The sequence below is a fragment of the Podarcis bocagei genome (genome assembly GCF_964188305.1).
Source record: "Podarcis bocagei genome assembly, chromosome: 6".
Classification (NCBI taxonomy): domain Eukaryota; kingdom Metazoa; phylum Chordata; class Lepidosauria; order Squamata; family Lacertidae; genus Podarcis; species Podarcis bocagei.
The window spans coordinates 2936335-3008423 of NC_138130.1; the positions used below are offsets into that span (position 1 = coordinate 2936335).

General features: G+C 44.5%; 1 pseudogene across 1 annotated transcript; it reads left to right on the plus strand.

The window, feature by feature from the left end:
* Window positions 1–4817: 4817 nt before the first annotated feature.
* LOC308589547 (AP-2 complex subunit sigma pseudogene) lies at window positions 4818–5640 on the plus strand (annotated as a pseudogene). Its single transcript has one exon. The product of its transcript is annotated as an AP-2 complex subunit sigma pseudogene (transcript).
* Window positions 5641–72089: the final 66449 nt, after the last annotated feature.

Consider the following 72089-nt stretch of genomic DNA (forward strand, 5'->3'; position numbering starts at 1 on the left):
ATTTATTGTAGCATCTCACAAAAAGCCAACTTTTTATGCCTTCTGTTCTATTGTGATTAATAGTTTACTTCTTGCATTTTCCTTAGATGCTCCAAGCCATAGTCATGGCAACCCCTTTAACAATTCCCTCACACATTCCCCGGCGTTGCATGCATATTTGTGTTTGATCAGTTTCCCTGATGGGGAGGCAGTGGGTACAGTGTGTAGCTGTACCTTCTCTTTAGATTGCACTGTCATTTCTCGATTCACTCCTTTTGGGGGCGTGAAAACTCCTGCCTGCCTGGCAGACTGATTTGGACTCGAGAGAAAGGAAAATCGTTCAGACTGCAAACTTGGGAATTCACTCAAATGAAAAGAATATAAAAGAATATAAAATATAGGAGTTCTCCTTCTTTGGGCTTTTTATTAATACTTGTTCTGCCACCTGAGTATTATGGCTGATCTAATTGGCCAAACCACTGCTCTGGTTTCTTTCTTCAGTTCATGGCTTTATCTTGACACTGGAAGCAAATCAATATAGATGACCCTCAGAGCTGGGACTCCTAGAAGGAAAGGCAGAAATCTGGAGGAGAAAGTTAATTATTGAAAGAGGAGGAAGATTCTTTCTATCAAGAACCTACCGTAGCCGCTCAACTTACAAGCAATTTCTCTTTTCTGAAGCAGACAGGAGAATCCTTCCAAGGATCCACTGTGGCATAATAATAGCAATGAAGGCACAGAACGATAACGCTGGCAATTCGGAATGGAAGAAGTGTTGAAATAATTTAAATCTTTTCTCATATTTTAAGTGGTGATCGTTAAATATCAAAGCACATGTGCATGTACTTTTAAAATGTGTCATAGTTTGGACAGAAAAGGAGGTAACGCTCTGTATAAATTTCAGGCACAGTAGCCTTCATTTATTTTCAAACAGGCAGCTGCTGAACACTGATATAAAAATGCCTTGATTTAAGTGAAAGTGAGCCTTGTTTAAATGAGTGGGGACTATAATGTGTTTAGGACTGGAAGGTCCCCCCCCTTTAAAATGGATGAGTATAACTCACAATGATCAGCTTCCTTCTGTACCCTATTCTGACTATCTTGAATTCAAACTACTTCTACCTACTTCTATGGACTGGTTGTTTTGAACATTGTGAGCACAGAAGGAGGAGACAATGACAACCCTGTCTGATGTTGTTATATGGAACAGATTTTGCAGATATTAATATTGTACAGCTTGAAGCAATAGGGTGCATAAAAACTGTCTCCTCTTGCAATAACAATTGTCCAGACCCATAAACCGTGAATCAAAATCTTTACTTACAAAACTTGCTTAAAAACAGAAGATAAAACAAATAATGTTACTTCCAAACGTCATGCGTATGTCAAGCACAGGTTCCATCATCTTAGAAAATTGAAATAACTTCAAACAGACCTAAAACCAGATATGTGTGTCTCTCTGCACAGTCTTCATTAGCTTCTCTTCAGGATAGACCTCATGGGCACATCCTTTGTTCTTTGTGGCTTCCAGAGAAAAACCCAAAGACCAACGCCCTAAAATGGCAATTTGCAGTTGAATATCTCTCACGGGTGGCGCTGTGGGTTAAACCACAGAGCTTAGGGCTTGCCGATCAGAAGGTCGCGGTTCGAATCCCCATGACGGGGTGAGCTCCCATTGTTCAGTCCCTGCTCCTGCCAACCTAGCAGTTCGAAAGCACATCAAAGTGCAAGTAGATAAATAGGTACCACTCCGGCGGGAAGGTAAACGGCGTTTCCATGTGCTGCTCTGGTTCGCCAGAAGTGGCTTAGTCATGCTGACTACATGACCCGGAAGCTGTACGCCAGCTCCCTCGGCCAGTAAAGCAAGATGAGCGCCGCAACCCCAGAGTTGGCCTCGACTTGACCTAATGGTCAGGGGTCCCTTTACCTTTACCTCTCACACATACATGAGAGTCAGCAGAGAATATCAACAGTTAATTAACACCCCATCTAGCTGCTCAGAGAGCTCTTCTTAGCCTCTGTATAGCTCAATGGAATTTTCCAGTTAAGCTTCAGCAAAAGACAGGCATTTTCCATTTCAGTTGTCCAATAGATCATTATGCTTGACAGCAGATGCAGTGGCTGTCCCACCTACATCTCTCCAGTAATGTTGAAGACAGTTGTGTAGTGTTTTTCCAGTTTCTAAAGGGAAAGAGGCTGCTCCCACATAACCTGGGGTTCAGTTGTTACTGGAGCAGGACAGAAAGCACACACTGTTGTGACTTTCAGGCCACTAGGGTGCATCAGAAGAAGCTCTAGAGCTGGCAGAATATTAGCAGTCTAAGCAGGATATTGATGTTTCCTCAAGCAGCCAATTTTGGAACCTGAAATGTCAATAACCTCCACCCATACATAACGCACCAGGTTTCACTCTGGCTCCAGCACTCTGGCTTGAACCCTCATACTAGTATGTTCTCTAACTTACCTGATTCTCCTCTCCGCTCTATTCCTCTACTTCATCAGATTTTGAAATCTAATGCTCGTACCCCTAGGAGAGTCACCTATTCTCAACTCTAGTTGGAAAAATGGGCACTAATACTCCCCCCACCCCGGTAAAGTTTGTATCACTTATGTCACTTCCATAGATTATATGGGTGAGCTCCAATTAAGCAATGTGCTCCCCCCCCAAAAAAAAAGAAAAAGGAAAAAAGAAAAAAGGGAAAAAGAAAATGCCAATTGGGGTGAACTGACTGATTTAATTACACAATAAAACAGGGTGTATTTTAAAAGCAGATTTAAATAAGGTTTGAATTGCAGCCGCTTCCTATACATTAGGACCGAAGGGACAAAACTCAGTGTGCATACCTTGCATTCCAAGGTGTTCGAAACAACAAATGATGTATGTTATTTAATGAAGAGATGAGGGCAATACTTTTGTTAACTCTTTTCAAATGCAAATTACCTGGATTTACCCACTATAGCATGATTCAAGAGCAAGAAACAAAACCATGAAGGAGTATTATTTTCCTAGCATGCATTTTATATTCCGTCTTTCATGTTATCATAATATTGGTAAAGATAATAATACTATGGAAGTATTTTATGTAAATGGCAAAAATTAATCCTTACTTGTCATAAATTAAGTTATTTATTTAAGACATTTACATACCATTTAATTATGCACATTTCTAAGTGGTGTACATAACCCCCCCCCCAGAAAATGGGGTAATGTAACAATAACAATTTACCGTAAAACCAAACACCACTTTAAAATGCCTGCAGGAACAAGATGGTCTTAATCATGTGCCTGAAGTTTAGCAAGGAAGGGGCCTGAATGTGGAGCTCCTATTAGTTATGTGGGATCAGTCAGTCCTAAAGATAGCCTGTTCCTTAAGACTACGGTTCTCCTTTCCACCCTTCATTCAAGGACCCCTCCTTTTTATTCACAATGATTACTTGTAGCCTCTGTCAACCTAATCTTGGCTTGTTGTTGGTTTTTGAAGAATTGTATAAAGTACCTGAGACTTTACCACAGAGCCAGTGTGGTATAGTGGTTAAGAATGGTAGACTCGTAATCTGGTGAACCGGGTTCGGGTCTCCGCTCCTCCACATGCAGCTGCTGGGTGACCTTGGGCCAGTCACACTTCTCTGAAGTCTCTCAGCCCCACTCACCTCACAGAGTGTTTGTTGTGGGGGAGGAAGGGAAAGGAGAATGTCAGCCGCTTTGAGACTCCTTAGGGTAGTGATAAAGCGGGATATCAAATCCAAACTCCTCTTCATCAAACCAGAATCTGCTTACTACGGGCATGAATTACATTTATGGAATTGCCTCATAGCAATTTCTCTTTGGATTTGGATTTTGTTTTATTTTAGGAAAGAAAACACATCCATTTTTTTGTTGATTTTAAAGGACAATGAATTAATGCTCTGCTTGATCATCCCTCTAAGTCAGCTTTCTTCTGCAGCTTCTCAACACCTCTGGGAGTTCAGAAGCAGAAGACTAGGACAACAGACCTCCCTGTTGCCAGTCACCAGTGCTAAATCTGAAGAATTCTGTCTCTGAAAAAGGGAGAGGTTGCATTTAGTTGTCATGACTAGAAGCTGTAGATGGACCATACCTCCATGGATGTGTACATTAAAAACAAAACAAAAAACAAATAAGCTGCTAGACGTGTTCCACTAGTGCCATGAGTTAAATACACATTGTCAGCCGCGCTCTGAAAAGTGTTATTTTTTAAAATTCCCACTGAGCTGTGCAACCTCCCTAGTGAACTCTAAGGAGACATGCCCGAGGCTTTGAGAAGAAAAGTTCCACAAGCCAATCCTGAGAGGACAGACCTCAGAAAAGAGCTGTGTATTCCCATAGCTAACAGGGCAGCTTCTTGAAGCATATTACTTTTGAATTAGCACAAAGACTGCATAAATCCTTTCCCTAAGGTTTTCCTTTAGTTCTGATCCTAAGGCCTTGAGGTGTGCCGCTTGGGAATGGGAGGATTCTGCCAGGCAGTTTCTCCACACAACACAACAGCAAATCTAGCAAGATTTCCCATCAAAACTGCCTAGATAAACCTTCTTTCTTTCCTTCAATTTTTCTTTTTTCTTTTTCATAACTTGCCTATGGGTTCCATCTTGCTGAGAAGAGAGGTTTGGGTAAGAAAGCTTGAGAGCCACAAAAAAATCAGTACAGACCTAGCTGTTCAAGTATTTGCCAGTGCAATTATATATGTGTGACAAAGGAGGGCTTTGGGGAACATGGGGAGATAATGGGATGGCTGTGAAGCAGGCTGCTCAGGCTTTCACAACAGCAAGGTGGGATCTTGTTAGTGCTCAGAACAATATTTTAATCCACAGTGGTCGGAGCAGCTGCCCCGAGCTCTGTGTGGAAAGAGGATTTAGGGCAGGGGGTCGCCATGATTCGCTTTATTCTGATCCAGATCCGTGCTGGCAAAGCACGTCTGGCCAAGTGGTACATGCAGTTTGACGATGACAAGAAGCAGAAGCTCATTGAGGAGGTCCATGCCGTTGTGACTGTGCAGGACGCAAAGCACACCAACTTTGTCGAATTCCACAACTTCAAGATTATCTACAGGTGTTACGCAGGGCTTTATTTCTGCATTTGTGTGGATGTGAACGACGACAACCTCGCCTACCTAGAAGCCATTCACAACTTTGTGGAAGTGCTGAATGAATATTTCCACAACGTCTGTGAGCTCGACCTCGTCTTCAACTTCTACAAGGTTTACACCTGGTAGACGAGATGTTCCTAGCTGGCGAGATCCGAGAGACCAGCCAGACGAAGGTTCTGAAGCAGCTCCTCATGTTGCAATCCTTGGAATGAGGAGCAGAGCAGTAGATCACCTCAGATCTTCCCCCCGGCAAGATCCTGCCACTTCCCCCCTTCCAAGGCTCATCTCTCTTCACCTCTGAATCAGTGACTTGCTCGGAGCAAATTTTTGCCACTTAACCTGTAGCTGGGGGTTTGTGGGAAGCGAGGGGGGAATCTTGAATTGGCATTCCTAGTTCGGATTCCTAGCCGTGCTTCCTCCTGCACAGGCCGAATATGTGAATGGGGCGGAGAGGCCGCTGGTTGGGGCTGGGTTGCTTTTCTGGAAAAGGGTGGGAGTGGGGAAGTGGAGATAGCTGCCGTCACCCCACCCTCCCAGTGCTACCGTCCCAACACAACCTGCTTGGTTGTGTTTTGTTTCCTGCTTGGCAGGGGGTTGGACTCGATGGCCCTTGTGGTCTCTTCCAACTCTATGATTCTATGATTCTATGATTCTATGAACCTTCTGTCTCTGCCCTCCATGTCACTAGCCTGCTGCCCACCCCTCCCCGTCCATTCACATAAGAAAAAAAAGTGTTGTGCCGCATCTGCCGTAGAAGAGGGACCATAAGTGTGTGTGAGTGTGCATGATGAGTGTACTGCCAGTAAAGTGATGTACTGATTAAATAAAGCATCTATGGGGGGGGGAATTAAAATATATTAATCCACAGTTTCTGAAAAGGAGGGCTACTCATTCTGCAAAGGAGGGCTACTCTTCTACTCATTACATGGCTAGAACGCAAGGGAGAAATGTGCTAAGAGGAAGGAGTGCTTGGCAAATCCACACCGTGATCAACTCCCACCCGGGAACCAATGTCCCCACTGTGGAAGGACATGTGGGTCCAGAATTGGCCTCCACAGTCACTTATGGACTCATTGTTAAAACCGTATTTATGGAAGACAATTGTACTTGGGTACAAGGGATCGCCAAAGAAGAAGAAGACATGGATAAGTCCTCTGTGGTGTTTTAATAGAAAGGATGGTGGGTTTAATGTCCCTGACATCTCACGGGGCTTGAGGAAGGGAGAACCTAAGAAATGTTTGGATACCAGCACCATGGTTTCTATCTTTTGACACTATCAGTTAGTCTAACTTTTGTCACTAGGCCAAGTCCAGCTGCTTGCCTCCACTATTGCTCTTTCTGCAGAATGGTAGCGCAATATGGCATTCTTCCTTGAATTAAGGTGATAAGTTCATTTTAATTTCTTTTTGCTTTTAACTTGTTTTTAACTGTATATGGTTTTATTGTTTGGTTTCGTGTTTTTATGCAGTTGTAAAACTGCTGATATATATATTTATGATAGAGTTGTATACACTTTTTTAAATAAAAACATATTTTTTTAAAAAATCATGCAAATCAGGGAAGGGCAGGCAAGTTCTCCCATTTTGCACATTTGCCTAGAACTTTCCCTAGCAGGCAAGGAAATATGTGCCCATTCACCAGGCATGCCATTCATGGTGTCCTCAGGACAATAGCACTCTCTGAGTGAATGATTGTTTCACAAGAAGGAGCTTGTGCATTTCAAACTGCTCGGCACCTGGGCTTGAAATCAGTCCATGCGCCTGTTGGTTTAATGTTGTTGCTTTGTGACCCTGGCAATGAAGCTGCCAGCTTGAAGAGTGATTCTCAGAACCAGACAGCACGTAAAACCTGAAAACACACATTCTCCCCCTCCACAGAGGGTGGATTGGCTACAGCTTCCTCTGGCTCTGAAGCTTATCACTTTTTATTTTCAAAAGGAGAGAAGGCTGCATGGCTTCTTTGGGATGCAAAACTCATTTACTACCTGAGAACAAACTGTTAATGTTATGGGTCTGCAATACACATATTATATTCACAGAGCAGTTTCAAATTTGGAATGATCTTGAAATAAGGTGATGAAATATTACTTTAAAAAAAAAAAGACAGCAGAATGTGTCACACACCATCTTATACAGACATACAGATAGTTAAGCCTATTAATTGGCCAGATTAATATTTAGCCTTTTATAGGAAGAGTGTATAAGTTTTGTCTCCTGTTTTCATGCTTCAGCTATAATGTGTGATGGACAAAGCTTACACATGGTAGTTTTCCATATCTGGAGCTCTCACATCTCCCCAAGTGGGAGGTAAGCCAATTCACACTTGCAAGCATAAAAGTGGATGCACATATTATTCCTACTTCTTCTCTTTCTTGTAAAATTTGTCTACATTTCGGCATGAATTCCCCTAAGAAACATGCAATTTTGCCTCCAAGGGGCTTCTGGTGGTTTCCTCACTGCAAGAAGTGAAGTTGCAGGGAACCAGGCAGAGGACCTTCTTGGTGGTGGCACCCGTCCTGTGGAACGTCAGGTGTCAAGTAGATAAACAGATATATGACATTCAGAAGACATTTGAAAGCAGCCCTGTATAAGAAGGTTTTTAATGTTTGATGTTTCATTATGTTTTTATATCTGTAGGAAGCTGGAACAACCCCCGTCAGATGGTTAGGGTACTAATAAAATAGTAATAGTAGTAGTAGTAGTAGTAATACACATTTTTGCAATGCATTCTCTCTTGATCTGGATCTGGCCCTGACCTTCCACTTCATCTTGACTCTACCGTTCCTATTACCAGAAGTTCCAGCTGTCCTAAGCTGTCAATTTCTGCTTTGGTTCTCCCTTTCCTGGTTCCAGGTGGTAGCAAAATCAAAAGTTGTTAAACCCAGGAAGGATTAGATCCCAGATAATTTGCATACTTTGCAGCTGAAGTATCCACCTAATTCAGGCAAATGGTGAAACAAGTTTTTCCACATAAGCAGTCATGAAAGAGGCTGACCCTGAGCAGATAATTCAGGAATATTTTCTCTTCATATTTATTCTTTATTCTATTTAGGCATGTATATGAAGTAAAATAATCTCAAGATTACACCAATGTCCTGATTTAGAGTAATAACGTTGGCCTTTGCAACTTGCTTTGAAAACCAATGTAATTAAAGACATACTACATTATTGCATTATGGGCAAATGAGATCACAGCACAAGATACCTTACTGCAATGTCTAAATAAGTTATATATTATTCAATTGTGTTCATATAATACTGTTTTTCAGTTGATATATTTTATCAGTATGTCCACTAGGAAGATCTGGACCATTTATCCAAAGGATCTATATTTACTTTATGTATTGTTAACATTTTATGTATTGTTAAGAAGAATACCTGACCATCTGCAGATCCATATATAGATCATAGACAATAGTGCTGCTTTGCAGGAAAGGATGGAGTTTTAATTACACTAGTCTGGGGGGAAATCCTACCAGTTCCTTTTTGACTCCAGATGCATCATTCCATTGTTCTTATGAAAGGTCAGCTCCAGGACATTCTACATCCTCAAGGAAGAACAAGAGTAGGAAGGTGGGAACACAGAGGATGTTTTCCTTGCATATCCAAAAGGGGCAATTAAAATTGCTCATGTTCTACAGACCAAACAGCAGAGTCTTGTTGAACCTTGAAGGCTATTGTGAACGATACTACAACAGTATTTACTAATATTTTTTTAAAATCTGTGTTTATTGAAGCCATGTTAGATATGGTCCTTCAAAGGCTAGTAATTTGTACCTGGTGCAGGGATAATGGAGTGTTGCGAAGATGGGATATTTATTGGGAAAGATTGACCGCCCCCGAAACATTAAAGGCTGCTTCACATAGCTATAGTGGCATGGTGAGGCAGAGGTGATTGCTTGACATTGCTGGTGTTTACTGGGAGGTGAAGGGAGCAGTGGCAAGGTTGGTGTGGTGTGGGCACGCTGGAGGGAGCATCAGATTGGCAGCAGTGATGTGACTGACCACAGGCAAGTGCTGCTCCTCCCCACCCTCCACTACTGCATAAGCACGTGTTGAACATCCACATCAATTTCTCGACACTTGATTAGTTTAGATTTAATGACTTGCTGCCGAATGTGTGCTGACTCACACTAGAGGACTTTGTTTGAGGTCACATGAGGGGATTTGAAAGTTTCGGCTGCTGTGTGTAGATGACTGTTTCATGCACGCAAATCAATGCTGATTTGCAGCCATCAGGTGGTGAATATGCATGTGTGAACCAGCCACAGGAGTTTAACTGATGTGGACGGCATTTGCTCTTTTTGTTGTCAGAAGAGCTGAAATCTTAAATGAGGCACAGACAAAGGTAAAAATGAGAAAACTTTGTGTTTCAGAACCAGCATTCTTTTCTTTTCTGTACTTTTCTTTTCTTGCAAGTCTCCTTCATGATATCAAAACGTTTATGAGGCCAAGAGTAAGTCATTTTGACTTTCCCATAATGAACATGGGAATATTTTGCTTGTAAATCACAGTGAAGGCTTTCTTAAAGCTTAGTGGCCACTTCTTTTTTTACCCCAAAGTATGACAGATAAGCATTGCAAGTCCTGGAGCTCGCATGTAAATTCCATCACCATGGATGTATTGCTCTTCCAGGTGACACAGCCTGTCAAGGAGAAAGCTGTTTACAATAGACTTGTCATACTCCAACCTTGCATGGTCAGAATAGAGAGCAGATATAAAAATAAATTCTTTACTCATTTATGAGAGCATTTGGTAAGCTGATGTGCCCTTTCCCTTTCCCTTTTCCAAAGAGTCACAGGCAGATTTGACAAAAGACAAAATATGATGCCACACAATTGCTTGCAAGCTCAAACAGATCCTAAATTTAATAAGCAGTTTTCCATTCCAATGCTTTTACATTTGTTTCATCCTACATTCTGTTGTAACTGTTTGCAAACAAAAAATGCAACCCTTGACCTCAGGAAACTCACTGAAATTGTGCCTTATAGGTGCTTCTTTTTGCTCCTATTTTTAATTGCCTGTGGGTGTTCTTTGGCTGTTGTTGTTTAAAGCTTGCACTGTTTTGTGTATTTGCGTGTGTACCGTATTTTTCGCTCGATAACACGCACCCGACCATAACACGCATGTAGATTTTAGAGGAGGAAAACAAGAAAAAAAATATTCTAAACGAAACAGTGGATGTATGATTTTTGTGGTTCATGCTGTGGCCACAGACATGTGATCTGACAGTGAGTTTGGGGTAGCCCAATGCAAAAATCCTGAGGATCCATGTGGATCCATGTTTGTAACCATGTTTTTGCACCACTGCAGCCCCAGGTAACAGTGGGTGCGTGATTTTTTTGGTGCAAACTGTAGCCATGGTCATGCTATGTGATCTGACTTTAAAGCAAGGAGGTTCTGCTTCTCTCCCTCCTTAGCGAGCTGAAAAACTTTGCTGGAGGGACAGAGAGCCTGCTTGCTTTAAAGGAGCCGACCGGACAGGAGCCGCTTACACTCGTGTAAGCGGCTCCCCTCCCCTCTCGCTTTGCTCCTTTAAAGCAAGCAGGCTCTCTGTCCCTCCAGCAAAGTTTTTCAGCTCGCTAAGGAGGGAGAGAAGCAGAACGTGCTTGCGTTAAAGGAGCCTACCGGTTGTTCTCTGTCCCTCCAGCTCTGCTTCTCTCCCTCCCCCCGCAAAGCGGGATAAGAGCCGCTGAGTGGGGAGGAGGGAGAGAAGCAAAACCTTCTTGCTTTAAAGGAGCCAACCGGACAGGAGCCGCTTACACTCGTGTAAGCGGTTCCCCTCCCCTCTCGCTTTGCTCCTTTAAAGCAAGCAGGCTCTCTGTCCCTCCAGCAAAGTTTTTCAGCTCGCTAAGGAGGGAGAGAAGCAGAACGTGCTTGCGTTAAAGGAGCCTACCGGTTGTTCTCTGTCCCTCCAGCTCTGCTTCTCTCCCTCCCCCCGCAAAGCGGGATAAGAGCCGCTGAGTGGGGAGGAGGGAGAGAAGCAAAACCTTCTTGCTTTAAAGGAGCCAACCGGACAGGAGCCGCTTACACTCGTGTAAGCGGCTCCTCTCCCCTCTCGCTTTGCTCCTTTAAAGAAGCAGGCACTCTGTCCCTCTCTCCTCCCCATTCAGCGGCTCTTCTCCCGCTGGAAACCACGGAGGAGGGAAGCATTCGCTCCGTAACACGCACAGACATTTCCCCTTACTTTCTAGGAGGAAAAAAATGCGTGTTATGGAGCGAAAACTACGGTAGGTCCCCAGGCCACCCCTCAAATAACTTCACACATAACACGTAATTTAGTTTTGGTTTTGGGGCACTATTTTGGCCACAACTTTATTAAAATACAAAATCAGTGAGTGGTTGTTTAGACATTGGTTATGACTATCTGTCCCCCGGCCTGGGACAGAACTGACATTGGTAGCCAGTAGAAGGGAAAGTCAAACTTGGGGTCATTTGAGCTAAGCGTCGGACCCACGCCGCTCACCCCAGCAGCTCCCCGAAAGCTTGCCAGCCCTGGTCCTATGACAAGGATTCCCATGACAGGGATTGGGCGGCCCTGGTCCCATGACAGGGATTGGACGAAATCGTGGCAAGCCCCAGGATTCCTTTAACGGAATTCCCTTCAGTGCAATAGGAGGGGCAGGCACAGCCTATCCTGACCCCTCCACCACCAGCATATTATAACCAATGCCTAACCGCCACACGAGCGCTAACGCTCGCCACCAACCACTCACAAACCCAACCATGAACCCAATTTAGTAGCCACCGCATCCAGCCAAACATCATTCCCCAAATCGGAGAGGTGCACTCCATCTGCCCGGTAAAGGGCATCAGCCTTAAAATTAATGTCTGGGTGTGAAATCACCAAACCACCCAGCTCCAATACCTTCCCGCAAACAGCAGAGTTAATGCGCTTCCTGGCCCTTTCAGCGGCCTCCGGGCGGGAAACACCGCGCCAGGTTTGCCTCTGCAACAGGTGAGACCAAATTATTCTCACTGAAGGTAATAAGGCTGCCAATGCCTCCAAATCCCTTTTTGGATTGAGGTGCGCAAAGCAAGGCAGTCAATAGTTGCCACATCATTTTCCCCCAGCTGCACCACTATGGCCATAGGGTGGGGAGGTCCGAGAGCAGCCGGCGACCAATCAGCGGCATAAACTCTCCCCATGACATTCCGCGTCTGGAAAAGCATGACACTTGCATGTGCTGTGGGAGGCCGAGACACGCTCCCCTTGCAGACTGCCTCGCTCTGCTGCAAGCCCAATGAACGATGCTGTGTCCCACTATCCAGATGCGGACCAGCGTGGGATCTACAAGGGTTGAAACAAACAAGCATTAGTACCAAACTCAGCATTTGTTTCACACATAACCCTTGAAAGCATCCGATTTCCATGTCCCAAATCCTTGATCCTGGCAGCTGAGAAGCCCCAATGGGCCGCCATAGTCGCTGTACCTATGCGAAAGGAATGAGGGGCAAAACCAGAGTCCGAGATCCCACAAGCAGAGATGGCCTTACGCATGACTTTTGTGAACTAGTGTCGCGCCAAAGGGTGACCATTTTCCTGCATGAGTAGGGGGCCGTCCCCAGGAGGTCTCAAGGCCAAGTACTTCCTTACATCCTTGACCGGGCACGGGCCCACCTCCCCAGTCGCTGGGAGGCGGACAACCTCCCCCCAACCCAGCTGGTCAGTTTTGGAGTTGCGCACTACAAGTCTCAACTCCAAAAGGGAAACACATATATCCTGAAGGAGCAACCCATGAGAACCAGCAACTTCTAGGATCGAGCCAGACCCCAGTGGAACGAAAAGCCAAATATTTCTGGTATCCAATAACAGGGCAAGGACCCACCTTACCTGTGACTGGAAGCCTGATGTTGGCAACCCAGCCCACTAGGTCTGACTTAGAGCTCCAGACACTTATGACAAGCTCCAAAGCAGATAAGGAAAAATCCTGAGGCAATAAGCCTCCAAACTCTCAGCCCCGTGCTGGCTCCAACACAATTTCCCCAACCCTCAGTACACCAAAATTACAATGGAATACTGAAAGAAGTCTCGTCTAGATCTAGAACCAGGAGGCAAGTCTTAACTTGTTGCGGATACTGCATAGGTCAAAGATTGACCGGCTTCCTGCCTGCAGTCCTGTGAAGGCTGGAGTCTTTTCCAACCTTCCGAGACCCTGCGCACAACACATTTTTAGAAGGGTCTCTGAAAAATTAAAGCTTTACTCTAGCAGACATTGCAGCAGACTGAATTCTGATACATTTAACAGTGCATCCGATCTGCAGCAGGTAGTCCAATTACTGCAGGTCCTGCTCAGAGGATGGAGGCAAGTTCCTCTGAATGGCCAAGGACTGCCAGCTAAATGCTAATAAATCAGTCCAGGCCTGAAAGCAGAAGGGGAAATGTAAGCTACTACTCCTCTTAATTATCAATTGTTGCCAAAGCGCCACAGGAGCTCCAGAAAATCTGGCTATAGCTGGGCGTCCAGAGGCCAGGATCTGAAGCTCTCCAACTGAAAACGGGATAGAGTGACAGCGAAAACATTAGATGATCCCGTAATAAAGCGAGCAGAAACGCAATATTAAACCTTAAGCAGTGCAGCTGGAAAGCACATAAAAGGGGGGCGGAGACTCTGCCAAAGGATGAGGACCATTTTGCCAGGACCCTCACACTGCCTGGTTATCAGACCAAGACAGACCCGACGGTCCCTAAACTCCTCAGTCCAGATGTGCGCTGACACTACAATGGGGAGAACTCAAGAAAAGTTAGGTCACATGAGATAGCCTTGCCCTGCCAGGCTCAAGGCCACTGTACAGGATGATGAAGGGACCCCGGGCCATGAGACCACCTGGCCGAGCAGGAATGGAAGGGGCAGCCTGGAGCAACCACCCTGCATGCAAAATTTTAACTGACTTAGCAATGATAGAATCTGATAAAGCAACATTTGCTATCAGAGGAAGTATTACAAGAATAACGCCCTTCACGGCAAACAGCTTTTCCACAGGCAAGCAGAGGTAGGAGCAACGATATCCAGCTAGCCCCCAAATACGTTAAAAGGGGCAGTAGGAGCCACTGTCCTATCCACTGCCAACGGAACACCCAGCTCCTCAGGGAATAAAAGGGGCGTCCAGTAAGCCTAAGCAGGGGCTGGTGTCACATGAACCAGCCAGTGAGATAATCCAAATAATGGTACCCCCAGTTAAACGAGTCTTGACTCGCAATGTTCAATCCAGAAAGACGCTAAAGGACTTGAGTGCTGCACAGCCTATAGCACAACCCATTGGCACCGCCTTATCAATATAAGGACCATCCAATTAAAGCCCAACTACTTATAATCTTGAGGGTGAACCGGCAGCAGCCTAACAGCCGATTCAATATCGCATAATGCCAACAAGGCACCTCCTCCAATTTGTTGGTAAGCTCAACTGTCTGATCCAAAGATGCATATTTCACGGAACAATTCCAGAGAGTCATTCACTGAGGTGCCTTTGGGATGCGATAAATATGGATTATACGGGGCTTTCTTAGGGACGATCCCCAATGGGGATAAATGAAAATCGGGACTAGAAGGAGAATCAAGGGGGTCCCACCATACGTCCCAAGGCAAGCTGCTTCCCAACCTTCTTTCAGGCTGCCACAGGTAGCTCTCTAGCTGGCTTTTGAGTTGCTGTATCCTGAGCCACTGGCTGAAAAGCCAGAGGAATCCCGAAACCTTGGGAAAACCCTTCCCACAAGCACAAAGCTACTGACCCATCTAGATAACCTTTTAGCCAGGCTTTCAAGGGAGATATTTTTATGGAATTATGGGCAAGAGGTATTGAGTTATTGCTTGCTAGCCCCCAGCCCCCACTTGGGCAGAATGCCCTGCCTTGAGTTGCCACCATGATGTGTAAATTTACAGGGCCAACGCTGGCCAGAAACCCTAAAAAGTCCCAACAAAGCTGCTGCCGGGCCAGCTTCCTGCATACCTGCTTCAGGTTCTATTGCTCAGGGAATTTCCATTTGAAATGTGGAGCTGCGCAAGTGGTCCACATGTCCCCGTCCCTGCGATCCTAGCAAGCTGAGGGGATGATGGCAGCCCTGCATCTAACATACCCATAGTGAATTGCAACTTAAAGAATAGTGGGGTAGAAGGGACCCTGAGGATCATCTAGTCCACTCTCCCACAATATAATCATCATTATCACCATCTATTTGTACCCCGCCCATCTGGCTAGACTTCCCCAGTCACTCTGGGCAGCTTCCAACAAAAGATTAAATACAGAAATGCAGCAAACATTAAAGGCTTCCCTAAACAGGGCTGCCTTAGATGTCTTCTAAAAGTTTGGTAGTAGACATCTGGTGGGAGGGCGTACCACAGGGCGGGTGCAACTACCGAGAAGGTCCACCACATGGTGCCCTGTAACTTGGCCTCTCACAGTGAGGGAACCACCAGAAAGGCCCTCGGCGCTGGACCTCAGTGTCCGGGTAAAGTGATAAGGGAGCATGCAGCTGTCCCATACAGGGACCAATCCTGCAACCTAGGGATTACCGCACCATACGCTGACCAGCTGAACTATCCAGGATGATCCCTAAAGACCCAGGTTTGACGTACCTGCAAGGAGGTGTAAGCATCATCCCTGCTCCCCTTTTCCCTGCTCCTGGATCGCCACCTCTGAAGACGCTTCCTTCTGGAAGAAGGCACCTGGGGCATCAGCAAGTCAACCTCTGCAGGAGAGGCAAGCTCTGGAGGCATCTGCAAAGGCCCTGTCATAATCTGCAAAAAACTAAATGTGAGGAACTGGTGAAAACAATGCTTTGTGCACCACATGGGGAAGCTATTCAGGCCAGAAACGCTGCCAGAGGCCATCAAATGTTTCCAATGAGATAACAAACTCGAGGCAGCCCCACCGCCTGACCAGGTACCCCTGTTTGCCCTTTAGAGGGAAGCACGCCCTCAAGAAACCCAAAGTTCTTTTTGGGAGCAAAATCACAAGTGGGCCGAACTACCCAGCAACAGAATAGTCCAAAAGGAGCAGCTTGTTTTGATTTGTGATAACAATGGCTAAGTGGGGGATATGAACCCTGTCTCCCAGGTCCTAGTCCTGCGCTCTAGCCACTAAGCCACAATGGCTCGTCTCTAAAATGGCAGTCAACAGCACTGCATGCACCCAAAATAAAGCCAACCTTGGGGGATACTATAAAGGAAAGTGATTCCAGGTAAGCTGGGAACAGCCCTGGCTAGCCCCACAATTAAACAGGCAAAAATGGGGGAAACCTTTTTGCTAGAGAAAGCCCCTAACGGGGGCTCTCTCCCTATTGGGAAAGGCAAGCCACAGATACAGGGAGAATCTTCCCACAGGGCAGGGTAAGGGGTGGGGTGGGAAATCAAACAGGAAAAAAGGGAAATTAGATTAATTAAGGGACTAAAGAGGATTAAAAAGAAGGGGGAAAATAAAGAAATGTAACCAGACATGAGAAGATTGCTCCTGATCCGATGCACTCTGCAAAGAAAAAGAGAAACCAGAGTGCACCAATATTTAAAGACTATGGTCCCACCCACCCAATTTGGAACATACAATTTGCCCCAGCAACCCGGTTATCCAATCACAATGCCAGGCAACAACTATTAACCTGCCTGGCAACAAGAGGCCTGGCCCGGTGGCCCACACCGCAACACGTGCTCTCATTTATTGGAGAACACGCTTAATAAGAAAGACTGTGGTTCCTCTCCTTACCTCTTCCATACTTTAGACATGAAAAGCCAGGTGTTTGTGTATGTAAGATTCCTGTTGTCATTGGAAATATATATATATATAAGACTTCTGTGGCTGTCGGCAAAAACTGTAACTGTACACTTTTCAGTAGCAATATTTCCTGTTTGAGGGAAAAAACCCGATTGCAGTGACACACCTTCCTGCATATAATGTGGTTGAGATTATGCACCTTGATGTAAAGCTTTGTGCTTAATATGTCAACCTTTATTTCAGAAACAGCTACAGCAAAAACTGTCACATTAGATCCTTCACAGAAGAAACAACTTCTCTCGCGGTGCTCTGAATACCCATGATTTGCCTCTCCTGAAGCAAAAAACTATGGTGGTGTGGTTTTTTTTGCAAATAAGTGTACCAAACAGACAACAAGAAGTTTGCAAATATTATCACATCTGAGAAAGAAAAGCAGTGGCAGAGTGGCACATACAGTTTCAAAGTTCAAGTCTTGTGTGGCATTGACTCAGATCTGGACTGATGGTCCCTGCTGCCCGAACTGGAAATCCTCTTGTGACTCTTTGGACTAATTGCAATTGCTCTCGACCAGGATGATGTGGAATGTAGATATGGAATTATATCACTTTAGCATATTGATTATTGTAGAAAATGCCTGTTGTGGCCTCAGGTGATTCCATGGAATTTGTTGCTATAGAAGGATCATTATAACAGCTGCTCATGAAGTTACATATATTTGTTAAAAGCACGCATGCACATAGCTATTTATATAGATCAAGTAATGATTATTGCCCAGGGCATAAAATATTCAACTTCAAATTATACAGGTAGGCTAAAATGGAGAGGAAGATTTTGTGAAAATCTTCCCAGGAATTTAAATTAGTTGTTGTAGTAGTTTGTTTAAAAATCTGATTATTAGTCCATTGGATCTGGTTTGGAAGTACTGCCTTCACTCAAAACACCCTTCATTGTTTCATATTGTCAAGATTTAGAAAGCATTTAACACTTTTAAAAATACTGTGCATTTATATCAAAAGTCTCACAGGAACAGGCACAATCCAAAGGGGAAAGCAAGGGCAGAGAAAGGAAGGCAGGCACTGGAGCAGCTGCACTTTCTCTGTTCAATGGATGCAGCCAACGTAGAGCTTATCCACACTTCTTGTCCTGCAGCTCCCCCCCTGGGGAAACCGCTCTCTAGTTCTCAGCTGGAACAAACAGCAATTCGGGTTTTACCAGATTGCCATTTGTTCTGATCTATCTCTAAAGATCTGGGTGGAATCTACACACATATACTTCCCTGCAGTTACTCCTTCTCTGGCTGATTGCCAGGGCTGGTTTGTTCTCTTCCTTGCCATGATGTTCTTCCTGGGAGGAAGGGGGCACAGACTGCTGGTGGCTGTTGGTGCCCAATTTGCTGGGAGAGGCCAGAGTGTTCCTTCTTTAATCTCTGCACTGCCAGGGAAACTGGCAGTTAGAGCAGAGTGTTCTTTCTTGAAGGGAGGGGAGGAAAGCAAACTCCTCACAGTTTCTTCTTTGGCCGAGGGATTGAGCCAGGTTGGGCTTCCCATTTCCTTCTCAAGTGGCAGGAAGTGCAGTCTAGTGAAGAGGGCAGAGTGTGTTTCTTTTTAGGTCTGCGATCCTAGGGCAACGGTATTCACAAACAAAAATAAAATTACCACACAGCATTGCAACACCACTGTTCACAATTTGTATAATACATATTTGACACACAGCAGACTGCTGACATTGTACCATGCAATCAACTGTGGTTTACTGTTTGTGTTTGGTTGTTGCTTATTCATTGTTATTCTTGCTAATTAATTGGTTTTGTTCAATGTGTCTAACCTATAAATAAACATTGTTCATATTCATTAGACTCTGGAGGGTGGTTGCCGCTCTGCACCTCTACATCCAGAGTAGTGAACTGGGAAAGGTTGCCTCATGAATATAGGCTTCATTTTAATATCAGGAAATAGAAAAACCTGGCTTGTGGTATCACCATGCCTAGTATGTGATCCCTGATTTGTTAGGATCACTTCAGGATGAATGAAACAGCTGGGGACGGGGTGATGCATAGCAGCAACAAGTGAGTTTCTGGACTGGGCCCAGAGCGGCTGCCTGAGATTAGTAAGGAGCTGAGAACCAGTCAGGACCAAATGCAATCCAGAGCAGAAGGCAAACCAAGAGGCAGGACCAGAAACACAGGACACCTTATAGCTTGGGTAGATCTCTTCTTTTTTTTAATGCTTTTTATTAAGTTTTCTATAACATAAACAAACAAAATAAATACTTTGCAGTTCAACAATTGTATGTCTACTTATTACCACATGTACTATTACGCCCGGACTTCCCTCCCTCCCTTCATCCAGCTTTCACATTAAATTTCCACTCTCACAGATTCTTAATTACTATCCACATCACAAGATTCATTTCATCCCTGCTACAGTCTTTAAGCTTCTACAGTTGTTACCTATGCAGTCAACAAATTTACTCCATTCTTTTTTGAACTTTGTTTCCCCATGGTTCCGGATCCTGTGGGTCAGTTTCGCCAATTCTACATATTCGACCCTTTTTGTCTGCCACTCCATTAATGTTGGCATTTCCTGGGTTTTCAATTTTTGGACTACTAAAATCCTGGTGGCAGTCGTGGCGTACATAAACAATTTATGGTCTGCTTTTTTTAGTTCATCACCTATCATCCCCAGCAAAACTGCCTCTGGTTTTTTTGGGAAAGTATATTTAAATTTTTTTAAAAATTCATTATAAATCATATCCCATTTTTTTTCCTTTTTTCCACATGTCCACCACATGTGGAAAAATTCACCGTCTTTTGTTTTGCATTTCCAACATGCTTTGTTACTCATATTGTACATTTTTGCTAGTTCGACAGGGGTGCTATATCAGCGGTACATCATTTTCATTTTCTTTTCTTTTAGGGTGGTACACGCCATGAATTTCAGACATAGCTCGGGTAGATCTCATTGGCCAGGCAATGTTTCATTGTGATAGGAAACCATCTCATTGTTCTTCCTTCCCAGTAGGAGCCAATGGCCACCCTGGGCCACATCAATCCAGAAAGTTCTTCTCTGAGAAGCTGTAGAGACACTGCTTGCCACATGTGATCAGCATTATCTATCACTGTACCAAGAAGTTGCAGCGGTGCAACTTACCCTGTAGGATGGTAATCAGCAGCTCCTCACAGAGAGGACAGTAGTGGCTCAAAACAGTAGCAAGCAATTAACGTAAAAGCTGCCAGCTCCCTTGTAAAATCAGCAGCATGGGTGTGAATAGGAAACCTGTAGAACATCAGACTCAGCCCTACAATATTTCTCTGTGGAAATTGCACTATCTGGTTCTTCAGCACCATGTACTTAGGGTTCCAGAATAATTTCTTCCTGAAATGTTTGCCTTTGTTTCTGAACTCCTTGCTTCTAAAGCTCGCATCCAAGGAGCTTGAGTCAAGAGCCAGAAAGGAAGGATAGTCAATCCCATAATTCTGACATGAGTCTCATAAACTTCTCTGGTTCTACAGTCTCTGACTACGAGCTGTTGTAATTGTTCCCATGGCAGAGGTCCATGTTCCTAATGACTCGGCTTTTATATCTCATTGAGTAAAAATTATGATGGCAAAGTTTTTATAATTCTTGACTGAATATTAACAAATCAGAAATGAATGTGAAAGTGTAATGAAGTCAACAGATACATTAATCCTCTGCCTTTATTTTTGTATTGAGATCTTCTGAGGTTTGAGTACACCAGAGATCTATTTGGCCGGAATACAAATAAGACGCATTGAGATTGTCTTGATTGTAGAAAATGTACAATGGAGTAATATATTACATATTAATGAAGTCACATCTTTTAAAGGTTCCCTCCAAAGACATCCTCTTTTTATAATATTTATGTACAGTTTCGTGGACATCTGAATTGCAAATGCATTAAGATCTCTTGAGGGGGCAAAACATACATAAATTGTTTCATAGAAAGTTTTAAACTCTGCAGAAGAACAATGGCTTAAAACTGATAGGCTTAAAATAAAACTTAGGATGCAGACAGGCAGACACTCTGAAGTGTGGCTTGAAGATACAGTGGTGCCTCGGGTTACAGATGCTTCAGGTTACAAACTCCGCTAACCTGGAAGTAGTACCTTGGGTTAAGAACTTTACCTCAGGATGAGAACAGAAATTGTGGCGCGGCAGCAGTGGGAGGCCCCATTAGCTAAAGTGGTACCTCAGGTTAAGAACAGTTTCAGGTTAAGAACGGACCTCTGGAATGAATTAAGTTCTTAACCTGATGTACCACCGTACATTCATTGTCCTGAGAACAAAGGCAATAAATTTGTGTTCAAAAGTAGTTTCACTTTCACTGTCCAAGTTAGATCCTGAAAACAATTGCTTTGTCTACTAGGAAATTCTCCTGCACAAGCCATACTGCTCAGACCCAATCTCAAGAACTAGCCTTGAAGCAGGTTCTCCAGTGGGTTCTTAGGGGGTGTTACAATCATCACACAATCTCAGCAGGGGAACTGTGGGAACAGACTGTATTTTTTTAATGAACAAATTTCATTAATAACAGCTTACAGAAACATGTAGAAGAAATAAGCACCATCCTACAGAACATCACAGGAAAATGGCAATTTTCAGCTGTTGCCTCTGCATTGTGGAATATTCCTTGGCCTGCCACGAAGCATCATCCATCACTTGGTTCAGATATCTTATACAGTGGTGCCCCGCAAGACGAATGCCTCGCAAGACGGAAAACCCGCTAGACGAAAGGGTTTTCCGTTTTTGAGCTGCTTCGCAAGACGAACTAAATGCACAAATTGTCATCTCATCTCTCCTCCCAGTTGAACGACGTGGCCCAGGGAGAGAGGGGAAAATAGTGGAAGTGAACAGCTGGCTTCGCAGATGGTGTAAACAGGAACGGTTTGGATTCTTAGATCACGGACTGCAGTTTCTTGAAGATGGACTTCTGGCAAGCGATGGGCTGCACCTCACAACAGTTGGGAGAAATGTTTTTGCCAAAAATCTCAGAAACCTCATCAGGAGGGCTTTAAACTGACTAATGTGGGGGAGGGAGACAGTGCTCCTGAAGGTAGGAGCCTATCAATTAATGAAGATGATCATCCAAATGTCATAGACCAAATGGAGCAAACAGCACGCAGACCTAGTGGTGGGAGGAAAAAATCCTTAAATAAGAGACACGGGGGAATGATTAATGGACTTCAATGTCTGTACACTAATGCGCAAAGCATGGGAAATAAACAAGATGAGCTTGAGCTCTTGGTACAGCAAACTAAATATGACATAATAGGCATCACTGAAACCTGGTGGGATAAGTCCCACGATTGGAATGTAATAATGGGGGGATACAATCTATTTCAGAGAAACAGACCAGACAAGAAAGGAGGAGGAGTTGCGTTATATGTCAGGGATGTGTATACCTGTGAAGAGATCCAAGATTTAGAACATCAAAGCCAAAGTGAGAGCATTTGGGTCAAAATTAAGGGAGAGAAGAATAACAGGGACCTCATTGTGGGAGTTTACTATAGATCCCCAAGCCAAACGGAGGACATAGATGATGCCTTCCTGGAACAGATGGCCAAGCATGCAAAAGGAAGGGAGATAGTAGTAATGGGGGACTTCAATTACCCGGATATTTGTTGGATGTCAAACTCAGCCAAGAGCATAAGGTCAAACAGATTCCTCACTGGCCTTGCAGACAACTTCATTGTCCAGAAAGTGGGAGAAGCAACAAGAGGAACAGCCATTTTAGATCTGGTCCTAACCAATGTTGATGACCTGGTTAGTGGGGTAGAAGTGGAAGGATCATTAGGCGCGAGTGATCATGCTCTTCTGAAGTTTACAATACAGCGGAAGGGAGCAGCCAAGCATACTAGGACTCAATTTCTTGACTTTAAGAAAGCCGACTTCATAAAACGTAGGGAAGTGCTGGGAGAGATCCCATGGACAGTAATACTAAAAGGAAAGGGAGTTCATGATGGCTGGGAGTTTGTTAAGAGGGAGATACTAAAAGCACAACGTCAGGCAATACCAATGAGAGGGAAACATGGAAGGTGCCTAAAGAAGCCAGGGTGGCTATCTAAAGAACTTTTAACTGAGTTAAGATTAAAAAAGGATGTGTACAAAAAATGGAAAAGGGGGGAAACCACCAAAGAGGAATTCAAACAAATAGCCAGCACGTGTAGACACAAAGTCAGAAAAGCTAAAGCACAGAATGAACTCAGGCTTGCTAGAGAGGTTAAAAGCAACAAAAAAGGCTTCTATGGGTATGTTCGTAGCAAAAGGAAGAGCAAAGAAACAGTGGGGTCACTCAGAGGAGAAGATGGTGAAATGCAAACAGGGGACACAGAAAGGGCTGAACTCCTCAATGCCTTCTTTGCCTCAGTCTTCTCCGATAAGGAAAACAATGCCCGACCTGAAGAATTTGGAGCAAATGATTCAGCAAAGGAAACACAGCCCAGAATAACTAAGGAGATAGTACAAGAATACTTGGCCAGTTTAGATGTATTCAAGTCTCCAGGGCCAGATGAACTGCATCCAAGAGTATTAAAAGAACTGGCAGATGTGATCTCAGAACCACTGGCAGTCATCTTTGAGAATTCCTGGAGAACAGGCGAAGTCCCGGCAGACTGGAGGAGGGCAAATGTTGTCCCTATTTTCAAAAAGGGGAAAAGAGAGGACCCAAATAATTACCGCCCAGTCAGTCTGACATCAATACCAGGGAAGATTCTGGAGCAGATCATTAAGAAAACAGTCTGTGCGCACCTAGAAAGGAATGCTGTGATCACCAATAGTCAGCATGGATTTCTGAAAAATAAGTCATGTCAGACTAACCTGATCTCGTTTTTTGACAGAATTACAAGCCTGGTAGATGAAGGGAACGCAGTGGATGTAGCCTACCTTGATTTCAGCAAGGCATTTGAGAAGGTGCCCCATGATATTCTTGTAAAGAAGCTGGTAAATTGTGGTCTTGACTATGCTACCACTCAGTGGATTTGTAACTGGCTGACTGACCGAACGCAAAGAGTGCTCATCAATGGTTCCTCTTCATCCTGGAGAAGAGTGACTAGAGGGGTGCCACAGGGTTCTGTCTTGGGCCCGGTCTTATTCAACATCTTTATCAACGACTTGGATGATGGACTAAGGGCATCCTGATCAAATTTGCAGATGACACCAAACTGGGAGGGGTGGCTAACACCCCAGAGGACAGGATCACACTTCAAAACGACCTTGACAGATTAGAGAACTGGGCAAAAACAAACAAGATGAATTTTAACAGGGAGAAATGTAAAGTATTGCACTTGGGCAAAAAAAATGAGAGGCACAAATACAAGATGGGTGACACCTGGCTTGAGAGCAGTACATGTGAAAAGGATCTAGGAGTCTTGGTTGACCACAAACTTGACATGAGCCAACAGTGTGACGCAGCAGCTAAAAAAGCCAATGCAATTCTGGGCTGCATCAATAGGAGTATAGCATCTAGATCAAGGGAAGTAATAGTGCCACTGTATTCTGCTCTGGTCAGACCTCACCTGGAGTACTGTGTCCAGTTCTGGGCACCACAGTTCAAGAAGGACACTGACAAACTGGAACGTGTCCAGAGGAGGGCAACCAAAATGGTCAAAGGCCTGGAAACGATGCCTTATGAGGAACGGCTAAGGGAGCTGGGCATGTTTAGCCTGGAGAAGAGGAGGTTAAGGGGTGTTATGATAGCCATGTTCAAATATATAAAAGGATGTCACATAGAGGAGGGAGAAAGGTTGTTTTCTGCTGCTCCAGAGAAGCGGACACGGAGCAATGGATCCAAACTACAAGAAAGAAGATTCCACCTAAACATGAGGAAGAACTTCCTGACAGTAAGAGCTGTTTGACAGTGGAATTTGCTGCCAAGGAGTGTGGTGGAGTCTCCTACTTTGGAGGTCTTTAAGCAGAGGCTTGACAACCATATGTCAGGAGTGCTCTGATGGTATTTCCTGCTTGGCAGGGGGTTGGACTCGATGGCCCTTGTGGTCTCTTCCAACTCTAGGATTCTATGATTCTACGATTTTCCCTATGGGCTTGCTTTGCAAGACGAAAACGTCTTGCGAGTGTTCCGATTTCCCCCCGCTCCCCCCCTTTTTCTAAGCCGCTAAGCTGCTAAGCCTTTAACAGCCGCTAAGCCTTTAATAGTGCTAATCCGCTAAGCCGCTAATAGGGTTGCTTCGCAAGACGAAAAACCGCTAGATGAAGAAACTCGCGGAACGGATTAATTTCGTCTTGCGAGGCACCACTGTAAAGACATATCTTTTTGCCTAGACTTTCCTTGGCCTTTTGGACTGTTAATACTGAATTCTTCTTTCTATGCTGCATTATTGTAGAACAATTTGAGATTTCTGAATGTTAAACAGTCTCGAAATGTATTTCAATGCAGATTGGTTTCCCTTCTTTGAATTTACTAACAAGGAGGGAGTTTCCCATATCCCTCAAGTTTCTCATTCTTCCTTATGGCTGGGGTATTTAAAAACCATCTGATATTCAGTGAAGTATGCTTGTAATTTGGTATACAGGTCTTCTGTTTTTATTTCATTCCAGAGCTCTGTATTGCTTTTCTCCCTGTTGTTGTTGCTTTTTAGGGAGGTGCCTACATGTTTCTGTACACAAAACAAGACAGCAAGATGTAGAAAATAAATGTATTTAAATAAATAATAAATGGGTTAAAGGTTGTGTGACCTTTAACTGGTCATGCCGCTGAGTTTCAGCACTGTGGGGGTTTGGAAGAACACCCAAGAACCTCCCCCCCCCCTCGGTAGAAAATAACAAGCTTTTTACAATCCATACTGAAATTCTTTTAAATTTCTTATTGGCTTTTAAATGAATTCAGTCCCCATCAGGACTGAATGTGTGTTTGTGTATGTGTGGGTGTGGGTGTGCACACATGTAAAGAGGACGGCTGCTTCTTGAACCAGTGAGTGAATCCTGGGGAATTTCCAAGGCTTCTGGCTTTGTAAGAACCCAGAAGCTATGGCAGAGTAATTTTCCAAATATCTCTTATTACCAAAACCGAATGCAAACCATGGAGAAATGGAAAACTGGGGGGGGGGGGTGAGGGGAGGGAGAGAGAGAGAGAGAGAGAGAGAGAGAGAGAGAGAGAGAGAGAGAAGTTTGTTCTGATTGACTTCCACATGCAGAAGTCTAGTATTACCACACCAGGTATATATTGTTCAAAGCAACTTCAGGCAGGAAAGGAAGAAATGAAAGGCAGGGAAATTGGCAGAAGGCTTGGAAGAAGAGACTGTATTCTTACATAATCAATTTCCTACACCACTGATTAGACAACAGGTGATTTGTGTGAAACAAAGGCCTGCCACGTTTGACAAGAATATCACTTGCCTTTGTGACTCAAAGGGTGTAATCAACATCAATTGGTTGCTGATGAAAAGAACTATTGCGACTGTCTCATCTACATGGTCTCAATGGATGATTGCACAAAGAACAGAGCTTCTCCTCTCTATCTCCAAATACTTTGGTTCTGGTCCAATAATCCTTGGCAACTGTCCCTGTTATCTAATGTGTATTTTATGAAGCTGAATGCACAGCTGTACAAAAGTGATTTGTGCCAGTTGTAAACCATATTTCAAAAGGGCATGTTAAGCTGTGGCATGGCAATGGCTGTGAGTTACAGGGACCTGCGTTACGCTTCAGAGATTATGTCAGGTAGCCACAAAATCCAGTATCATTTACTGCAGTGCTAACCTTTCACTAAGCAAGGAGGCGTGTGGGGGAGGTATCTTCTGTTCTATAAATGATGCTTTCCACACTTCTCAGTTCAATATTTATTTAAAGCACTCCTCCACCCAGTCTTGATTTGGAATGGGCTGCTTTTTTGTAAACAAATTCTTCCTCCGCCGAAGGCTCTACTTCCTGACAGTTCCCCCAAATTTTGAAAACATCTGCACCCCACCAATTCTTCCCAAGCCACCCTCTACTGCTTTCAGCCTTCCCTTCAGCCAGTTTCCTCCCCACAAACAACCTTCTAGCAGTAGTTAGGGAACAGGGAGGTGTAATAGTTCCCCGAGTTACAGATTTGTTTATTCATGCAGTGAATTCAAAAGGTTCATTCAAAAGGTTAATTCACTTACAACTCTGCATATATGTGATGGAGATGCTCGTTATTACTTAAAGCACTCATTTTAGCCAGACCATGAATTTCTTTGGTTACAAAGCACACTATCTCATCCCATTAAATTATCACCAATAACTGCTGGCTGGCTCCTTCATTCGAGTTTGCTAATGTCCACAGCCATTGGGTCTGATTTGGGCTTTCTAATAGCACCTAACTACAGAAAAGGACTGTAGACAATATTATTTTATTGGTGCGTTTTAATGGTTTAGCTTCAAAGAGTTTAGACAACAGATCTGCTGTTCCCTTTAAATACCACCCATGCAATTCAGGGGTTCAAATGGTCTCTCTTCTTTACTGAAGTTTTTATCAGGGAATGCATAATGTACCCTTTTATGAGACATGTTTCCTGGATGATTTTAGAAACCCCCTTTTCAGGAGGAGGCTAATAATAATAATAATAATAATAATAATAATAATAATAATAATTTATTTATACCCCGTCCATCTGGCTGGGTTTCCCCAGCCACTCTGGGCGGCTTCCAAAAGAATATTAAAATACTGTGATACATCAGATACTGTAATACATGTATTATTGTGCAGGTAACAAAATATCTAAATGTTCATCTCTTACACCTTTTAGGATTGCAAGTTCATAGCTTGTCATTTAAAAATAATTTGTTCTGTGGAGGATGAGATTTTGTACATTTTTGTAGTATATGTGTTGGTTGGTTAATACATACTTGACTGGTGGATTGTTGACATTAGACAACTTTTAACTTCATTTTGCTTAGATCTCAATTGTATATTTTAAGCATCCATATACATGTTACAGAAGCTTTAAAGGCATTTGTTATTAAATTGTCAAAGTAAAGTATAAAAAGTAAAAGATGATTAGTTTTACCCTTTTGTATAATTATTTTAATACCATTGTTGCCTACCTCCCCAGTCTCTGAGCAGGGAGAGACTCCAGGGCTTCCAAGTGTCAACTGTTCTAATAAGTTCCCTGACACATCTTTGGTTTTATGAACTTTGTTCTGTAAAATAAATCTTTCTTATTTGTTCAGCTTCTGCCTGAGTCTCCAAGGATCAAAGTTTTACCTCACACAAAAACCGTAGGATAACTCGTGGTGGAGATCTTTAGAGTACTGTATATGTAGAGAGCGTTCGCCAGAATTGGTGGTAGTGCTGTGATACAAAAGAAAACCCACAGGCAGAAGAAAGTTTTCTATTTTGTGAGGGGAAATTTCCTGTGAGGAAACGGCACACACACACACACACACACACACCCGATAGTCAGGCGGAGGGAACAACTTCTGAGGGGAGGCTCAGTCAGGAGGCAGAATTGCTGGAAGTGGAGAGAGCAGAAGAGGAGACAGAGAGAACAGGCCTTTTAACAAAACAGATTCAGTCAACCAGAAGACAAGCGGAAAAAGGAAAAGAGGCTCGAATGGAGCATGAGAAAGAAATGTTTAGCCTTGAAAAGCAGGAGGCGTGGGGAAGCTCCCTCAGGGGAACAAAAGGAACTTCCCAGATTCCCCCAAGGTATAGAAGCCTTTCTGTTTAGTATTGGAAGAAGATGTGGAGATGAGGCCAAGGGGTTCCGTCTACACCCACAGATGTGGAGGCCCCAGTGAGGTTGACTCAGAGATGGGGCTCCAAAGCTGAAAACAGCAGGGGAATGTGGGAGGTCCATCATCCCCAGCTGCCTTCCAGAAGAGCCTAATAGGAAAATAATCTTCATAATAACAGTCCTCTCTCCCCCACTTTTGCAGACCATTGATTATTTAATAGCCATAGGTCTGGGCATAGAAGAATGATTTTGGCTGGCACCTAAAGACATATAATGATAGCACCAGGCAAGCCTCCCTGGGGAGAGCATTCCGCAAATGGGGAGCCACCACAGAAAAGGCCCCATTCTCTTGTTGCCACCCTCCCAACCTCTCTAGGAGGTGGGACACAGAGAAGGGCCTCAGAGGACAAGCGCAAGGTCTGGGTCACTTTGTATAAGATGTTTTATTCACATTTAGATTTAGATTTAGAATGAATAAGCTGCCTTGAGTCCCCGTCCAGGGGAAAAGCCAGGATGTAGATATAAATATAATAATAATTATATTATTAATAATACAATAATATTTCTGTTTGTACACCTTTGGGACCTCATCGCCCCCTTCCCACTCCAACTTGTCCAGGGCAATTTCAAGTGGACATAGCAGGACAGCTATTTGTGTTTGGTCACTCTAAAATCATGCAGATCAGCATCTGCAGACAATTGGGCTCACCCACCCCTGAAACTGAAAGGGTTTTCAGAGGGAAAACGTATTGTTTAAGACAGTGTTTCCCAAACGTTTTTGGGCAACGGCACACCTGTGTACTAAAAAAAAATCTCGCGGCACACCACCATTAAAGCCCCGCCCCGTGACGTCAGCGCGCAGCGTCACGCCGGGAGGGACGCACAAAAGTGAACGTTTTTTCCCTCGGCAGCTCCTCTCAGCTGCGCTCAATCCGCCTCCGCGCAGGCTGAGGGAGGGAGGGAGGTGCGCGTGTGACCCGTCTCTGCTGGGAGACCAAACCCAGCGAGGCAGAGTCGCGCGGAGGCGCCCAGGCAGCGCTGCCGGCTGCGAGGAGGAGCGCCAGGCAGCAGCAGGAGGCGCGGCCTCTCCTCGCCGCCCCCGCCCCGCCTCTCGCCGCCCGACTCGCCCGCCTCCCTCCAGGCATCTCGCGGCACACCAGCCGATGTCTCACGGCACACTCGTGTGCCGGGGAACACCGGTTGGGAAACACTGGTTTAAGAAACCTGTACATGACATTTATAGCGTAATGAAAGTTTCAGATTCAACTTCACCTTCGGATCCAATATTGAGATAGAAAATAACAGTGATAAATTTAATTTCCATTTTAGCAGTCTAATTTAAGCAGGCTATCAGCCTTGGAAAGTTGAGACTCAAAGCCTGGGCAATTATTCTCCCCTAGGCTTCCCAGGAACAAAAGCTGGAGGAATAGGAACCCAGCCACTTAACTTGCACCAGCCCTGAGGCACAATAGTAAGTCATTTCAGCCTCCGCCAGCAAGCTCGCATTCAGTTTTCCCTGGGGATTGTTATAGTGTCTTTCAAACAGGGCTGCAAGAAGCCAACCACAATTTTCTCTTTCATGCTTGTGGCAGCTGCAGAGTCAATATTCTCTGTGAAGAAACTAGGCCTAAATTAAATTAAGTGGTCTATAAAGCAAGTACATGCAATGAAAAGAAGCACCCATGGATAATATTAGTAATGCTGATGCATATATACCATAAGTATGTGTTCAAATAATATATCTTTTAAAAAATCTAATCTCATACCAGTGATATTGTCAAATTATATGTGGGCTTTTTTGTGCTTCAAGTCCAACAATTAAGGGCTTGAAGAAAGTGTCACATCCTGGAGGAAAATGTGTGTTACTCCCAATAAATCAGTAAATCAAAGCTACCTGTCCTGGACTCTGCATGCTCAATATTTCACCCATCTCAATAGAGCAAACTGGAGAGATAACAGTGAGGTTAAGAGAAAGACCCCCTGATATATCCACTTATAATGGAAGGGCAATGAGGTCAAGTTTCCAGATTCCTCAAAGAATCAAGGCTCCCAGGGGAACTACTGAAACCCCCATGTTAAGGTACTCCATTACCTGCACACTTTAGGCTGTCTTTGTATGCACAGCTAGTTTGGGCAATTGGTCAAGTTTGCAAATATATTGGTTCTGAATGTGACAAGAAGCTGGGCCCTCAACTAGAGTACATCTGGACTCATGCACTAGTAACTTCTGCAAGCGTCATCCAGTAAGATGCACCAAAAAGGATAGCAGGGGAGGCTTGCATTTAGCACTCACCAAGCAGCCGTGTGTGGGAAGGAATTGTATGCAGGGAAGTGCCTAGTACAGAAACCAGGTGGGCTGCTGGAGAAGGAATGCCTTTTTTTATGCAGTGAGCATAGAAATATATTGGAGGAGGGGCAAAGCACCCACTACCTCCTTTGCCAACCCCTAGCAGGCTGGTATTTGGGCTAGTAACTTTTGTGGGATTATTTACAAGACTGTCTTAATGCTCATATAGTGCTTTTCACAACTCTTTAAAGCACATCACATACACTTAGAGCATACACTATAACCCTGAGGCAGGTAGGGGTGGCTAAGGCTGAGCAGGAATGGCTCTCCTAATGCTATTGTCCTCCCCCCCCCCCCCCGGTATATTGACCTGTGTCCGCCCGCACTGCCAGCTAGTAGCACAGTGCAGAACGCATCCTGTGTGTTCATGCGGAAGATGCTGCCTTGGAACGAAGCGGCTGGATGGCAGCCATCTTGCCACTTCCAGGGTTTTGAGATGGCAAATGCAGAGCTTGAGGCAGGCTCACTGGGACTTAGCCCTGAGCAGAATCTTCTCCCCCCAGTGCCATGCCATGGCCAAGTTCTAGAATCATGAAGGAGCTGCTTGCAAGAGCCTCTCTAATCATTTGTCAGTTGCCTTTCTGTACTGCTGCTGATTAACTGCAAGCGGCCCTTCTTATCTCCAATAAAGGAGCTGGGATTTGAAATGAGACAGTGAGATTTCCAGGCAGATTTTGAGCCATGGCATCTTGCCTTTGATGTCTGGAGCTACAGTATGCAAATAGTGGGAGAAAACTGTAAAACTGCAGCTGCCTGGCTATCCTACAGTATCACAAACTCACCATTTACAAATGGAAGGTGATGCAAAAGAAACAAAATTATACCTTTAAGACTAACATGCCTGATTCAAGGTGGATAAAAAATAATAAGATATGGTTTTTCAAAATATTGTTTTGAAGAACAAGAATATAGGTTCTTGATTTTGTGGTTGTGGGCCACCATTTTCTAGATCCATTTCAATCATAGTTTAGGCCCCGTTTTGGCATGGAAATTGCCTTGGTCATGGTGTATGATGAGCTTTGAGAGACAGAGAGTGTGTGTCTCTATTAATGTTCCCTGATCTCAGCAGCTTTCTATACCATCAGCCATGCTATACAGTGGTGCCTCGCAAGACGAAATTAATCCATTCCGCGAGTCTCTTCGTCTTGCGTTTCTTTTGTCTTGCGAAGCATGGCTATTAGCGGCTTAGCGGCTATTAGTGGCTTAGCAGCTATTAACGGCTTAGCGGCTATTAACGGCTTAGCGGCTTTAAGAAAAAGGAAACAAACTCGCAAGAATTCGCAAGACGTTTCGTCTTGTGAAGCAAGCCCATAGGGAAATTTGTCTTGCGGAACGACTCTTAAGATGGAAAACTCTTTCGTCTAGCGAGTTTTTCGTCTTGCGGGGCACCACTGTACTTCTAGGGTGGCTGTCCAGGTTGGGGATTGGCACAGCTCTGAAGTGCCTCTGATTCTGTTGGGATGAATGTCTCCAGAGGGTGGTGCTTGAAAAGTGTCATTTGTCCCTGCAGAGCCAGTATTCCGTGCTGGGGGGTTCAATTTTATCCCCCATGCTATTTAACATCTACATGAAACTACTGAGTTAGGTCATCCAGGGTTTTGGAGTGCATTGTCAGAAATACTGGACGTTCCTGATACACAGCTCTGTTTCTTCTTTATATCTGCAGGTGTGGCAAGTGGATATTCTAGAGTAATGTAATTTTATATGCTCCTCATATGTACATGTTATCTGTTATCAACAGTTCAGTACTGTACAGCATATGCTAAAACATGGGGGAAAACATTTTCCTTTGGAAGCATTAGTAGATAGGTAGCCGTGTTGGTCTGCCATAGTCAAAATAAAAAAATTCCTTCCAGTAGCACCTTAAAGACCAACTAAGTTAGTTCTTGGTATGAGCTTTCGTGTGCATGCACACTTCTTCAGATACACACGATGCATGCACACGAATGCATGCACACGAAAGATGCATGCACACGAAAGATGCATGCACACGAAAGCTCATACCAAGAACTAACTTAGTTGGTCTTTAAGGTGCTACTGGAAGGAATTTTTTTACTTTGGAAGCATGTGTGCTTAAATTCCTAAAAATGTGTTGCATATATTTGACTTTCCCTGAAGGGTTTGGTTCACTTCGTCTGCTTATTTCATCTGAAGCAATCTGCTAATATTATTAGTTTCAACTGATTCTGGGTTGGCTTATGTTGATCTTTAGGGGCCTAATTTGCTGAAGCAGAAGGGGAAAAAGAGACAGATATAATTTGGGTTTAAATGGGCCTTTGCCATGTACTCCACTGACCAAAGGTTGTCACAGTTAAAACAACCAATCTGCCAAATAAGTCCAATTAAATGTTCACCAGGGAACACACAAGGGAAGGCAACAAATGCATTATTATTATTTTTAAAAAAATAATCCTTCATGGCCCCCATAAAGATTCCAGAGACTTTGGATTTACTTGGGAACATTTCCTGAGTCCTCCTATATATTTGTGTGCTGCATTCACACTGTATTTTTTATTTTTAAAAAATAATTCATGGCATGGTCCCTCCTAAGTACTCCCAGTAAAGGTAGCAGAACAACTCTTGAGTTTAAGCACTTAAACACTGGAGTGTGCAGGAAATTTCCTGTCTTCCACTATACTGTTTCTTCTCTGTCTGGTTTATTGCTTTCCTCTCACAAGTGCTTCCTTTCTAAAAAACAAAAAAAAAGCAAAAACAAGGAATGAGGCTCACTCAGATAAAGGCATGTTAGCACCACGGTTAGGCTGTGCTGTTTAATTTTTTTATATATATAATATTTTATTAGGTTTTATCAATAGAAAAGTTTAGAAAAATACAAAAACAAAAAAGATACAAAATTACAAAATACAAAAATACAGACATTGAACACAAAGAAAGAAAAAGAAAAAACACATATAAAAGAAAACAAAAATTCCCTCTTTCTTAATTTCTCATCTTTAGTTAACTTATTTTCCTGACTTCCTCACGTCTCCCATTTTTGTATCCCTTAGGCTGTGCTGTTTAAGTACCTGTTTGTATTCATTAATATCTCTCAACTGATTCTTTGCCATGGAGCATGTTACAGTATTAGTTTTGTATTGGCAGAGTAAATGTTCTCAACTACTGAAGCTGCTACCAGTCAGTTTGGAGAAAGAGATTCACCTTTCGCTTTCTTTTTGGCATTACTGGCATTCTTCCTTCCCCTCTGTCCAGTAAATTGCAACATCACCTTCTTTTATTTCTTTCCTCGTTTTCTCTCAATTCTTGGTTTCCAATTCATTGTTTCATGTACTTTCTCCTCATGGTAGCACCTCAGAGATATGAGGAACCCTAAAGTTATGAGCAGGTCAGTCAAGCAAACATTACCTTGAGTAGCCTTGTTACTCAAGGGAGGCAACTATAACACGTGAAGGGCTGACATGCAATCTTCCTTTCTGTTCTCAACATATACCCTAGGGTAGTAGATGCTTGCTCCCAGAATGAAACTTATAGGCTGAAGTAACTCACTGGTAGAGTTTTCTTAGGCTGAAGTAACTCACTGGTAGAGTTTTCTTAGGCTGAAGTAACTCACTGGTAGAGTTTTCTTAGTTTGAAAGAGTTAGCCCTTAAGTGACTCAGTTCCACTGATTTCAGGTAGAAACTGAAGCACATGCTTAAACTTTTTTTGTTGAAATAAAAGGGATTTAAAAGTGTTTAACTTTGGCTGAATCACACTCTAAATTGATTTTGTTTTGAGAAGGAAAACCATTTATGTTGCTTGTGAACATGTTCTGCTTCAGAAGGCAGTTCAGCACAGGCTGAAATGGGTAAATGAGGTTATTCAGCAATGTGCAATGATGAAAGGTACTTTTGTGAAAGAAGAAATGCGGCAAGTATCTCAGTTTTTGCTTAGGAAATACCAGAGTACATATATAACTAGAATGTTCACTTTAAGCCAAACCAAAAAGCAGTGGCTTTTTGCTAAGCAAACGATCAGCGAACAGCTTTGCCTATAACTTTAATAGCAGGGAAGAGGTGACATCTGCCATAGGCAATGGGATGCAGGGAAAGAGAGAGGTGGGAAGAGTGTCAGACCTTCATGTGGCCAACTGTTTCAGCTGTCTCCCCCTGCATAACAAAGCTATGATGTACTGTTTGCCTGACCAATGTACCTCTGTGGTGCTACCATTAGAAGAAAGTCTACCAAACAAAAACACTTGAAACAAGTAACAAAGTGAAAACAAATTAAAAAATAAAGAACATGAGCTGCATTTAACAAGGGACCTAGCACATAAACCTTCCACTTAGACAAAGAACAGACTCCATTTGAGGATCTCTCCCTCATTACAGTCAAAAGGAAGAACAAAGAAACAGTGGGGTCACTCAGAGGAGAAGATGGTGAAATGCAAACAGGGGACACAGAAAGGGCTGAACTCCTCAATGCCTTCTTTGCCTCAGTCTTCTCCGATAAAGAAAACAATGCCCGACCTGAAGAATTTGGAGCAAATGATTCAGCAGAGGAAACACAGCCCAGAATAACTAAGGAGATAGTACAAGAATACTTGGCTAGTTTAGATGTATTCAAGTCTCCAGGGCCAGATGAACTGCATCCAAGAGTATTAAAAGAACTGCCAGATGTGATCTCAGAACCACTGGCAGTCATCTCTGAGAATTCCTGGAGAACAGGCGAAGTCCCGGCAGACTGGAGGAGGGCAAATGTTGTCCCTATTTTCAAAAAGGGGAAAAGAGAGGACCCAAATAATTACTGCCCAGTCAGTCTGACATCAATACCAGGGAAGATTCTGGAGCAGATCATTAAGCAAACAGTCTGTGAGCACCTAGAAAGGAATGCTGTGATCACCAATAGTCAGCATGGATTTCTGAAAAATAAGTCATGTCAGACTAACCTGATCTTGTTTTTTGACAGAATTACAAGCCTGGTAGATGAAGGGAACGCAGTGGATGTAGCCTACCTTGATTTCAGCAAGGCATTTGACAAGGTGCCCCATGATATTCTTGTAAAGAAGCTAGTAAAATGCGGTCTTGACTATGCTACCACTCAGTGGATTTGTAACTGGCTGACTGACCGAACCCAAAGAGTGCTCATCAATGGTTCCTCTTCATCCTGGAGAAGAGTGACTAGTGGGGTGCCAAAGGGTTCTGTCTTGGGCCCGGTCTTATTCAACACTGACAAACTGGAATGTTTCCAGAGGAGGGCAACCAAAATGGTCAAAGACCTGGAAACGATGCCTTATGAGGAACGGCTAAGGGTGCTGGGCATGTTTAGCCTGGAGAAGAGTGACTAGTGGGGTGCCACAGGGTTTTGTCTTGGGTGATATGATAGTCATGTTCAAATATATAAAAGGATGTCATATAGAGGAGGGAGAAAGGTTGTTTTCTGCTGCTCCAGAAAAGCGGACACGGAGCAATGGATCCAAACTACAAGAAAGAAGATTCCACCTAAACATTAGGAAGAACTTCCTGACAGTAAGAGCTGTTCGACAGTGGAATTTGCTGCCAAGGAGTGTGATGGAGTCTCCTTCTTTGGAGGTCTTTAAACAGAGGCTTGACAACCATATGTCAGGAGTGCTCTGATGGTGTTTCCTGCTTGGCAGGGAGTTGGACTCGATGGCCCTTGTGGTCTATTCCAACTCTATGATTCTATGTCAAAGGGAAACAAAAGGCAAATTTCTTGTTTTGCTCTGAACCAACTAGTGGACCAACTGACATAGCCATGTCAATTTACTTTGCCAAAGTGACATTTAATATCATCCATTGTGTCCCACAGCAAAGAAGCAGTTGATAAATGTCTGGCCAGGGGTCTGCCACATGAGCTTCCGTCTCTTTTCTGCTGCCTCGCTCTCCTTGCAGGAGAAAGTAGTGAGCATCAGAAATGGGATGTTCCATGTTCTGGATGGGACTGCTTCTGACAAAATTCCAACTTTTCCCTGATCAGGTAGAAAGCTCCTGCTGTTCAACAGTGAGTCGGCTCAGAAACTGATACTCACAAAACCTACTGACTCTCCAACAAGTAGTAATAAGTCAGAGTCAAATCTTGCCAGTTCCTCATTGCTTGCCAGCAGTATTAGTGGCTATTAAATGTTTCTTTCTATGTTAGTCTGCAGAAACAGTGGAAATTAGATATTTGCCTGGCCTGCTGAAGTGTGATTTTTATCATCTAACACCTTTTAGGAATGGCTAAATAATGTAAATATTATTTTATTCCATTTATACCCTCCTTTTCAGCCAGGGTTTTCTCCCAAAGTGGCTTATAACAGTTACAATCTGTGGCAAAGAACAACATAGGGTGCTTGTGTGTTTGTGTGCACACACACACATTTGTGTGCCTCATTAAGAAGCAGAGATGCGGGGCCATCTGCAGGGCCCAGTTCTACCTTCCTATGTGCAAGTGCACATGCATGTGTGTGCATGGCTATTCTGTTCCTTCTGCAAATGATGTAAAAGCAGGGTGCAAAGAGATGTAAACACCTTGTTTATTCCAGCCTGAAAAAAAACATTGCTTAGTTTAGATGGTGGGATGGAGCAAGATTAGATGCTCAAAATGGGCAGAGGAGAAGCTTTCAAAATAAATAAGGCTGTGGGAAGGAAGTAGGAAGAGAAGAAAAGAAAGAAAGAAAAAGGAGTCGGGTTTTTTTTCGCTAGCAGGAGCAAACAAACTCAGAAATCATAATTCTCACCACGTATTGGAGAATCGTGAGTCCCTAAGATTAATATTTTAAGGCAAGAAATCACAACACATGGTGACATTGCTGGCCTGAAGTGGAGCAGGCCAGGAAAAGTGAAACAGCATGGTTGATTGTATAAATTGTCCCTGAGTCTTTTGCAAAAGTGCTTTCCACTTCCTGTGCCACACACATCCAATATAAATGGTGCTGCCTCCTCTGTGTGCCTGTTGACACACTGCTGGGATTTTCTGAAAATAATAAAACAGGTAAATGAGCTCATGTACCACCCAGACTCATACCATATACACACACGTCATCATATTCATTTGCCATTTTCGGTGTGGCTTGTCCTTTCTGCATTTTATTATTCATTTATGATAGCTATTATAGGCCTTTCAGAGTCTCTCTGGCTCTCCTGAGGAATATTTACGGCTATTACAGGGCTCTTATGAAGAGACCCAACAATGGTTATTGCAGAAATCCCGTGAAATGCTACATTAGTGCAGAGATAGGCTGTGTAGTAAAATACCTGAACTTCTTTCAATGTCCCCCCTGATGAAGATTAAAAGACTGGAGCCTTCTGGTGCAGTTCCCAGCTTCACCACAGACAGCAAGAATTCTGACTGGGAACTTCTTGTATATCTACTATATATTTTGGAAGGTGGTTTGTAAACCAGCAGGATCATGAATCTGTCCCAATTACCCAACCCCAGGGTCAAACACACTAGAACCCCACTCAAGGGGACAAAAAGTCTGGAGAGAGAGGTTGAATTTCTGTAGATTACTGAAGTTCCCCCTCCCCAACTGTCAAGTCTGCCCTGATGCTAAGTAACATGTTGGGCATGACTGTGTGAGAAGAACTCTGTCCTGCCCACCCACTTAGATAATATACAGACCAGGTCAGCTTCCTCCTTCACAATCAAATCAGGGATAAGGGAGACCTTATTCAAAGCTAACCTAGAATGGAACACCAGCAGATACAGGCCTGCTGGCTGAAAGGACTGGCCAAAAAGATAGCCACAATTCCTTAGGATGAGAAGGGGCCAGTGTTGATGGAGAGATAAGTCTGGAAAAGAGATTTCTTACTCTCTCATAGCAGAGTTAAGCACAGTGGTGATGGGACTAAGCACATTAAAACTTGGTCATCCATACCCATTCACCTTTAAACAAATGTTCACATAAAAATACTTAGGCTAGAATAAATCACAGACACTTAGCTATACAAATATGTGACTGTTTCCCAGAAGTTACAGCAAATGACATAAAGAAAAGTACTTGGTTTCTTTACAAAAAGAATAATGCAATCCTTGGGTTATCAAAGATGCAGGTTAAAATCTTCTTTTGGAGAGATTCAGTTCACTTGCAGGGAGCCATGGGCTGCATGGCTTATTGCTTGTTCCTTGTTCCAGGAGGCGCAAAGAGAAGGGGGGGAAAGGGAATAGAAGCAGAGGGTGCTGAGATATGGGGCTATCTGTTTAGCCCATTTTAGTGTTGGCTAAGTTCTAAAATCTTCCTGGAGCTCTTAACTGTGTATTGACAAATGTACTTTTTTTCTGACTGACGGTGGAATAAAAGGTTGATGATGATGAGGGTGCTGAGAGACTGCTAAGCCACACCCACTTGCAAATAGAGCTGTGAGCTCAGGTTAACTCTTTCATGGACACAAGTGTGCATCAGTAACTGTATATTACAACAAGCGAAGGGTGTAGCCTATAACCACCTGTGTCATTTGCCCTTATCTGGCCTTCCGACTTAGAATAATAGAATTGTAGAGTTAGAAGGGACCCAAAGGGACATCTAGGCCAACCCCTTGCAATTCAGAAATCTCAGCTAAGCCACCCATGGCAGATGGTCATCCAAATCCTGCTTAAAAACCTTCCAAGGAAGGAAAGTCCACAACCTTTGAAGGGAGACCGTTCCCCTAATTCATTTAAAGTAGTTAGATGTTCCATTACCATCTCCTTTCCTATCTTGGGCTGCAGCTCCCTCCTTACATCATTTATTTTGTTATTACCATGTTGGTCATTGCTTTCCTTTTGGGTGAAGACAAAGGCAAAGTAGGTGTTGAACAGTTCTGCTTTCTCTCTGTCACCCAGTAGCCGTCTGTCCCACGCAGAGGACCTACCATTTGCTTGTTCTTCCTCTTACTTCGGTCATAGCTGAAGAAACCTTTTTTCACCATTCTTAACCTCTTGCAAGTCTTCTGAGCTCTTTCTGAGCTTTATCCCACTGGACCTTCACCCTGGCACTGTGGGCTACTTGTGCATACTCTACCTTTGTAATTTCCCCTTTCTTCCATTTATTATACATGCCCTTCTTAAATCTCAGCTCATGTGTAAGTTCTTTATGCAGCCACACTGGTTTCCTTAGATGCCTCCCAAAATAGGGAGGCAGAAAAAGGTCCTCCTTTTCTTACACTCTGCAGTTTTAATCTGAAATCTTAAGTGAAGTACTGCGCCCAGAGAGCAGAAACTGCTGGCACTAATGAAATTCCCTGGAGTGAAATGCACACAAATGGGCATTTCAGACACTGCTCCAGACTGCAATTCCCTTTGTCCAATATTGTCTCCATAGAAGGTTGCAAGTAGGTTATCAGCATACCCATTCAGGATCAGTAGCCTTGGATTTGAAGGGGTTAGGTTAAAAAATGACTCCTCCAAGTCCATCCTCTCCTGTCTCTTTCTCCTCTGAGGGGTGGCAGGAATCATTCTGAGCACAGTACCTTTCACAGGCACCTCGGTGTATTCTGAGGTCGGCAACTGCTGTCCCAGCTCCTCCGGCCCAGAATCGGTGTCTGAGGTGAGAGAGTACCTCCGTTTACCAAGAACCACTGTGATTGGCCACATTCCTTCTCTCCCCAGATGATCCCATCCCAGGCACATTTCCCCATCCCTCCTGAAAGCCAAACACTATAAAACAACCTGGCTGCATATTTGTAATTCAGTAAAGACCATGCCCACAAGAGAAGAAGAGAAAACAAAACAAACAAAATTAAGGAATAGTATCAATAAAGTAGTCGTTTTGCTGATGTTTGCCACTTGACAGCCAACTACTAAATCTAAACACTGGGATTTATAACAAAAATAATACCAGAAGTTTTTCCTCACTCACCCCCACATGCTGTTGCTCCTAATTTGTTTTTGTTTTCTGTATTTCCTGTCTTTTGCATTGTAGCCAGTAGCAATTAACAGACAGCAGGAATCCTTTCAGGCACACCTTGATTTTTTGCAGAGAAAAGAGAGCAAAAAGCCAATCCTTAACCTACTATTTATTACAACCCATGCAGCCCCTATAGGAGAAGAAGGTAGCAGGGAAATGTGCTCTCCCTCATTTTAAGTGTTTCAAATAATGATTTAATTTAGAATTAGTAAAGCCAATCCTGAGGTTAATTAAGTGCCACTTTATGATTAGAAATGTATTATTTATTCAGATCAACAATTTGTTAGAATGTGCTGTTGCAACTTCTCCTGCTGTGTCAGAGGATTCTTTCAAGGTATTTCTCACTTGTAAAGGTTGCACTGCGATTTCCCACCTGCCTACAATGAAAACATTTATTTTTGCAGACTTTTTTTATGAAGGTTAAGTGATGCATTATGCTTGTAAGGGGTGTAATAGAGAAAGGCTGTGTGAAGAAAAGCACATACAAGTAAATATGATTCACAAATACTTGATTTATTTCATATGTTTAGTTTTTTAGGAATCAAATCTGCCTGTAAGCCATATACTTTCCCATCAAAATTCCTTCCTCTAATTTTGGGGTCAACTCTTTACTCACTCAAAATTGTGCATGATGAAAGCAACTCATGCCTTTAGGCCATTTCACGCATCCAAAGGTTGAAAAATAGCACCAAAACCAGATTCCAGGTCTAAGTCCTGGCCCAACTCTAGCCTTGCAATGAGGTCCCTTTATACTACTGTGCCTACAAATGTAAAACCAGTTTTAAACTTGGTTCGTTCCCAACTAAACAATTGATGAATGCTCAGCATCTCCTCATAAAACTGCAGCTCCACGGGTTCTTGAAATGATGTAATGGCAGTTATATTGGATTTAAACTAGGGATGTTGATGTAGATCATAGTGAATTCTATTATGAATTGACATGATTATCTCTTCACCTGGGTAGGTGGCTGTTGCCACATGGCGTGGCCGCCGTGGGTCTGGGGAGTCTGCCATCTTCCGACGCGGCTGGGAGGTGATGGTCACCTGGCGCTGCCCACCTCCAGCTGCGTCTGGCTCCCAGATAAGGGTGGGCAGTGCCTGCTTACCCAGTCAGAGGCAGGTGCTAGGGGGTTGTGACCAGCCCAGCCCTAGCCTGTTTAAGGGGGTGGCCAGGCGCATGCCGCCTTCTTGGCAGATCATCGTGGGATTTTCCACCCAGTCTCTGGGGCCCACCCGGGGGGAAGTGGGCAAGTTGCCTCCAGACCTTCTATGGTTTATTCGGTCGCTGTATTCGGGGCTAGAGAGGAATTTTCTCATGCGAGCAAATTGGCCGACATGTAGGTTTTCGCCAACCTCATAGCAACCATCACAACTCTGATAAGGCATTGGGCTGGATCCTGAGTCACAATAAGAAAGGGAAGATTCAATAAAAAGACAATTAAATATCATACAGAATCTAGCACAGAGCATTATAATTGCCACAACAGGCAGAAAGGTGATTAAGTGATCCACCAGGAACCTCAGTAATTTACACTTGGTCCAGGGGAAAAATGGTTTCGGAAACACTGCCCAATATAAACCTATTCTGTAGTGTCAGTTTACTTTTCCCTCAGCTGAATCTAGTGTTGTTTTAAAATCGTTGCCTATTTAAAAACATGCATAGCTTGAGCATGTAAAACTAACTATAAATTATCAGAATGTATTTGAAAAAATGGATGCTGGTGTTTGCAAAATAATTACCTACTGACACAATACAAATATTTTTATTACCCTTATTTGTACTTTGCCTTACAACAATTCTACAAAACTCAAGCTGACTATTAATGACTCCCCAGTTTGCTGTTTCTAAAAAAAAATGCAGAAATATTGAATCATCTAATTACCAGGGATGGATAATTCTGTCAGTTTTGGTTTCTCAGTTTCTCATTTTTTTCAACCTTAAGTTCAATTTAGCACATTTCCACATCAGATAGTGTTTGAAAATCCACCTGCACTTTAGTCAGCCCTTTCTCCCAATACACACATTTTTTTGCAACTAATTTTTCCTAATGTAATGCATTTTTGTAAGTTCTTTTCACTTATATATGCACTTTCTCGTAATATGTGTGTTTTTATATATGTTGTAAGAACTGCCTTCCTTGCAAAAGTCAGAGACCTGCCAGTTTGGAAGGATATCTGTGTTTCAGTTTGTTCATTGTTTCATGAAGTGCAAATTCAGTAGGTTCACATTAAAATGCAAACTCAATCAAATCCCCCTCCCCTCCCTCCCCATTACTGATCAAAGCCAGCAGAACTGTGATTCAGTTAACATCATCTTCTTTGAAACCTTTGTTCTCCCACTAACCAGTTGAAATGCAAGCAGCCTGGCTATGTAAGAGTTCTGTCCATGTTCCTGATAAAGAGAATGGATTATCTTAATTTTCAATGCAGCACCAAAGGTTGGGAAAATGTGCCCTCGTACTACCAAGTAGACTTTCCTCTATAGGCAGGTGCGGGTTTAATGCTGCCTCTGTGTAGTGCAAAGCTGAAGAAGTTTTTAAACAGTTGTGAATCGGAGGGCACAATTTCACACACTCATTCCAATTAAATAGCATTAGGGAGGGAATCCAATTAGAGCTGAGTCCCCTTTGATCTGTACTTGTAAGGCATGTGATATGCTAGAAACTGATTTTTAAAATTTTTTTTAGAGTAATAGCCTAACACACGTAACAAATCTGATTTACAGTATACCTTGGGACATGTGCAATTTGACAAAGACTAGCAATACTACATGTGCATGTTAATGACAGAGGGGTTGGAGGAGGTTAAGTTTGAATCCAAGAGCACAGTTCTTGTTCCTGTAGGACTAGGCATCATGGTTTTAAACACCAGTTGCTGGGGACCATCGGCGTGTATGGGTGGGGGGGGGGGTGTGCGCTCTTGCGTTCGGGTCTTGCTTGTGGGTTCCCCACAGGCATCAGGTTGACCCCTGTGAGAAGAGGCTTCTGGACTGGATGAGCATATGCTCCCTTCTTGGGTATCCATACGGACGTAAATCTGAGAAGAGAAAAGTCGTCACTGCATCCTTTTCTCCTAGTGCTACTTTAGAAAACAAGGATCAAGTGTGAAATCTGCCTGTTTCCCAGCCTGTGGACAAAACAGCTTTATAAAAGTTAAGCTTTCACCCCCTGCCCCTCTTTTTATTGTAAGCCAATTCAGTACCAGCAGTGATGCAAATTTTACTTTTTGTTTTGTTTTGTTTCTTTTCTCCCTAGTTGGAAAATCCAGTTGGCAAATTAGGTTGGCCACATATAGGCACCAAGAGGCCACACAGACGCCTGGCCTGTTTTGTCTTGTTAAAGAGATAGAGATTGTTGCTACCAGTTCAAATGTAGTTTGCAGGTCCATATGCTGTTAAGAAAAATGAACTACACTCTTCCTAGCTTTAAGTCCAACATTTTATGACAATCAACACAGCTGTTTAAAAAGTCTGCTAGCATTTTGTTTTCTTGCTGCTGAGTTATAAAATGTGGAAGCTAGAGCAAAATATTTCATAATATTGTTGTTCATAGAAAGAGCAGGCATTTAACATACTTTCCTAAAGACACCTTTCACCCTTCATGAGGGGAAAAATCTAGGTAGAAAGACCCGATTCCTTAAAATCAATGGAAAGTTGGCCAATATGCTTACTTGCTCTGTTCAGTGCTTTAATTGTTGCTTTATCTTTGCAGAACAGATGGAAGCTGATTTTGCACTATTTGAATTTCATAAATTGGAGCTGCCAGGAACTGCTTTGCAAGTGTTACCGAAATTTTGCTGGATAAAATTACTTAATTCCATGGAATAATTAGGATTCCCTGTAAGTTTGAACAGTACAAATAGAGTGGATAGCCAATCAGTCACTGAACAGTCTGGACAGGTTTTGAAAACATCAACAACAGTGAACAACCTTTGATCTCAAGCTGTGGCATTTTTACTCGTTACTGAGTACTTGTATTTTTCCTCCATAGGCTAAAGGGATGCAAGTTGTTTGCTCAAACAAAATATAGCATAAAAGGAAGAATCTTTTTATTAATGTCATAGGCCCTGCTTATGTTTCCTGGGAACATCTCCCTTTGGTAAGCACATGTTCCAAACATCTGTTTTATGTTTGCGTTTGATTATCAGAAGCAATGGCTGTGACATTTAAATTTTTCACTCCTGTTCAGAATATCATGGGACCACTTACAAAAGAAGAGAATAAAATGGCACACATGCACCAAAAAAGAATTTGGCCACATAAACAGATTGAGATAATTTTCTTAATTGTTTCATCAGAGTTCCTTTAGGAAATCTAAATTAAATCCCCATCACAAACACTTTGTGACCTTGGTCAGTTCATTCAAGTGCATTGGTTCTACTGGACCTGTATATTACTCTTACCTTTATAGCAGTGATAGTAATCCAGAGTAAATGTGTATAGTGGCTATCATACAGGTTTAACTGTCATGCCATATGTCGATGGAACCCTTGGAACAATCGTTGCATGAAATTATCCTGTGTGTGAATTTATCTCGTGAACTGCCCCTGAGATCTTTGGATGAAGGGTGGTATAAAAATTAATTAATTAATTAATTAATTAATTAATTAATTAGATTAATTATACTCTATCTGAGAAATCCCAATTGTAGCGTTCTCTGGTGAGTTCTTATTTTCACACTGCAGTTCCCAGGATTCTTTGGGAACCATGCTTGGCACCATTTTTGTTGTTCTTGTTTTTCTATCCTACCTTTCAGCCAATGACCTACAAAACTGCAGCAGCAGTTCAAATAAGAACAATAAATTCAATCACCATATTAAAAACATCAACCCCTGAAACAGTCAAAATGTCTTAAAGCCAATAAAAGTTTAGAGGGAAGATAGAATTAAATGCAAAGCCTCTACCTACACAGAGGATTCCTGTGGTCCCACAGAGTCTTTTCCTCCTCTTCCCCCAACTCCACATGCACATGGGCAGAGACACTGAAAGGGTCTCAGCTGAAGGGGAGGTCTGTGTCTGCCTTTTGCATCTCAAATGACTCTTCCATCTCTGCTCAGTGCAAGTCACCTTTGCTCTGGAGGATGAGTAATTTGTATGAAGATTATCAGATGAGGATACAGGAGGCACACGCGGGCACAGACTTCATCCTAATAGAAAACACGGCTCTCTTGATCTAAGAATGCTTGAGGAATTTGGGAGGGGAATCCATCTTCTGGAACAAATTCACCTACCCCACAACTGTCGAATTGATGCCCAGATTGGAACATAGTCTGCTCTCAAATCTACACTCCTGCCTAGTCCTGCCTTTTTGCAGGGAGGAGAATGACAACACTTTAAAACAGCTTCTAGCTACCTGAAGCAAAGCATGGCTCCTGCCATAAATGCACCCAAAAAAGTCCCCTGGGAGCAGGATGTGATGGTGTGTCATCCCTGACACACGCACATTATATGGGAAGAGATAGCAGCAGCCCCATTTACTGATAGAGACAGCCTTCTTTATTTTCCTGTCCAATGGCCTAGTAGCCTCCCAGGAACATTAAATGGCCCAGGACTGCAGTACCTCAAGGACTGCCTCTCCCCATATGAACTGACCCAGACCCTGCGATCATCATCTGAGGCCCTTCTTTCTGTGTCTCCTCCATGTGAGGTCAGAGGGTGGCAACATGAGACGGCTGAGACAGCTCCTCACTTGTGGGACGCTCACCTGACACCTTTGTTACATATCTTTAGGCACCTGGGAAAAATGTTCCTCTATAACCAGGCATTTGGATGATTAATATTCTAGAGCCTTTTAAATGTCTCTGTGGGAAGAGGGCAGTTATTGGGATTTTGTGTATTTTGTGTTCTCATTTTGTATTTTTATGTTGTCAACTGCACTGTGATCTTTGATTGAAGGGTTACTCCACAGGTGACAAGAAACGGTAAAAGAAAGCAGGAGGGCTTAAAAGGCAGCCCTCAAATCACCTCATAAATTTGTAAGTACTTTTTACAAAGAAGTATTTTGTGTGGATTTTCCATGTTTTCCATTTAATCTCACCAGCGTAAGGAAGTAAAAAGCCACACATGTTCTTGAAAATGGCACTGAATGACTTTGTGTCAGTCAAGTGAGAAATTGACATAGATCATATCAAGACTGACCCTTCTTTAATTGATCTAAAGCAATTCTTCATAAACAAGCAATGTGCTTGTGAGGAATCTGGTCATCTCCAAATATTCCACCCCTTCCTTTTAGGCTTATTTCTAATTTGTTACAGCATGAATCACACTTGGTATTATTCAATCTCTACCACTAAGGAGTTCTGGGCTGTGCTTTCACCTGAATGAGTGACACCTGCCATGAATGCCTTTCTAAAATCCCTTGTATGTCATTCTGAGCTTTGTAGAGGAAGAGTGAGATAGACTGTAACAAAATATAACAGATAAAGAATAATATGAAAAGAGACTAATTTTAGATATGACAAGACCATGTGTTTCAGACCATTCTTGGCCCTCTTGAAAATGTGTGTAACGTTTGAGATGCTTTTCAAACTTGAAGCATAGAATTTACTGAACAGAATTTACTGAAACATAGAACTCCTGAACACATTTTGTTTCAGCTTCCCAATGTTCAGGGGAAATATCATGTTACAAACAAACACACAAACAAATGGAATGTGATAACTATACCAAATTAAATCAAATTAAACCTCACTTTGCATGGATTCTCAGTTCCTCTGAAGTTCAAGATGATCTAATAGTTCAGTGCTACAAGTCAATACAAGTTGACCTGGACTTCAGTGACAGAACTTAGGGAAGTTTCTTATACTTAATTTCCACTCCCTGCTAGTGCTGTAATTTCCAGAAATGTCTCCCTCACTGTTCCTGCTATGGTTTAGCTGAAGTAGTGCACATCAAAGGGTCAGCAGATACAATGCATTGCAGCAAAATGGAAGAATGAGTGACAAACTAAAATGTTCAGAAATGAAACATCAGGGTTCTGTTGCAGACCTATGCTAAGGAGACAAGAGATCAAAAAGATGATGTGACGATCTCATACACCAGTAAGAAAAACCTTAAGGCTGATGCAAGCTGATGAGCCAAGATTAGTATAATATGGCCAATCTATTTTGTACTGATTACAATCAGCACAGCTGCAATTTTGCACCCGCTATCACTCGCACGTTCAGGGAGGCATGCTGCTGAAGTAATTGTGGAAAAGGGAAAGATGCTCAGAGCCCCATTTTAATCTCAGCAGAGTGAGGAAATAAAGCCCAGGGTTTGGATATGTTTCAGATGTAAGAATGAAGATTTGACATCTGTGGATGAACCAAGTTAGCAAAAGCATCCAGAGAAACTGGCTACTAGTAAAGTATACTGTTTTGCTATTGATCTGCAGAGAAAAGGTGTAGGAAAGGTGTGGTCTGACCTAAACAGGTATAAGGGCTCTAATGCAGAGGGGGCAGGTGAAGCATATAATTGGGACCAGGTAAAGTTTCTCTGCCCCAGCAGATTTTGGGGCTCCACTTATTGCTGCTGAACTACAATGGACAAACTATTATTCCACATGGCTGTTTGACTTCAGTACAAGGAAGCCTTTGAGCTGTGCTAGCTCTGACAGTGAACATTCAGCCAATTTGATATTTTTCCTGGAATCATTATTAAACCCGAAACTGCTAGTAAAAAGAACATAAATTGTTATTATTAATTACCTGCCCCCTTCACCTGAAGGTCCCAGGGTGCATCACAGCAATGTCAAATACAACATTAAAAATAGTTTAAAACAAATTACAATTGCACATAAAGTGGGTCCTGAAGATACACATCTTAAGTGTCAAGGCCACGGCAAAGAGGTCTTACACCATCAGCCTACAATGGAAGCCGTATAGTGAAGGTATACGGCTCTGTGAGGAGGGAATCCCACAACTTAGGGGCTGCCACAGAAAATGTCCTCCCCTGGACCACTACCCTGAGGTTCTGAGGGTGGAGGAACTACCCAGAGGGTGCCCTCTGCTAATCTTAACACCTGAGAGATCTACAGGGAAAGAGGGATAAAGGAGCCTGCTGGATCAGGCCAAAGGCCCAACTAGTTAGCATCTTGTCGTTGCAGAGTCTAACCCCAAGCAGGGACCTAAGTGCAGCAGCACTCTCTCCACTTGTGAGTCCCAGCACCTGTTTATAGAGAAATACTGCCTCTGACAGTGAGCACAGCCATCGTGGCTAGTAGCCACTGACAGAGAGTTTCATTGAGGATAAGGCTACGCCTCTTTTAAAGCCATCCAATTTGATGGCCATCACTACAGTTTACGGAAGTAGATAGGTAGCCGTGTTGGTCTGCCATAGTCAAAATAAAAAAAATCCTTCCAGTAGCACCTTAAAGACCAACTAAGTTAGTTCTTGGTATGAGCTTTCGTGTGCATGCACATGAAAGCTCATACCAAGAACTAACTTAGTTGGTCTTTAAGGTGCTACTGGAAGGAATTTTTTTATTAAGATTATTATATTTATGTATCTAACATTCAAAGAGTGCAAAGTCTTTGAAAACTTTTCTGTGATCTGCTTACCTTGGTTCCAGTAGTAGATAGGTAGCCGTGTTGGTCTGCCATAGTCAAAATAAAATAATTCCTTCCAGTAGCACCTTAAAGACCAACTAAGTTAGTTCTTGGTATGAGCTTTCGTGTGCATGCACACTTCTTCAGATACACTGAAACAGAAGTTGCCAGATCCTTCTATATAGTGAGAAGGTGGGGAGGGGTGTTACTCAGAATATAGAAGGATCTGGCAACTTCTGTTTCAGTGTATCTGAAGAAGTGTGCATGCACACGAAAGCTCATACCAAGAACTAACTTAGTTGGTCTTTAAGGTGCTACTGGAAGGAATTTTTTTAGTTTACGGAAGGGGATTCAATAATTTAATAATGTGTTGCTTGAAGTAATGTTTTTTTCTGTTCCAAATCTTCTAGCAATCAGAATCACTGGATGGTATCTGTTATGTTTTCAGTGGTCTGTGTTTGCCTGAGCTTGAGTCTGGACTAAGGATTCTGAGCTCCTGTGTTCTGATTCGATACATGATATCCAATCACAGAACATTTCAGGATCTGGGCCTCTGCTATTGGCCCTTAAACTCTGAGTCATGATTTGCAGCTTGGAAGTTTAGACAGCAAATCACATTGGGAGTGGGAGTGGCCCAGGCCTTCAGAAATGTATATAAGCAGTTGCTTTGTCCCGGTTGTCCAGTTCTGTTAGTTCAATAAAGGTTCTTGCTGTTATTGCTGTGTCTTGCCTCGTGGGAACCCACCTACACTTCACTGGCGATGAAGATGGGATGCTGGCTAGGGCTAGGTATGCAGCCCTGACTAGCTTCACAAGCTGAAATCACTGCTGGGGAACTGTCGCCTCAGCTGAGCTGAAATCACTGACTGCAACCACAGGAGCTCAGAATCCTTAGTCCAGACTCAAGCTCAGGTAAACACAGACCACTGAATACCTAACAGTATCTGTTCTAGCATTAAGAGGAAGCACAACCAACATTTTTCCACCACTTTCTCCACCTCATGCATAGTTATTATGCATGTTCTCTCTTGATTGCCTTTTCTCTAAACTAAAAAGCCCCAAATATAACTGTTTCTCATAGGGGTGTTCCCCTATCCCCTCCATTGTTTTGGTTGCCTTTTTCAGCTGATCGGTGCTGACAGTGAGTGCCACTTGCAAAGGAAAACTCCACCTGAAGCCCATCCCCAATTGTTGAGAGTTGCCTCTGCAGCAGGAGATTCAAGCCACTGATTAATTATGGTGCTTTGTGTAGTTACAAAAGCACAAAACGAAATAGATCCCAGCCCCAAAGAGTTTCCTTTGTCCCAGGATGAGAAGCACTCTGCTGCACTTAGATGGGAGGATCAGGCGTGAGGAATGGATAAGGGCTTCAGGGACTTTCTTGACTTCAGAAGCAGTAATCGTGTTTAATAAGTAGCACCAGTGGACATCATTTATATGACAGCAAGCCCAATTCTGATTGCATTACCAATAAGCAATAAAATAGTTAATACACAATAACAGCATCACGGGTCATTTTAAAACACAGTGATTTGATTTGATTACAATCAACAGGCCTTTAGAAGATGGTATTCTTCCCAGTAGCCTTTAGTTGAGAATCCAAAGGCTGCTGCCCCACAGAAAAGAGGAATTTCTGCTCATCTTAAATTCACTTGGCTATGAATGAAATTACTTCCAAAACCAAAAATAACCTGGTCCATTTCCCAAGCCAGTTTCACCCCTAAACCCACTCTCAGTTGCAATTAAGAATTACCAGTCTATTATTGATAAAAGAAATAATAGCAGAAAACAAAAATAGAAACATCCCTTGGCCCCCAGGCCTTGTTTCTAGGGCGTGGTCTACGAAGGCCCTGGCGCACGGGGAGAGGAGAGGCACTCTGCTGCTGCTCCCACTAAGGTAGGCTTCTAAGCGGAAGAGGAGGTTGGGAGCTGGCAGGTGGGAAGCTCTTCTCTGGTTCAGATTAAAATCTGAAGCCGTGAAGTATTCAGGGGGTTGTAAAACTCACTTCTCATTTGATGCAGACTTTTATGAGCCCCCGAAGTTTGTTTCTGAGCCTGAGATCTTTGCCAGCATCCTTACTTATAATTCAGTCTAATGGCATCATTTTGTTCAATTCTTCATCCTGTAGCAGTAAAAGATTGACAGAAAGTACATAAAAGAGCTTTAAAGTTTATTTATGTAGTTGAAGTGCTACCAAGGCCCATTTCCAAGGACAGTCTATATCAGCCATGTGTACACCCTGCAACCTGGCTAATTAAAACTTTGGTTTTTCACACATTATGCTGTACACATGTGAAATAAATCTGTTCACATATACAGACGTTTGTGTGAATGACTATACACATGGCAAATTAAAAACACATGAATTAAACTCCTCAGCAACTGTGCATCAAAAACTGAGTGTGTAGCAGCACACATCTTGAGTGTATCTGTGTATGATTGTGCGAACTGTACTCTACCAAACCTCTTAAGCATGGGGACTTAAATATAGAGATGGCATTTATGCTGTTCTTCTAGTCTCTCAGTGTCTGGTAGCTTAGCACACACTTTGTAGGGGGAGAAGGAGCAGACTTCCGTGCCCTTCTGATGCGAAGCAGTGAGAGAAGTGAAAGCAGAGAACAAAACACTTCCTTGAATGCACCGAGAAAGCCTGGCTGGGAAACTCTGGGTTCTTAGTGAACTTCAGGAGACAAAGCTTACAAGTGAGGAAGAGAACAGAAGCCAGGAAAGAGGGGTGGGAAATTCTGGTATGGTTTTCAACTTGGTGAGCCTCAGATTAGAAGAAGAAGGAGCTACTGCTGCTGTAGACTTCCCTTTTCCTTCTCCAAGCCTTTCACCTCATTCCAATGGCCGGATGACTTGCAGTGAGATCAGGGTGATGGCCTGGGCTGGCAGCGCAGAGATCAGCAGCCGTGGATCTTATCATAGAATCATAGAGTTGGAAGAGACCACAAGGGCCATCGAGTCCAACCCCCTGCCAAGCAGGAAACACCATCAGAGCACTCCTGACATATGGTTGTCAAGCCTCTTAAAGACCTCCAAAGAAGGAGACTCCACCACACTCCTTGGCAGCAAATTCCACTGTCAAACAGCTCTTACTGTCAGGAAGTTCTTCCTAATGTTTAGGTGGAATCTTCTTTCTTGTAGTTTGGATCCATTGCTCCGTGTTCGCTTCTCTGGAGCAGCAGAAAACAACCTTTCTCCCTCCTCTATGTGACATCCTTTTATATATTTGAACATGGCTATCATAACACCCCTTAACCTCCTCTTCTCCAGGCTAAACATGCCCATCTCCCTTAGCCGTTCCTCATAAGGCATCGTTTCCAGACCTTTGACCATTTTGGTTGCCCTCCTCTGGACACGTTCCAGTTTGTCAGTGTCCTTCTTGAACTGTGGTGCCCAGAACTGGACACGGTACTCCAGGTGAGGTCTGACCAGAGCAGAATACTGTGGCACTATTACTTCCCTTGATTTAGATGCTATACTCCTATTGATGCAGCCGAGAATTGCATTGGCTTTTTTAGCTGCCGCGTCACACTGTTGGCTCATGTCAAGTTTGTGGTCAACCAAGACTCCTGGATCCTTTTCACATGTACTGCTCTCAAGCCAGTGTCACCCATCTTGTATTTGTGCCTCTCATTTTTTTTTTTTTGCCCAAGTGCAATACTTTACATTTCTCCCTGTTAAAGTTCATCTTGTTTGTTTTGGCCCAGTTCTCGAATCTGTCAAGGTCGTTTTGAAGTGTGATCCTGTCCTCTGGGGTGTTAGCCACCCCTCCCAGTTTGGTGTCATCTGCAAATTTGATCAGGATGCCCTTGAGTCCATCATCCAAGTCGTTGATAAAGATGTTGAATAAGACCGGGCCCAAGACAGAACCCTGTGGCACTCCACTAGTCACTCTTCTCCAGGATGAAGAGGAACCATTGATGAGCACCCTTTGGGTTCGGTCAGTCAGCCAGTTACAAATCCACTGAGTGGTAGCATAGTCAAGACCGCATTTTACCAGCTTCTTTACAAGAATATCATGGGGCACCTTCTCAAATGCCTTGCTGAAATCAAGGTAGGCTACATCCACTGCGTTCCCTTCATCTACCAGGCTTGTAATTCTGTCAAAAAACAAGATCAGGTTAGTCTGACATGACTTATTTTTCAGAAATCCATGCTGACTATTGGTGAACACAGCATTCCTTTCTAGGTGCTCACAGACTGTTTGCTTAATGATCTGCTCCAGAATTGATGGAGCAGTATTGATGTCAGACTGACTGGGCAGTAATTATTTGGGTCCTCTCTTTTCCCCTTTTTGAAAATAGGGACAACATTTGCCCTCCTCCAGTCTGCCGGGACTTCGCCTGTTCTCCAGGAATTCTCAAAGATGACTGCCAGTGGTTCTGAGATCACATCTGGCAGTTCTTTTAATACTCTTGGATGCAGTTCATCTGGCCCTGGAGACTTGAATACATCTAAACTAGCCAAGTATTCTTGTACTATCTCCTTAGTTATTCTGGGCTGTGTTTCCTCTGCTGAATCATTTGCTCCAAATTCTTCAGGTCGGGCATTGTTTTCTTTATCGGAGAAGACTGAGGCAAAGAAGGCATTGAGGAGTTCAGCCCTTTCTGTGTCCCCTGTTTGCATTTCACCATCTTCTCCTCTGAGTGACCCCACTGTTTCTTTGTTCTTCCTTTTGCTACGAACATACCTATAAAAGCCTTTTTTGTTGCTTTTAACCTCTCTAGCAAGCCTAAGTTCATTCTGTGCTTTAGCTTTTCTGACTTTGTGTCTACACGTGCTGGCTATTTGTTTGAATTCCTCTTTGGTGGTTTCCCCCCTTTTCCATTTTTTTGTACACATCCTTTTTTAATCTTAACTCAGTTAAAAGTTCTTTAGATAGCCACCCTGGCTTCTTTAGGCACCTTCCATGTCTCATTGGTATTGCCTGACGTTGTGCTTTTACTATCTCCCTCTTAAACTCCCAGCCATCATGAACTCCCTTTCCTTTTAGTATTACTGTCCATGGGATCTCACCCAGCACTTCCCTACATTTTATGAAGTCGGCTTTCTTAAAGTCAAGAAACTGAGTCCTAGTATGCTTGGCTGCTCCTTTCCGCTGTATAGTAAACTTCAGAAGAGCATGATCACTCGCGCCTAATGATCCTTAGATCCCAACACTTGCCTGGCTCCTCACCACCACGTTCATCCCTTGCTCAGACAGGAATTTCTCTCCAGGACCACCCACAGCTGGGATCTGAGAAAATAGAAAAAGTGACATAATAATAATAATAATAATAATAATAATAATAATAATAATAATAATACTTTAAATGCATTTTGTATTTGCTTTAAATGTATGGTGTGGATCAGTCAAGTGTTAGGATGGGAGGAGAAGTCTGACAGTGTCTCCAATTTCTCCCTCTATTTTAATGTTTTGATGCTTCAATGAGCGGTGTGCCAGGGCTTAGCTCTGCCACTGCAAAAGGTTCAGGGTCATGGATATCAGCTACGATGGCTGAATGGAACTCTTAGTGTGTCTCTGAATATCTGATTCTGAGGACAAACTATGGAAGGCAAATGCTGTCTTCTTGGTCTGCTTGTAGGATTTATCTAGACATCTATCTGTCTGCTGTTGAAAACAGCATGCTGAACCATAGACACATTGGCAGACTGGATGGATCCAGCAGGGCAGTGCTTATTGTCTTGTGTTCTTAATTAGATGATGTTACTAATTGGTAAAATTGAGTTGTATGAGGTCATTGCAGCCCAGTGCAAAAAGATAACTGAGTACTTTAAAATGATGTTTTATAGCCACTTTGGGTCTATGGGAAGAGAGAAAGAAAGAGAGAGAGAGAAAGAGAGAGAGAGAGAGATGCTTGCATTAGGATGCAAACCAATACCCATTTACGTGGAAGTAAAGCAATGTGAAATCAATGTGATTTACTTATGAATAGACAGGTGTAAGATTGTGCTGTTTGTAGGGATGAGTGAATCTGGTTTCTCTCAGTTTCTCATTTTTCCAGGTTTAAGTTTGGTTTTCTACATTTCTACATCAGTTTGTGATTTATTTTTTCTTTTAAAAAGTCATCATAGACTCATAGAGTTGGAAGGGACCCCAAGGGTCATATAGTCCAACCCCCTACAATGCAGGAATCACAACTAAGTTATCCATGGCAGATGGCCATCCAAGCCCTGCTTAAAAACCTGCAAGGAGAGAGAGTCCAGTGCCTCCCAAGAGAGTCTGTTCCACTGTCAAACAGCACTTACAGCTCTTAATCTTGGTACAAAACTGTATCATGAAGAATAAAAGAGCCATCATGCTTTGTTGCCAGTAAAAAGGGGTTGTTTCAATGGTCCTTTTAACGAGACATGAAGGCCATTTCCTTTTGTTGGTGGCAAGCCTGTGTAGACTACCTAGATATTGTACTCCGATTGAGTGTTAAGGGTGAGTAACTGTACTAGTGCACAGTGAACTATTTGTGTACACAGGCCCAAAAATTGTTGATCAGACATCCTTTTGTTTCCCACAAAATACATTGGATTTACACAAGCATTAATCCTGACATTTAGACTTTGGCAAAATTCAGTAGCAACTCTTCCCAAATTATTTTACACTGCCATTTCTTGATCAGCAGCAGCAGGGTAGGATAAACAGATTGATCCATCTAACCCTACCAAGCCAATCTATTTCCACCCTGTGTGGGTTTCATCTGTTTATGAAACTGGCTTTGTTTCATCCCATTTGTGGGTGGATATATGAAAAATCCTTTAAAAATCTGCCCAGTTTTCCAAAAATAAAAAACTGTACTTGCCACATGGTCAGAGGGCTGCCTCTGTCTTTATTGAATATTTTACAGCTGCTTAGATCAGCTAATGGCTCCTTCATGGCCAAGCGTAATAATAATAATTTTTTTATTTATTATTTGTACCCCGCCCATCTGGCTGGGTTTCCCCAGCCACTCTGGGCGGCTTCCACAGAAACCAAAAAACACTAAAATATCATACATTAAAAGCTTCCCTGAATAGGGCCGCCTTAAGATGTCTTCTGAATGTCAGGTAGTTGTCCATCACCTTGACATCCGATGGGAGGGCATTCCACAGGGCGGGCGCCACCACCGAAAAGGCCCTCTGCCTGGTTCCCTGTAGCTTCGCTTCTCGCGATGAGGGAACCGCCAGAAGGCCCTCGGCGCTGGACCTCAGTGTCCGGGCAGAACGATGGGGGTGGAGACGCTCCTTCAGGTATACTGGGCCGAAGCCGTTTAGGGCTTTAAAGGTCAACACCAGCACTTTGAATTGTGCTCGGAAACGTACTGGGAGCCAATGTAGGTCTTTCAAGACCGGTGTTATGTGGTCTTGGCGGCCGCCCCCAGTCACCAGTCTAGCTGCCGCATTCTGGATTAGCTGTAGTTTCCGAGTCACCTTCAAAGGTAGCCCCACGTAGAGCGCATTGCAGTAGTCCAAGCGGGAGATAACTAGAGCATACACCACTCTGGCCAGACAGTCCGCGGGCAGGTAGGGTCTCAGCCTGTGTACCAGGTGGAGTTGGTAGACAGCTGCCCTGGATACAGAATTGACCTGCGCCTCCATGGACAGCTGTGAGTCCAAAATGACTCCCAGGCTACGCACCTGGTCCTTCAGGGGCACAGTTACCCTATTCAGGACCAGGGAGTCCTCCACACCAGCCCGCCCCCTGTCCCCCAAAAACAGTACTTCTGTCTTGTCAGGATTCAACTTCAATCCATTAGCCGCCATCCATCCTCCAACCGCCTCCAGGCACTCACACAGGACCTTCACCGCCTTCACTGGTTCTGATTTGAAAGAAAGATAGAGCTGGGTATCATCTGCATATTGATGGACACCCAGTCCAAACCCCCTGATGATCTCTCCCAGCGGCTTCATATAGATGTTAAAAAGCATGGGGGAGAGGACGGAACCCTGAGGCACCCCACAAGTGAGGGCCCAAGGGTCTGAACACTCATCCCCCACCACCACTTTCTGAACACGGCCCAGGAGGAAGGAGCAAAACCTCTGTATAACAGTGCCCCCAGCTCCCAACCCCTCTAGACGGTCCAGAAGGATGTTATGATCGATTGTATCAAAGGCCGCTGAGAGATCCAGCAGAACCAGGAAACAACTCTCACCTTTGTCCCTAGCTCGCCGGAGATCATCAACCAGTGCGACCAAGGCAGTTTCAGTCCCATGATGAGGCCTGAACCCTGATTGGAAGGGATCCAAATGGTCCGCATCCTCCAGGCGTGCCTGGAGTTGTTCAGCAACCACACGCTCAATCACCTTGCCCAAGAATGGAAGATTTGAGACTGGGCGATAGTTGGCCATACTGGCCGGGTCTAAAGATGGTTTTTTAAGAAGCGGCTTAATGACCGCCTCTTTCAGCGGATCTGGGAATGTTCCCTCACAGAGGGAAGCATTCACCACCCCGCAGAGCCCATCACCCAGCCCTTCCCGGCTTGCTTTTATTAGCCAGGATGGGCAAGGATCAAGGAGACAGGTGGTTGGTTTCACGCGTCCAAGCAGCCTGTCCACATCCTCGGCGGTAACGGATTGAAATTGATTCCATGCAACTTGACCAGACAGGGCTCTAGCACTCTCCCGCCCCAGCCCTGCTCCCACGGTGGTGTCTAGCTCCTTCCGAATATGAGTGATTTTATCTGCAAAAAACTTTGCAAAATCGTTGCAGGAGATCTTGGGGTCTTTACAAGGCCCCGGTGGTAAAGGTGGTTCCGTTAAATTGCGGACCACCTGAAAGAGTCTCCTGCTACTATTTTCTGCAGATGCAATAGAGGCGGTGAAGAAAGTCTTCTTCGCCGTCGCTATCGCCACTTGGTAGGCTTGACGTTGAGCTCTAACCTGTGTCCGGTCAGATTCGGAGTGAGTTTTCTGCCACCGACGCTCTAGCCGTCTCAGCGATTGTTTCATCACCCTCAGCTCCGAAGAAAACCACGGGGCTGTCCGGGCTCCATGCAATCGGAGAGGGCGCTTCGGAGCCAGACAGTGGATAGCCCTGGTTAACTCCGCATTCCAGCGGGCCACCAGGGAATCAGCTGAAAGGCCATCAACATGGGATAAAGCATCCCCTACCACTCTCTGGAAACCATTTGGATCCATTAAGTGGCGGGGGCGGACCATCCGAATTGGTCCCACCTCCCTGCAGAGGGGAAGGGTCGCGGAGAAGTCCAGTTGCACCAGGAAGTGATCTGACCATGGCACTTCTTTGGTTTCACTTTTACTTAGTGTCAGATCACCCATGTCACTAGAGGTGAATACCAGGTCTAAGGCATGTCCATGACTATGAGTTGGGCCCAACTTATTCAGGGACAGCCCCATGGAGGCCATGCTTTCCACGAAGTCCCGAGCGGCCCCTTGTAAGGTCGTGTCGGCGTGGATGTTAAAATCCCCTAGGACAACCAAACTAGGTGTCTCCAGGAGAACATCCGCCACGACCTGAAGCAGCTCGGACAGGGAATCCTTGGTGCAGCGGGGAGGTCGGTACACCAGTAGGAATCCTGTACTTCCCCTATTGCCCAACTTCCAGAACATGCACTCAGAAAACTGGGTCTTCCCAGTAGGACGCCTGATGCAAACTAATGACTTCCTAAAAATCACTGCAACCCCCCCTCCCCGCCCACATGTCCTGGGTTGCTGTGCGTAAGAGAAACCTGGTGGGCAAGCGGCAGCAAGGACAGGCCCATTTGCCTCATTCAACCAGGTCTCTGTCACACATGCCAGGTCAAATCCTCCATCCACAATCAGGTCGTGGATGGCAGTGGTTTTATTCATCATTGACCTGGCATTACACAGCAACACCTTCAGGTTATGTGGGTTTCCCCTGTTGATTCCAGTATCCATCTGGTCAAGGCCAGACCCGGAGGCAGGGATAGTCTTCAAACAACGACTAAACCTGCCTCCTCGGTAATGACATGGTCTGGTCTTAGCGTAACTCCGCCTCCTGCCCATGATCACCGAGATCGGATGTCCCAGTGCTTCCCCCCCTGTGGAACTTGTCCCAGCCATCGTGTTGGCTGGGGCCTCACTCCCAGGCAGCCCTGATCCCGCCCCTTAAAAACAAAACACAAACTATACAGAACCAATAAAACAAAAACAGAACAATTATACTAAAATTAATCCCCAACCAAATATCCATTACACCCACCCATCCCCAACAAGAGAAAAAAGGGGGGGGGGAGAAATACAAATTTAAATTGCCACCGACTGCTTGAGGACATTTTAAAACACATTGGAACAGGGAAGCAATTGCAAAACACTTCCCAGCTTCCCCAAAAGTTTGTTCCAAATAAGGGCCTGGGCCACGCCCCCTGGGCCAGTTGGAGAAGGCCCTGGAAGGGAGCAGGCCCTGCAGTCCTCACCCAGCCGATGGTCCGAGGCTTCCCTGCAGCAGGAGTCCCTTTATAGCTGGGAGAAAGGGCCTGGGCCACGCCCCCTGGGCCAGTTGGAAAAGGCCCTGGAAGGGAGCAGGCCCTGCAGTCCTCACCCAGCCGATGGTCCGAGGCTTCCCTGCAGCAGGAGTCCCTTTATAGCTGGGAGAAAGGGCCTGGGCCACGCCCCCTGGGCCAGTTGGAAAAGGCCCTGGAAGGGAGCAGGCCCTGCAGTCCTCACCCAGCCGATGGTCCGAGGCCTCACCGCAGCAGGAGTCCCTTTATAGCTGGGAGAAAGGGCCTGGGCCACGCCCCCTGGGCCAGTTGGAGAAGGCCCTGGAAGGGGCAGGCCCTGCAGTCCTCACCCAGCTGATGGTCCGAGGCTTCCCTGCAGCAGGAGTCCCTTTATAGCTGGGAGAAAGGGCCTGGGCCACGCCCCCTGGGCCAGTTGGAGAAGGCCCTGGAAGGGAGCAGGCCCTGCAGTCCTCACCCAGCCGATGGTCCGAGGCCTCACCGCAGCAGGAGTCCCTTTATAGCTGGGAGAAAAGGGCCTGGGCCACGCCCCCTGGGCCAGTTGGAAAAGGCCCTGGAAGGGAGCAGGCCCTGCAGTCCTCACCCAGCCGATGGTCCGAGGCCTCACCGCAGCAGGAGTCCCTTTATAGCTGGGAGAAAGGGCCTGGGCCACGCCCCCTGGGCCAGTTGGAAAAGGCCCTGGAAGGGAGCAGGCCCTGCAGTCCTCACCCAGCCGATGGTCCGAGGCCTCACCGCAGCAGGAGTCCCTTTATAGCTGGGAGAAAAGGGCCTGGGCCACGCCCCCTGGGCCAGTTGGAAAAGGCCCTGGAAGGGAGCAGGCCCTGCAGTCCTCACCCAGCCGATGGTCCGAGGCCTCACCGCAGCAGGAGTCCCTTTATAGCTGGGAGAAAGGGCCTGGGCCACGCCCCCTGGGCCAGTTGGAGAAGGCCCTGGAAGGGGCAGGCCCTGCAGTCCTCACCCAGCCGATGGTCCGAGGCCTCATCGCAGCAGGAGTCCCTTTATAGCTGGGAGAAAGGGCCTGGGCCACGCCCCCTGGGCCAGTTGGAAAAGGCCCTGGAAGGGAGCAGGCCCTGCAGTCCTCACCCAGCCGATGGTCCGAGGCTTCCCTGCAGCAGGAGTCCCTTTATAGCTGGGAGAAAGGGCCTGGGCCACGCCCCCTGGGCCAGTTGGAGAAGGCCCTGGAAGGGGCAGGCCCTGCAGTCCTCACCCAGCCGATGGTCCGAGGCCTCACCGCAGCAGGAGTCCCTTTATAGCTGGGAGAAAGGGCCTGGGCAACGCCCCCTGGGCCAGTTGGAAAAGGCCCTGGAAGGGAGCAGGCCCTGCAGTCCTCACCCAGCCGATGGTCCGAGGCCTCACCGCAGCAGGAGTCCCTTTATAGCTGGGAGAAAGGGCCTGGGCCACGCCCCCTGGGCCAGTTGGAAAAGGCCCTGGAAGGGAGCAGGCCCTGCAGTCCTCACCCAGCCGATGGTCCGAGGCTTCCCTGCAGCAGGAGTCCCTTTATAGCTGGGAGAAAGGGCCTGGGCCACGCCCCCTGGGCCAGTTGGAAAAGGCCCTGGAAGGGAGCAGGCCCTGCAGTCCTCACCCAGCCGATGGTCCGAGGCCTCACCGCAGCAGGAGTCCCTTTATAGCTGGGAGAAAGGGCCTGGGCCACGCCCCCTGGGCCAGTTGGAGAAGGCCCTAGAAGGGAGCAAGCCCTGCAGTCCTCACCCAGCCGATGGTCCGAGGCCTCACCGCAGCAGGAGTCCCTTTATAGCTGGGAGAGAGGGCCTGGGCCACGCCCCCTGGGCCAGTTGGAAAAGGCCCTGGAAGGGAGCAGGCCCTGCAGTCCTCACCCAGCCGATGGTCCGAGGCTTCCCTGCAGCAGGAGTCCCTTTATAGCTGGGAGAAAGGGCCTGGGCCACGCCCCCTGGGCCAGTTGGAAAAGGCCCTGGAAGGGAGCAGGCCCTGCAGTCCTCACCCAGCCGATGGTCCGAGGCTTCCCTGCAGCAGGAGTCCCTTTATAGCCGGGAGAAAGGGCCTGGGCCACGCCCCCTGGGCCAGTTGGAGAAGGCCCTGGAAGGGAGCAGGCCCTGCAGTCCTCACCCAGCCGATGGTCCGAGGCTTCCCTGCAGCAGGAGTCCCTTTATAGCTGGGAGAAAGGGCCTGGGCCACGCCCCCTGGGCCAGTTGGAGAAGGCCCTGGAAGGGGCAGGCCCTGCAGTCCTCACCCAGCCGATGGTCCGAGGCCTCACCGCAGCAGGAGTCCCTTTATGGCTGGGAGAAAGGGCCTGGGCAACGCCCCCTGGGCCAGTTGGAAAAGGCCCTGGAAGGGAGCAGGCCCTGCAGTCCTCACCCAGCCGATGGTCCGAGGCCTCACCGCAGCAGGAGTCCCTTTATAGCTGGGAGAGAGGGCCTGGGCCACGCCCCCTGGGCCAGTTGGAAAAGGCCCTGGAAGGGAGCAGGCCCTGCAGTCCTCACCCAGCCGAAAGGGTCCTTGTGAGAGAAGCCATCTTTTTATCCATACAAGTCTTCAGGAAGGAATAGACATTCACTCTTGGGGACCATTTTTGGTTTTTTTTGGTTTGTTTGTTTTTTACTGCATGGCCAAGGAGGTGATACTAGCTTCTCTAAGTAATTGTAAAGGGTAGAATTGATTGATTGATTGATTGATTGATTGATTAATACATTAATGTAGCCCTCATACTTGTTTTTAAAAGTCCCTATAAAATTGTAGAATTGGGACTCCTAGGGTACAGTTTAGTATAAACTGTATAGCATAGAACCTTTTAAAAATAAAAGATTTGCAGATCTGGATTACTTGTAAACCTTTATTAAGAACTTATGAAATGTCCACCCTATGGTCAGCATGGGTATGAAAATATGGCCATTATGGTGAGCTGCATGGGAGCGGCATGCCAGTACTTCCAAATACTTCAGGCTTGACTTTTGCACACCTTTCTTGCAACTTAGCATGCAAGGAAGTTGTTGCTGCTACCTATTGAGCTATATCTGACAGAATTTCTATTTGCTCGAGGTAATATTTGAGTATACCCTATGAACATGCAATGTGTCTCTAACTAAACATGATGGAGGGGAGTCAAAAAGCTGTTGAACGTTGTCTCCCTGTTAAATTGACTAGTGTTTTTGTTAATTCCATAGCATAATTTCTTCATATAATTGTAAGCTGTGATCAGGTGCTTTCGATGAAGAAAGCAAATAAAGTTCCTGAGTCATTAGCTGGCTAAATGCAGCATAACAATTCAGCTAAATGTGGAAATATGCTGTGAAACAAACGAAGCATAAAATAATTTGGTCTGCATCAAGCAGGCTATCTACCTGACAAACTACTCTGGCTAGAACTGCAACGGACTGTTGATAGCTTATTCAGCCTCTGCTGAATAAGTCCCTTTGCACTCACTCAGGGAAACTGGACATGCTCACTGCTTGTTCAGCCCAGCATGAAAAGTGCTTGGGAAATGGCAGCACACATTCATCATGGGCAACTGGCAGACGGGGGGGGGGGTCAGCCCAGCCCATTTCTGGCCACCAGAATGGCCCCTGACTGCCCAGCACCCTCAACATTATTTTGTCCCGGGTATACGCAGTGGGAAGCCGGCACAGCACAGTGATGGTGGAGGCCATCCCTCCACTTCCTTAAGAGCTCAGCGAAACTTCCTTCTGAATAAACATGCATAGGAGTGGCCTGTAAAAAGATGGAGATTGCTTCCAGATCACCTGTTTGTTTGCTGAGAGATTAGATGACTGTCACTACTTAATGAACATTAATCCATATTTGTTTGTGGGAAGATTAGAAGAAATTGCATAAAAGTCACACTAATCAGAATTTTGAACTGCAATTTTCCAACCAAACAATGTTTCTAAAAAATGTGTATAGTAGAGATAGTGTGCATAAAAATTAATATATTAGTGGAAATAACATCCAAACACTGCATTCACTACGGAAAATTGCTTGTAAAAATGTGTACACTAGTCAAAAATACATACAAAAATGTGCTCATTAGAATAAATTCACACTAAAAATCTGCAGAGGTTCTCATGAGTGTTGTTTAAAAGCAAATTGCTGGAGAAATATGTAGAACAGAATTTAATAAGTTTGCATCTGAGAGAACCAAAACTGAGATTTTCTTCCATTCGTAGAACAGCAACAGAGGCCATGTTGAAGGGGCAAGTAAGGACTGTTAGGGGCAACTCTTCCTAATCTTCTGCAGCTGTTCATATGGGAGGGAGAGATTAGTTTAGCAGTATTTGGCTCCTCCCAGAGCATCTCAATAAAGAGGGTCTGTGTTCAGTCGCTGCATCCCTTCAGAATAAGCCCCCTGTTAAAAAATAGTTTCCACATCTTGACACCAAAATTAAGGTTCAAACTATACATTATGAGGAAATCCACCTGCACCTTCTTTTGAAGCCAAATTCAGCTTCTGCAAGCCATGCCAAGGCAGAGGCAAAATGGGTGGAAAGTGCTGCTTCTTAACTTTCCTTGTGTGGTCACCCACCCAAGCTGTGTCATCGTGCCAGAAGTGGTTTAGTCCTGCTGGCCACATGACCCGGAAAGCTGTCTGTCCCTCAGCCTGAAAGCGAGATGAGAGTCACAACCCCATAGTTGCCTTTGACTGGACCCAACCACCCAGGGGTCCTTTACCTTTTTTTGTTTCACCTGGATGGAAAGGTATCAATAGTTAAAATGGACTCAAATCATTCTTCCCATCCTGTGGATGGAAAATCAGCTTGGAGCAGGTGATTTTGAGCTGGAGAATGACTACAAGTGACAGGGTTAATCAGTCTCTCCTCAATTTCCCTATAGCCTATGGAGAAGAAACTATGGGATGCAGGATAGCATGTTATTTGAACCGGAGGCTGCCATCCTAAACACATTTACAACAAGCTAAATCTCACAGAACTCAGGTAGAATCCCTGACGGAGATACTCTGTTGGTGTTTAGAATTGTTCATAGTAACTCAACTATGAGGAAGAATTTAGATCAGGACTGACACACTGGGGTATTAGCCCTTTCTGCCCATGCTCCCCCCCCCCGCCTGTATTTTATCCAGAGGGCACACCCTACAGATACCCATATGATATTTATATGCTTTGCCTCATGGACTAAGTTGCAGCTTTAGAGAAGGGGTAGTTTTAACTGAGAAAATGGCATGATGTAAAGAATGAACACCCACTCTGCCTCTCCAGCTCATAATCCTGTCAAACGCTTCCTGCAGGATATAATACGATATCCTGCATCATCTCTAGTTTGGACCTTCATCTGAGTTTTAAATGATTAGGAGCAGGCTGCATGGTTGTACAACAACAGCACAGCAAACCAAAGCCAGGAAAACAAGGCTTCCAGTCTCAAGATTTGGATCTTTAAACAGGTGGTAATTTTTGTTTTTTTGCATGCTCTCTGTCCTTTTCTCCAAATGTTTCAAGCATTCTAAATCAGCAAGAAGGCAATTTGAAGCCAAAGAGTACGGAAGAGGAAAAAACCAGATCAAATACAAAAGATGTTCAACAGATTTCACGGGAAAACAAGCAGAAAGCACAGAAGGAGTGTGCTGAAAAGAACATGTAAAACGTTGCTGAAATCAAAATTATTGTGCCAAGGAAAAAAATGAGGTCAGCCTAACCCAAAGCAAAATAATTATGATCTTCTGATATTTCTGAAATGAAGAACTGATGGTGATTCATACACTTGGATCAGAAGATTTTCTCATTATTAATTCTTTTTAAAGCTTCATTAGAATGCTGGAGTCAAGAAGAATGAGGGTGGACTGACAATGGATGTATCTTCTGTTTCGCTGAAAAAGATGGCTAATTGCATCCTAGGCTTTGAACATCAGACCTTTCCATTAGCTCTCTGACCTTTCACACTGCTTATTGTCAGCAGTTAAAGCTACCCCACCCAGAGAAGAAATGAGACATTTGCACCATGAAGACGTTGCAGAAGGTATCTGAATATCCCTTTGTTTCTATTGCAGCTTCTGGAAGTCCTAGTCTCTGCTAGCATCTTTCAGGTTGCAATGCTAGGAACAGGATGTTATGGGTCCTCTTTTGTTGTATCTGTTGTATCCTGCAGGCTTTCTGCACCACAGGAATACAAAAGAGGACTGCACCTCGTTCAAATCAGAATATAACTGCTGCAACCCAGCACTCTCTTGGGTTGCTTTCACACTAGATTGGTTTAGCACTGCTATGTCATTGCTGCACTTTATTAGAACAAAAGATCCACATGAAGAAGGCCCAAGTGGTGATCTCAGGGTCTGGGTAGGTCATATGGGTGAGAAGCAGTCCTAGTCATTTAAGGCTTTATCGGTCAAAACCGGCACTTTGAATTGGGCCCAGAAACTAATTGGCAGCCAGTTCACTTGGACCAGGATCAGGGTAATATGCTCAAACCATCTTCCCCAGTGAGCAGCCTCGCTGCCGAATTCTGTACCAGCTGAACTTTCCAAACTACTTTTAGAAGCAGCCCTGCATCTAACACATTGCAGTAATCTAACCAAGAGGTTACCAGAGCCTAGAGAACAGAAGCTAGGCTCTCCTTTTCCAGATACAGGTGCAGCTGGGCAACCAGCTGAAGTGGGTGGAAGGCACTCTGCACCCTCAAGGCCACCTGAGCCTCAGGAGACAGCAAAGGATCCACAAGTATCCCTAAGCTACCTGCCTGCTCCTTCAGATGAAGAAGAAGAAGAAAAAGAAGAGGAAGAAGTTTTATTTATACCCCGCCCTCCCCAGCCAAGGCGGGCTCAGGGTGGCTAACAAGCAATAATAAAAACAACTTGAATGAATACAACTTAAAAACAAAATTAAAATACAACATTAAAATGTTGAAACATTAAAATATTAAAATGTAGCCTCATCGCAGGAGAAAGGAAAAGAAATAAGAAAGAGAGGGGGGGAATCAAATTGGCTCCAAGCCAAAGGCCAGGTGGAACAACTCTGTCTTACAGGCCCTGCGGAAAGAGATCAGATCCTGCAGGGCCCTGGTCTCATGAGGCAGAGCGTTCCACCAGGCTGGGGCCAGTGTTGAAAAGGCCCTGGCTCTGGTTGAGGCTAATCTAACTTCCTTAGGGCCCGGGACCACTAGGGTGTTGCTATTTATGGACCTTGAGGCTCTCCGTGGGGCATATTGGGAGAGGCGGTCCCATAGGTACGAGAGTGTGATGAAGTGTATGTCTACTTTGTAATTGCTGCTATGGGATAAGTGATGGATTCTTTATAAATAAAGACTTACTCACTCAGTTTCACAGTAGCAGTCTTGAGGCAGGCTTAAAAGTAGTCACAGACATATTTGGTAGTCTGATGGCCTACATCCCTGGTCATGGATGAGGCATTGAAGAGATGAGATGAGATAGCAGGAAGCAGAGAAAGAGAAGCAGGCTGGGGGGTGACGAGGATATATAGTAGGCTACACCCCCTTTACCTGGCTCTCTCAGAGAGGATTTCCTGTAGACCCTGTGAGATCCAACTTCCTCTGTGTTTGCCTTTCTAGCAAACACATATAGTTGTTTAGACGGCATGGTAAATTAATATTAGTAATAATACTTTGGGAGTGCTACTAGGGGACAAATAAAATGGTTCTGGAGGCTAGATCCCACTTGTTAGCTGCCAGTCCTCTTATCCAGTAGATCATGATGATGATGATGACGATGATGATGATGAAGAAGGAAAAAAATGTTGTGTTAATAATTCACAAAAACATGCAATGCCTTACCTTCCTCAGAAAATATTTTTGGAAATTTTAACTCATCATTTCTTTCAAGCAATTATCTTGCTCATTGCATCAAAGCCTGAGTTCATTTTTTTTTAAACGGAGAGCATGTATGAATATTTGCTCACTGAAATCTACCCAAGCAAAGCATTTAAGCAGTATCTAGCACATTCGTAAGTTTTATTTGAAGTTTTGTGACCTGGGCAAATATTCTAAGCTTATGGCTTTGAGAATTGAAATTGAAATTTTCCTCTAAAAGCATGTTTCCCAGAGTCAGCAAGATTCACTTCAGTGTGTGGCTTAGCTTGAAGACCCCACTTTCTAGAATCTAATCTTGTAACATGCTAGACCAGTTCTTTATTATTGGCACCCTGCAAAGAAGTATACCATTCTAAGTGATACTAGGACACACCAGTAAGACACATACATGCCATTAATGCTATTTTGCAGCAGGGGGGCCTTCACAGCCTACTACTATATCACAATGAGTTGATATGGATTAGAGTGGACTCCTCCTCCTCCTCCTCCTCCTCCTCCTCCTCCTCCTCCTCCTTCTTCTCCTTCTTCTTCTTCTTCTTCTTCTTCTTCTTCTTCTTCTTCTTCTTCTTCTTCTTTGTTGGAAGGGACCCCAATGGCTCCTCCAACCCCTGCAATTCAGGAATCATAGGTAAAAAATCCCTGAAGACGGGGGCTCAAAGATTATAGATAGAGGTTCTGAGATTCAACTGGGACTCAGTTCTGATTGGGCCTGAATCAGATAGGTCCACATAGGACTGGATCTCAGGACAGCTGCTCAGTCCCTGAGTAGCGAAGCAACCTGCTTCAGTACCCGGAGTGGTGCTTGTCCCAGGAGGCATGTCGCGTGTCCCAGGGGATGGGATGCGTGTCCCAGGGGGCAGGGCGGATGTCCTAGAGGCGTGGCGCCACTGCGGGGGGGGGTACCCCCAATCGGGAGTTGGCATTTTGTAACCCTCCCCCTTTGGAATGGTACCCGGGGCGGACCGCCCCCTGCCCTCGCCCCTCAGAACACTACTGCTTTGCTTCCTACATGGCCTTGCCCAGAGACAGAGGGAGGCTGGAGGGTTTGCAGACTTTGGAGAGATCTCACGGGATGCTAAAACTTCTTGTGCTATGACCAGTGCTTCTGGGAACCATGGGAATAGGAATTACCTGAGCCCATTACAAGCCGAGCCAACACATCGGAGAGATTGGGGCTCAGCTTATTGCAGGCTCAGAAGTTTTCAAACTTGGCAAGTTCATTTTCTCAAGCCTCCAGTTCAGCAGACCTCTTTTCACAATTTGAGGCCCTTCAATGGTTCCAAAGTGTAGCACTCCAATCCCTTTAAATTCCTTACCACTTTAAATGATGGGGCCATAGTTGGGTAGAATATGTCATTTTCTTGAGATGGCTGCTTACTGACATTTATCCACAAGTAGAAATTTGCAGCTTTTTCTGATGGAATGGGAGATCATTAATAGCTGCAGCATTCCTGAAGCTGTTGCACTGCAAAGGCTTAGCAGGTCTTGGACTTGCCAGTGCCTGGATGAGAAACTACCTGGGAGCCCCACTTAAGCAGCTCTAGGTTCACCTGGGATTAAAATGGGATATGAATTAGATAAATGCATTGCTGCATGGGAAATCTAATGCATGCTCCTGTTTCAAAACTGGAGCTGTCCTGTGCAGCAGCTGCACACCTCCCTGTAAATTGAAAGAGAGGAATAGACAACAACTAAAAAGTGATTGCTGGAAGAAATATCAACAACCTCAGATATGCAGATGACACAACCTTGATGGCAGAAAGTGAGGAGGAATTAAAGAACCTTTTAATGAGAGTGAAAAAGGAGAACGCAAAATATGGTCTAAAGCTCAACATCAAAAAAACAAAGATCATGGCCACTCGTCCCATCACCTCCTGGCAAATAGAAGGAGAAGAAATGGAGGCAGTGAGAGATTTTACTTTCTTGGGCTCCATGATCACTGCAGATGGTGACAGCAGTCACAAAATTAAAAAAAAACGCCTGCTTCTTGGGAGAAAAGTAATGACAAACCTAGACAGCATCTTAAAAAGCAGAGACATCACCTTGCTGACAGGTCCGTATAGTTAAAGCTATGGTTTTCCCAGTAGTGATGTATGGAAGTGAGAGCTGGACCATAAAGAAGGCTGATCGCTGAGAATTGATGCTTTTGAATTGTGCTGTAGGAGACTCTTGAGAGTCCCATGGACTGCAAGAAGATCAAACCTCTCCATTCTGAAGGAAATCAGCCCTGAGTGCTCACTGGAAGGACAGATCCTGAAGCTGAGGCTCTAGTACTTTGGCCACCTCATGAGAAGAGAAGACTCCCTGGAAAAGACCCTGATGTTGGGAAAGATGGAGGGCGCAAGGAGAAGGGGACGACAGAGAATGAGATGGTTGGACAGTGTTCTTGAAGTTACAAACATGAGTTTGACCAAACTGCGGGAGACAGTGGAAGACAGGAGTGCCTGGCGTGCTCTGGTCCAGGGGGTCACGAAGAGGCGGACACGACCAAACGGCTAAACAACAACAAAAAGTTATGTTTTCCAATCCAAAAAATACATTTGAAACCAAGGCATTTTAATGGCAGATTTGAAAGTACTGATTCCAGCACTTGGGCAGTTAGCAGGAACTTGGCAAACCTTTGATAGATGTTATTGATACGAGGGGTTAAAGGATCCTTGCCTGGAAGCTTAGGGGTTTTTGTTAGCTTTTGATAAGAGCTAAATCTAGCTCCCAGGGAGGGATTACTGGAAGAAGGGATAGCAAATGCTTAAAAGGGTAACACGTTTTGTTTCTTTCCGCATACTGGCTTAATCCTGCACAGCACAGCTGCAGCGTGTTGCATGTGTGAGTGAGAGGCAAAATGTGATAATCAGACTCTAAACTAATTAGAAGGAGGGCTTGCCAAATTGCTTTTGCTCACGACTGAACACTGTGCAAATTACAGCAGTTGCAGAATACTTAGCTAAGCATCAGAGTAACATGTGGAGGAAAGTAATTAATGCCCTGCCCTGCCAGGCACATCTTTTCTGTTTCCAGACCTCAGCACCTATCAAGCATATTAATGAGCAAGGGAGGAAGTGCACAAGGATCTCTGGACATGCCCTTCCACCCAGGACAGAGGCTGCACCTGGCGCTTAGGTCTCGCACTGCCCATAGGCAGCCCAGGTTGCTTTGTGTTCTTGGCAGTTCGATTGTCTGCTGCTCATGGTTCAGTGGAGGCACGTATGCAGAAGGCTCTAAGTTCAAGTATTAGTATGTTTGGGTTTCAAAAGTATATTGGGTTGCATGTGGGGAGAAACCTCCACCTGAGATTCTGGGAAGCTGCTTTCAGTCAGAGAAAACAATTGTAAGCTACGTGGATCAATGTTCTGACTCATCTACCTGAATTTTAGGATTCTTCCTTGGATGACACACCTGAGGAATTTCAAGTGAACCCCCAAAAGTCTGAATCCAAAAGGAGTGGCTGGGGAAACCCAGCCAGATGGGCGGGGTATGAATAATAAAATGTGTATCATTATCATTTATAATTACTATTATTTAGCCTAGCACTTTTTTCCAGTGGAGTTTGTGCACATCTCTCCTCACCGCTGGCTTTTCTTTCCACGCTCACATTGAAGCAACCTGAACTGCCCCTGGTCATGTGCAGGCCCTCCATTCCCAGGGAGCCGTCAGTGTGAACCAGGCTGTGCACATCAGCTGCCGGTAGCAGCTCCCACCATTGTGCTTGCATTTCCCCCCAGCCATTGTGATCACCAGACTCACTTCTGAACATAGCCAAAAAGGCAAGGATCATCACCCTGCCATTTGAGGACACAGAATAAACAGAAATTTATTGTGTTGTGCACAATGGTACAAAAAGTATAAGGCTTCCAATAATTTGACATAGCAATTATTGTTTTGTATCCATAATCAAGTTCATTTTGTGAGAGAGCTGATAATCACAATTCCTTTTTCAAAAATCAGTTAAGGATAAGACATTCAGTGTTTGTCCACAATAATTCATTCTCCATAGGGTCCAGTGATGGATTTTCTACATGCTGGAAGGAATTAGGAGCTTATTGATCTCCAGTGAGATTTTATTTTCCCCCTTTTCGTCATCACTAAAGGTCCTTATAGAGTGTTTCTCTTCTCCTTCCATATAGTTAATATGCTATAATATCTAAGACAGTGTTTCCCAACCTTTTTTGGGCAAAGGCACACTTGTTTCATGGAAAAAATCTCGAGGCACACCACCATGCCAGATGGGGAAAGGTCACTTTTTACTTATGTAAAAAAAAAATAAAAAAATAGTAACAGCATAGAAGGTAGAGAAGGTAGGACTCGAACCAGTGGATTCACGTTACAATAAAGATTTTGACTAAACATGGGAAAGAACTTTCTGCTGGTAAGGGCTGTTCAACAGGGGAATGGTCTCCCTCGGGAGGTTTTTCCCTTCTTGGAAGTTTTTAAGCAGAGGTGGGATGTCTGTCTGCCATGGATGCTATGGCTGAGATTCCTGCACTGCAGGGGTTGTACAGTACTGGATAGCCCTGGGGATCCCTTCCAACTCTACGATTCTATTAGGATCCCTTTTATAAAAGAGAGAACTTTAATGGCACGGCCATTATTTATTTCGGCTTCTCCCAACGGGGCCACGAAGGATCAGAAAAGCTGAAGAAGAGACCCTTCCTCAGAGGAGGCGGGAGACCACCGGACCCGCCGAGGAGGGGAATCCGGCCGCCTTTCCCTCCAGAGCTTCGCCTTTTGCCCCGGCCAAGTTGCGCCGAGGGCGCCTTGCGGGCTCTGCGTGGCTTC